This window comes from Elgaria multicarinata, chromosome 1 (assembly GCF_023053635.1).
Source record: "Elgaria multicarinata webbii isolate HBS135686 ecotype San Diego chromosome 1, rElgMul1.1.pri, whole genome shotgun sequence".
NCBI lineage: Eukaryota > Metazoa > Chordata > Lepidosauria > Squamata > Anguidae > Elgaria > Elgaria multicarinata.
In genome coordinates, this window is record NC_086171.1 from 143,274,853 (window position 1) to 143,338,613 (window position 63,761).

Here is a 63,761-nt window from a genome sequence, read left to right on the forward strand (position 1 = left end):
ACCATGATCAAATCTTTTCAGTTCCCTCACTTGCCTGAATAAGGAATGGATAGAGAAGGCTTGCACATAATTTGTAACTGCACAGCAACTTTTAAAGGCATTATATTTCCTGATCTTCCACGGTTCTGTTAGGTGCTTTGCTATGTCAGTTGCTGTAGCCACAACTCATCACAAAAGCACCATTGCGCGTTGCAAAAAACCTCTGCTAACATGGCCACTTTGTCCTTCTCTTCTAGGAAAGAGGATTTGTCTTGGAGAGCAGTTGGCCAGAACAGAACTTTTCATTTTCTTCACTACTCTCATCCAGAAGTTCACTTTCCAAGCTCCAAAAGATGTGACATTAAGCCTTGATTTCAAGATGAGACTTACAATGTCCCCACAGCCATACCAGATATGTGCATTCTCTCGCTAAGTGAAACCACATTGCTTTTAAAAGAGGTAGGGTAAGCTGACAATATCGTCTCCATTTCTGTTCTTTTGACACTGTATTCTGTATTTGTGTTTTTAACCTGTTGGTAGTTTTATGATGGTTTTAATTTTTGTGAACTGCCCAGAGAGCTTAGGCTATTGGGCGGTATAAAAATGTAATAAATAAAATAAATTATGCCTGTGTGAAAATTTAATCCAGGAAATCATTGCAAAGGAGGAGCAATAAAACATTTTCATTAGTTGGGACATCACACTTGCAAGACGTCACCTAATATATGCACAAAGTATCATCACCATTGTTGGAAGTGCTCTGAACATATTGATTCATCTTTTAATCCTTAGCTTAAAATATGGACTGTCCAATACTGCGAGAATCTTGAGACATGGTTGCTGATGGTTGCCAGGATTTTCTCATTGATTACAGATACCTACTAAAGCTGGGAGTTTTTGAACGTAATGACCCCTGAAGTAATTATTCACTGGAGCCAAGTTGCATGGCTACCAAGCAGCAGAGAACCAATAAAATTTGGGTGAGAATAATAAGTGCTAAGATTTGTTCAGCAAGTGATAAATTCCATGTGTGTATAGGTTTGTGTTTAAAAAGTTGTTATGGTGCCATGATTTCTGTTTGTTGCCTATGCGGAAACCCTACATATTTCTGATCACATCCCAATCACACACAGATGCAATATTTTTTCAGGAAACCCACACATATAAACCATTCATATCTTAAGACTTCCTGTGTGACATATTTTTATTTGTTTAGCAAGCTGAAAGAGTATTCACAGTTTTCCTGCTTAAGTTTTAAAATATATTTTCAAACATATAGAACACTTAAATAGGCTTAAGTCAGCTCTGTTAAATTCTATCACCCCCTGGGACAAAGTTAGAATCTCATTTTTAGCCCCATCCCATTTGCCTTGGAGACTGAATTGGCCCACTTCGATTTGGATTCTGGGTTGGGGATCAAGGCAAGGCACACCCCTACTCAGTTTCACCCATTCAGCAAAAGACCAGCTTATACGCCAAAGAAAAATGTCTTTGCCTACCAACAGAAAGACAAACAAGGAGACAACAAAGGTCCTCTAGGAGTTCTAAGAGCCTGGGAGTGGCCACTGAGAAGGCCCTCTCCACATCACCACCAAATGTGCCTCCAGTGGTGGCAGGGCCTTCTCTCCTTGGATGTTACTTTAGGGTGACCAATCATCCAGATTTTCCCAGTTTCATCCGGGTTTTTGCTCTCTCCTGGGAGTCTGGCCGGATTTGCTATAAGATCCAGGCACAGCTGGCCCACCACGAAGCGGGGGTGAACCATTCCTAACCATGGTGGCTGCAGAACCACGGTTTAAACATGCTCACTAACTTATTATTATTATCATCATCGTCATCATCATCTTCATTTATATACCACCCCACAGCTGAAGCTCTCTGGGCGGTTTACAAAACTTAAAAACAATGAACATTAAAAACAGATATACAAAATTTAAAAAGAAAAATATAAAAAACAATATCCATTTAAAACATGAGACAGCATTTCTCTTGGCTCTTGGCTCTGTCCTTTTGCCAGTTCCTACCCACCTTCTACATGCAAATCTCATCTATTGAAAGGAGCTGGAGAATGGAAAACTAGGGGCTGGAGGGAACGCAAAGCTCGGTCCATTCCGACCTCTCCACGGGCCATCTGGGAAAGGATCCCATCTACCCGCTGGGCATAAGACTGGTCTTCTTGGGGCTGGTACAATTTCCTAATCTCTGTCGTCCGTCTTTTGTCTTTAGAGGCACCAGCTGCAAGGAGCGATGGCTGAGACACACTGTTCTGAACAGGGTTCAGGCTCCTTGAGGCATTCTGGGACAAGTGGGTACCAGCGGGTTTCCCTGGTACTTGCTGGCACAGGAGACATTGCTTGGGCTTCTTTCGGTTCCTGATCACACAGTCTCTGCAGATGTAGTTGTCCGACAGGCCCTCCGGGGCAGGGATGTTGAGTGGGGGCAGGTGAAAGGGGATAAGGTCTTTTCTGTCCTGAATGAAAACCAGAGGAACCCAGCTGGAGGGGGGGGGGCGCAGTGCAGCACCATCCCCTGGACCACACACCAACCCCGGATCATACCTGTTTTCTCTTCAGAGGGCCCAGTTTTTACATCTCTGGTCACATTCAAATAGGGGATTTCTGGAAGGGCCTCAGGATTGGGCTGACACTCATCATTCTCGTTTGCTTCAAAATTTGCTGCAAAAGAGTTAGCAACTAAACCATGCCTTAGCATGTTGTCTGAACAGGCCAATTATGGCTTAGTGTGTTATGTGAGCCATGACTTGGCATGCTGTGTGAACCACTCCTAACCATGGTGGCTACATAGCCACTGTTTAAACATGCTCACTAACCATTAGTCTACTCACAAAAGTGTTAGTGTACTAACCATGGCTTAGTGTAGTCTGAACAGGTCTCCTATAACAGTGCAACTTTACTTTATCAACTAAAACAAGAAGGGAGAAAATCTGAATTCATTGCTGGTGACCACATAGTTGAATTTTAAAGTAGTTAAAGTTAAAAACTAGTGCTATATCAAGTAGTCAACCACAAATTCAGTTGCAAACAATTACTACAAAACCTCCCTGCTGTCTGTAGATTTTTACTACACCCAATGAGTGAGATATCTCTTGAGGCACTTCTTACAATCCAGTAGGGCGAAAAACTTGTACATACAGGTGTTGGATACGAATTTCCCCATGCCATGATGGTGGGGGGTTGATGGGAGTTGTAGTCCAAAATAGAAGGGCACCTGGCTGGGAAAGGCTGTCCTGGGCTGAATAACCTCAAGTAAGAGCTGATGCTGTGCATAGCCCATGCATCATCGGAGTACATAGTCTGAAAAATCTTACTCATTTTTAAATTAATCTTAAAAAAAAAAGTCAATATTCAGGGAGTTAGAGCAACAAAATAGAGGAAATGGTAATATTTTATTAAATCAAGGTAAGATTAAAACTAGACTTGGCAGCAAATGTGTTGCTACTGCAAAAAATGGCAGCCCGTCATTTAGTTTACTCTATAAACCTTTCATTTCTGAAGACTTCCTGTGTGGCATGTTTTTATTTGTTTAACAAGTTGAAAGAGTATTCACTGTTTTCCTGCTTTAGTTTTAAAATATTTTTTTTCAAACATATAGAACTTTTAAATAGCTTAAAGTCAGCTCTGGTTAAACTCTCTCGCCCTTTGGGGCAAAGTTAGAACCTCATTTTCATCCTTCAGCAACAGACCAGCTTATATGCCAAAATGTCTTTGCCTGCCAACAGAAAGACAACAAAGAAGGAGCCAACGTAGTCCCCTTTGGAGTTCCAGAGCCTGGGAGTGGCCACTGAGAAGGCCATCGCCACCAAACGTGCCTGCAATGGTGGCAAGCCCTTCTCTCGTTGGATGTAGTTTACACATCCAAACTCTTATCATAGGTAGTGAGCTTCTCCACAGGCTGTTGAGTATTGTGTCTGGGGCTACAAGATGGTGATGGGCAGGGTCAAAGCCAGAAGTGGGTGGGACCACTGTTTCCTCTCCGTTTTCTATTTTCATGACTCCTTACTAAACTACTGTCTTTCGTATGAATAAAAATGTGGTAAACCTTAAGCTTGAGCTGTATGCATTGGGTTTGAGAAGGCAACTACAAGTCCAATAGGTAAAATAAACAGACCACAAAAATAGTGTCAATTTTTTATGTGAATATAAAAGAATATTTCTTGAAGAAAGAATAAAACCATGTTTACAAATTAGTGCAAATTCTTTTTTTTCACCATTTCTATACTGTCCATTTGCTTTGCACAGATGTAGACATATACATATTAAAGAGATTAGACCCAGACAAGTCTAACAGAAAATATAAAGTCAGACCTACAGCTTATCCTTATTAAAGGAAAACATTAGTATTGCTTACAAATGTGATGACAAGCAAATGTTTCCTTGAGAAAAGCTGAATACTTTTACTTCATATTGATAAAAGTATGTTTTAAGTGAAACATTTCATTAATTCTACTGAATGCTTTAGTCTGATAACATAGAGCTCTAAAACCAAATTTCTAAAAAGGGTTCACAATTTTTTTCAATTACATAAAATAACATATTCCATAATTAGCCATTGTGTCAAGTCATAAATTGTTATCCCAACAAAGTGCCTTTGAATCTAATGAAAATAATCATGCAAGCAATACAGGGAACAAATTGTTAAGCACCACTTGGGTTAAATATTCCACATAATGTGAAAGAAAAAGACACAAAAATCATAGTTAAATAATTATTCACCTTAAAAATTCAGAATAAATTCAAGAATGATTCAATTTATCAACTTTTATCATTTGTTGACTAAAACAAGAAGGTTGGGGATTCTGAATTCAATTGCTGGTGATCAAACTTCTGAATTGTATTACTCAAAGGAGGTAGTTCAAGTTAAAAACTAGTGCTATACCAAGTAGTCAACCACAAATTCATTTGCAAACAATTACTACAAAAATTGCTGTCTATAGACTTCCAGTTTTACCACACCCATTGACTCTCAGTGAGTGAGGTGTTGTCTTCAGAGACACTTGTTACAGTCCAGTAGGGCAAGAAACATGCACATACATGTGTTGAACACAAAATTCTCATGCTGGTGGAGGCTGATGGGGGTTGTAGTGGTTGGGGAAGGCTGCCCTGGGCTAAGAAGCCCAAAACAGCAGCTGGGGTTGTACACAGCCTGTGCATTATCTGAGAACATAGTCTGAAAATCTCATTCATTATTTAAATTAATCCTCAAAGTAAGTTTTCAGGAAGACAAAAAAAATAAAAATAGGAGAAGTTGTAATTTTATTAAACCCAGTTAGGATTAAAATGTGTTACTATTGCCAAAAGGCAGTCAATCATCTGTCTCTTCTACTTCCAAGAAGTTTAGTTAATTTACCATGTTTCATAGCAACATATATAGTAAAGTATAAAATCATTAAACATTAAGGTACAAAATCTGTGTTAGCCATTTCTCCCTACAAATTCAGACCAGGGAAAGAGCTCAGAGAGTTCTAAAATAAACTAATCAGCAAGTTAAGTAGAACAGCCAGTTCTTAAAACCCAAGAGGTAGTCACCAGACTTATGAAAGCTTAAAAAACAGAACTTGAAAGTCTATGAAGGCTCTGACAGTAACACACTTAGGCTGCAATCCTATACACACTTACCCGGGAATAAGTCCCATCGAACTCAGCAGGACTTATTTCTCAGAAGACAAACCTAGGAATGCCCTGTTAAACAGCTTTACTGCTGGAATTAATATTGAAACAGAATAGACTTGTTGTGTTAACATATACACAAAAGCATGTAATACTGCAATTGCAACACCACATATTTTAACCCAGCTTTAATAAAATGCGAACATTAGTCAAGTCTGAAGTAGTTTCAGATTATAAATGTTAGAGTTCTGTGCCCAACCAGTACAAAAGAAAAATGCACAACCCAGATTACATGCCTCGTTTTATTTGAAGTGTGTGAATTATTTGTAATAAAGTTCAAGCTTGCATTACATTTTATTCACAAACACTGATCTATTCTATATAGTTTACTTTGGATGTGTGAGTTTCTTTTTAAACTCAAAAGTCCACTTTGAAACAACCATGCCTTTCACCCTGTGAACATGTACTCACATATACTGTTTCCTCTGGGATTATCAAACTGCCTCAGCAGGAACAATATCGTGCCTTGCTTTTAAGGAGTCAGTAGAACCTTAGAAACAAAATGGTTTATTATGCAAGAATCTTCAGGGGCAACAGCCCACTTCCATAATTTGCACAAAGTAGACAGATTGCATAAACACCTGTGAGGGTGTCTCCTACTGATATTGTTCTCTATCATGATTTTAATTATATGGAAATGTCACTAATATTTCATATCAAAAATTGCTTTAAAAGGCTTTAAAATCCACCATAGGGGCTTCTTTCTTACAAGATTACTTATTCCAGAGCATCTATAGTAAGAAGTTGTTAAACTGAGAAAAAGTACAAAAACAAAATGGCAACTACCTAATTTAAGCATTTCCCTCTGTCCAGTTGCACAATCCAGACCCTGGCTACAGCCAGGGGGCTGTTACACAGTGCGCTCATCTACATCAAGCAGGATATTGCACTATGAAAGCAGTATATAAAAGGCAGGAGCCACACCAAGCAGGATATAGCGGTATGAAAGCGGTATATGGTATGTGTCAATAGGCCCTAACAGTTGTCAGTGCACTTCAATACCACTATAAAGCAGTAGTGTGGCTCCTGCCTTTTATATACCACTTTCATACCTCTTTCATAGTGCAATAACCTGCTTGGTGTAGATGATCCCAGTGTCTGGGACATGTGCATCCAGCCCTTAGGGGAGCAGCATGTGTCCAAGGTTTTCCTTTTAATGTGCAACACCTGAAGATATGGCATCTCTGAATGAATAGGCCATTGAATAGCAAAGAGAATCACACAGTCAGGTGTCCAATGGCCAGAGCCAGAAGCCTATAGAAAAGACTTAAGATTAGTTTTGCAACTTTCAAAAATGTTGAAATTTTACATATTAAGGTTTTTTGTTTTTAAAGGCATCGTTGATTCAGTTCAACAACACAGATTTGGGCTTTCCTGAATTTGGGAAATCTATAATCAGTAGTTATTACAGACTAATCACCCTTCCTATTGAATTAGATCTCAACAGGGCTTGAACTGACATCAGGGTACTACAGCCTTAGAAAACAAATCATGAAGCTAGTGGTTCACTTCCGCTATATTTTGCTAAGAGGCCAAACACCCTCATGCCATGAATGCTGAACAATATAGTGTTTCCAGTTTGGTCATTGTTGTTTTGTAAAGTTAACAGAAAGAACTGGGGTGGGGACACTTTTCTGTGCTGTAATGTTTTTTATAAAAATCAGTGATCATCCTAAACTGAAACATTAAATAGAATTTTAAATATGATGCCAATTGTGGTATTTTTAATACACAATACATAATGACAGCAAATATAAACTTTTTAAGAGTTGTGCTTATCAACAGATACCTCAATTCTACCTAGAAAAAGTCATTAGATGAGCATCGCTTCTTATAATCAGCTGACCAACGTAAATTTACCAGCATATGGGGTCTCACATGGAAAATAGCTGATGCCCAGCATCACAATCTCATTCCTTGTCAGGTAGTTTAAAACAGAAGGTACAAAATAGGTTAAGGACACTTTAGTGCATGCATATCTTCTGTGGTTTAATCTGATGCTGCAGGAGGTACTTTAACAGAGAGGTTCCTTCGGGTATTGGTCACGTGCCGTTGCTGTGCAAGGAAAGAGCGTGCAGGTAGGCAGGAACTAGCGTCTTTGTAGGCAGTAGTTGCATTTATGAGTCTGGATTCCATGCCCAGTTTGTGAAATGCTAAACTCTGGAACGAAACGAGATGGACTACTTAAAACCATGATTCTTTGCATTGCATTCCATTCTCAAATACTAGTGCAGATTTCCACTCTTACTCAAAACTATTCATTTATAAAAAATTTTTTTGAAAAAAATCATACAGAGTATGAAAACAAATATACCCTTACTTTGCTTCTGAACTGTATTTAGTATGCCATACAACAGAAAATGTTACACATCATATTTATATAGTCTTCTCAGAAGATGGTTGAATTAAATGGTACAACTTGCTGCTGTTCATAAATGCCACAGAACAGTTTGTAAACGTGTCGGATAAGAAGAAGAAAATAGTTCCCATACAATGACTCTGTTTGCAGTTAAGGACAACACATGCTTTAATTAAGCCATGGGTTGTTGAATCAAGGGTGGTCATTACATTGGAATCACCAAAGACTATGAGTGAACTATGGATTGTTAATCATGAATAACCCTTGAAGAGAATCCATGGCTTATTGTTGGATTGTCGACTGTGTGGTTATTCAATCCATGGGCTGTTATTACATCCAATCTCAGAATTGTGGGTTGCACATGGGTTGTTTTATCAGGCTATGGAGGCAGCTCTTTGGTGTCGCAAAGGCTCCTGGGATATTGGCTGGGAGCCAGCAAGGGGGCAGAACAAAATAACCACAATCTGGAAAAACACCCCATGATGTGCTTGATCATCTGGTGGCCGTATCATTGGTTAAGCCATGGGGTGTTGTTACATGTGTTACAGGTCACAGTGCCTAGCATACTGCTGATGCTAAATGTATGTTAAATACTTGTTACAGTACCAGCAGGTAAGATGTAGACCATTTCATTCCTCTTATTGGTGTATTTAAAGAAATGAGGAACTTTCAAATTTCAATAACCAGTTTGACAATTTTGCTCTGAAAATATGGTTTTTTAAATATATTCTCCCCAATACACACACACACACACACACACACACACACACACACACACATATTTTAGCTCACCTTGTTATACCATGCAGACACAATTAATTTTTCTTCATGATCATGTAGCTTGGCCAATTTGCATTCTCCCTAAAAATAATTTATAACTGTTAAAATATAGGAAAAAGAAAATATACGGGCCTTAACATTCAAAGCTAACTGACTGACCGATTAAAGTTTATATAATTTAGTATAGCAATCCATAATTAGGGATGTCGTGGAAGTCCACAAGGGAGGTAGAGTCTGGTGGACTCCCCCAACCCCACCCCGCTCTGCCTCCCAGACCCTGTTCGCCAAGCCGCTGCCGCCTGTTCTCTCAGCAAGGTGTCATTTTGTAAAAACATGGGGGTGGTTGGGTTTTTGAGGTTTTTTTGTAATTCAATGTTGCATAAATGGTGGCCATAAAGCGGCCGTTTATGCAACATTACAGGTGCTTCCTGAGGCAAGCCCCCCAAATGACCCAAAACACAAGTTTCTGGAAGGGTCAGGTCACATCCTCCAGAAACCTGTATTTCCGGTCGTTTGGGGGCTTGTCCCTGGAAGCACAACATCACCATGGCTAGTGGTAGGGTGGGGCCCTGCATGTGCACGGTGGGGCCAGCTGCGTGTGCACCTGGACCTGGTATTGCTCACCGGCAGTAGTAGGTCCCAGTTGGATCCTACCCTGTATTTCTCTGGTGACAAACATAGAATTTTAGATGCTCCTCCTTTCTTACCCTCCCCACTAGTGACAATTCTTGAAATAAATTTGGTTACTTCTATAAGGAAAGATGCTAAAACTGGTTTTTACCTCAAGTGTTTCAATTCTTTTATCTTTTTCTGTCAGCTGTTTTCTCAACAACATGATTTCAGCAGATGCTGGATTTAATTTGGGGTCCAATGTTTTTATCACCTGCACAAAGATGAACATAAACTGTATTTGGCAACCTTACCTTTGATCTAGTGACAAAACATATTCAGAAGTAAGATATGGAATAGTACATAAAAAGAAACAGCACAATATTTACCAGTCTGGCCGAAAATGCCAACTATATTAAAAGGATTTAGAACTAATCCAACTTTAAACATAGAATTAATTCACCTTTAAATGTGCAGGAAGTTGGCATGAGAGTGGGGTGTCCAGTTCTAGATTGATAAAATAAATTGACATTATAAAAAATATACTCACACTTCTTGCCTTTTCCAAGTACATCTTATACCGCTCTTCCATCGACTTCATATCTTCGTCTTTCTTATGTAAAGCTGCTTCCAGTTCTTCAATTTTTTGTGCTATTTAGTAGAAAACTCAATTTAATGATTGGTGGATTCAAATATTACTTATCTAAACCCGAAGCAACTGATGAAATTAAAGAAGATCTGGGATACAGCAGACTCCAAACAGATTCATTTGTTAATTATAATATATTAAGATGGAAAGGGGAACATCTGGCCCACGGTCTGTCCTCTGCCTCCTCTCTCACAGCAATTAGGCTTTAAAGAATTAGGTGTTTTTTAAAAAAAAACATGGACAACATTTGGGGTGGTGCGTGTGTGAATGAATGGTTATGTGGGGGAATGAATGGATATCTTTGCTTGTTCTCTGTGAGAATGTATGTGCGATAAAGAAAGTGTGGCCCCACCCACTGTAATTTTAACCCCATCCATTTTTTGTGGGGGTGCTCACTTCAACCAAGGGGCCCCTGGAAGGTGTCCCAGAAAAGAATGTGGCCCTAGGTTGAAAAAAAGTTCCTAATCCCTGTAGTAAGAATACAGGCTGTAAATACAGTAAGTGATATATAAATCATCATCATCATCATCATCCCAACAATAGATAGCCAAGGGGTGGGCTACTTTGTGGGTCTCTTCTCCTTACTGTTGTTCACCATTATATTCAGAAAGCACAGCTCAAACTTTCTCAAGTACTGAGACTAATAATATAATATAGAATTATAAGAACAAATTTTTCCATTTACCTTCTTGCAATGTTTTGCAGACTAGTGGTACAAGTTATTAAAATACATACGGTAGTATCCAACTGTGCCCCAGTGCCAGCACTAATGATGCTGTGCTACTGTACACCAATGCTGGTGCAATACAACTAGTGCAATCGGAAAAAGCAGCGATTTCCTACTGAAATGTGGTGGTGCAGCTGAATTTCACTGGCAAATCACCATCTTCTCCCATTGCCCCAAGAAGCGCCAGTTATGTTGTACAAGCGTTGGTTTACGGTAAAGCAGTATCATTAGTGGTGGGGCACAGTTGGATACTACTCATACAGGTTAGTTGTGGTCAAAAATGACAGTCACATCAAATCACTTACCATTTTGATTTAGATCTGGCTGGAGGTCTGCAAGAAGAGCCTCCTTCTTCTGCAACTCATCGTGAACTTCGCTCAATTTCTCCCTATAAGATTAAGAATTTTTGGATCAGAGGTCAAATCATACCAGTATGTCATATTCTCATATATCCAACATAACTGAATAAAATCTCTTTATACTTGTATTTGTCTTATTATATTTAAAAATTGGACCGAAAGCAAGAATCACTTGTTTTTAGTTTGCCTTAGAATGAATAAGTGTGAATCCCAAATAAAATACACATATTTTCAGAGCCTACAAGTAGTAAACTCAATAGCTTTTAAAACAGGGTGACTTCTATGGCAAATATTTTAGGCCTTATTGACACACAGAATTGCAAACATCTAGCTAAATGCATGAAGATGAGAAAATAATTTTGCTAACAGATATAAACCAGATCAAAAACAACAGCAGCTTAATTTAGCGACACTTTTGAGCGAATATAGAATATTCCAAATACAATAGTGCATGGATAGAGGCAGGGGGACTTAGGTAACTGAACAGAATTCTCAGTGGGGATTACCAAAGGGGATTGATACTTGTATTGAGGAGGGTTGATAGGGGCTGGAAGAGTCTCTCCACTGCTAATACCAGCATTCAGCAGAATGCAGCAGCAGGGTGCTTCCGCCCCCACTGATTCTCTTTCGCCTCACCCACATTCAATTACGCAAGCATCCCCCACTGCTTGTGCAATGGCAATTTAGCAGTTCCAGGGCAACCTGAAGTGAATGGAAATGCTAATTTCTGGAAGAAAGCAGGTCAGTGGAGATCACATAAGGGAGCTCAGCCAACCTGCCTCCTTCTAGAAATGAGTGTTTCTGCTCATTTGGGGGCTCCCCCTAGGAAGCTCTAAGTCTCCCTTGTATACCTGGTGGGTTGTACCTTGTGCAACAGATTTGCCAGGACCCACCACCTGCGGAAGGGAATCACCAGGGCAGAAAGGAATCAGTAAGCACCTGTTGGTTTCTGCCCATTATTTCCTCTTATTCCACATTAGCATTGCAAGGCTGGGAAAAGATTAGGCATTCCCCCTCCCACAAAAGATAAAGTCAGAAGAATCTCACATTTTTATAGTTACACACACACACACACACACACACACACACACACACACACACAGAGGTACATTAAAAATGTAGACGTAATGTTTAACTTACATATGTGCTGCTATCTTCTGTTTTAATTTGCTGGACTATAAAATTAAGGTAAAGTGATTAGAAATGTATTAGGTCATATCAATAATCACAATATACGGCAGTAATTCTAACTGCTGCAGAGGAAGCATATGAAAAACCACTGGGTGCTAGTTTAGTCTTTAATGATCACTTGAGGACCAACCCTATGCATGTTTAGAGAGAAAAAAGCCCTACAACTCCTAGCACTCCCAACATGCCAGCTGGCTCTCTAAACATGCACAGGGTTGTGTTCTGCAGCATAATAATGGTTGGCACCCGTAGTCCAAAGATGGATTAGGCAAGAGAAGCTGTATGCAAAATGACTTTCATTTATTCTCATCACTAATTTGTGAACTTCAGGATTGTCCACTGATTTGAATTTGGGTCTCACATGTGGAGATGTAAATTACACCACGCTGGCTCCTTTTTCAAAACCTTTTCCTAAGAATTGATGAACGACAGATTGCTTTTATGTTGGCAGCAAAGTTTCTTGTTCAGAACAAGAACTGCTGAAGCCTGCATTGTGTGGCTTCCTCCACCTGTCTGACATCAGCCTGACATCTGCTGACCATCCACTCATTTGTTCCCCAGGTACAAAAAGGGTGGGCTGCTAGAGGCAGCACCTCTGCACGCATCTCTGCTTTACACGAAGTATGACGCTAGGTGCCCATTCCTTGTTAGCTGTTGCACTGTGGGCCAGGACTATCTACTTTATACTATTTTACATTATTTTATACTTTTATATTTTAACGTGTACCTGGGAAATTCATTGGATAATTTAGTGGGAGGAAGGGGGTGCCCCTATCACTGTGCTCATGGATAGAAGGAGATATGGGATTGCAGTATTATTCACAGGTCAGTTGAGAAGAGGGGATAGGCATCTAATAGCTATCATCCCTTCTTCTGGTTCTTCATCCAACAGGATGGTTCCTGGCTGCCTTACCAGCTTGCCCTCAGGGTCTGCTGCTGCTGCTGCTGCTAAATACCAGGTTGGTCCAAAACAAAATTCCTCTCATCCATGATTTAATTATGGATGAGAGGGCTGACCTGGTATGTATACAAAGACCTGGGTTGGGGAACTTGGAGGGGTTCTCCCAGCTGTGCCCACTTGGGTACTTGGTGCAGCACCAACACTGACTTGAGAGTCGGGAGGGGTTGCTGTGGTCTATAGGAATTATAACTTCCTCTCTAGGTTTCCTGTTCATTCAAGTGAAGATCTTCAGCATCTGTAGCTTGTGTTGGGTAACTGGAAAAGATTAGGGATTCGGCAGATGTCCCATCCATCAGACTCCCTGCCTGGGCTGACCAGGGTGGTCTCAGATTTGGTGTTGAGGATCCCTAGGATTATGATTCTGTGGGTTCTTGACTTCCATTTTGAGGCTGTTGTATCCAGAGTGGCTCAGGACTTCATGGCAGCCATGACAACCATAGGGCGGGTCTCAACATGTCATCGGCCCAATACATGTAAGAGGATGCACACTTGATCTGATTTTCTCAACTGGTAGGAGGATGGTGATCTGAAAGTGGGGTAATTAATCCCCTTGTCTCACTTCCTACTGAGGCTTAGAATTTTGGTGGTCTTCCCCTCTGCGCAAGCGTGGGGGATCTATTAAAACGGTATGCCCCAGAGACTAATGGATTCTGATGGAGTAGAGAGGGTTCTGGGGGATTTTTCTGCTGGTATGGCTGGCTCCCTAAGGAGGTTCGCTTGGCACCTACAGTATATGCTTTAAGACGCCAGTTGAAGACCTTTTTATTCTCCCAGCATTTTAACAGTCTATAAATAAATTTTAACTTGGCATTTTAAATTCGTAATTTTGCATTGCTGCTGTTTTTATCTGGTTGAGCTTTTATATTGTATTTTATATTATGGTTTTATACTGTTGTTTTATACTTTGAATGTTTTTAATTTTTGTGAACCTCCCAGAGAGCTCCGGCTATTGGGCGGTATAGAAATGTAATAAATAAATAAATAAATAAATAAATACTCCTGTAGAAACCCAGATCACTCTGTGGAATGCAGAGATGGCTTGGGTAGTTGACACAATTGTACCCAAGCACCATCTCCTTCTGAGCAGAGCCTGACCAGCTCCTTGGTATACATACACCTGACCTGAGGGCAATGAAGCAAAAACAAAGACAGCTAGAACACTGGTGGATGAAAACTCATGCTGAATCTGATCGAACACAGGTAGAGGTCATTATCGAGCCTACTCTGTGGCAATGATAAGTGACAAAAAAGGGAGTTCTTCTAGCAGAGCTTTTCCAAGTGGTTTGTGGCCTGCTACAATCTAGGTCAGGGAGAGAAATGGTGGAATCCTAGGTAGCACGCTGAGACGAATTTGGATAGTACTTTGAAGATAAAGTCACTCAAATTCGTCATGAATTGGATACTACAATTAATGCATTTCCATTAGTAGAGGTGCCCAGAGCACCGTTTGGTCCAGTTCTACTGGATGAGTTTCAGTTGTTGAGGCCCAAGGTTGTGGATAAGGTTCTTGGCCAAATCTGGTCCACCTGAGTGTTTGATTCTTGCCCTTCCTGGCTTACTACATCTAATAAGAAGGGGATATCTGGCTAGGTCCAGGAGGCTGTAAACTCCTAGAGGGAGGGAGTGGTGCTGGCCTTTTTAAAAGAGGCAGGAATTAGGCCGCTCCTGAAAAAGCCTGCCCTGGACCTGGATGATGTTAACAACTCTACGCCGATAGCCAATAAATCTTTCTTGGGCAAGGTGCTTGACCAGGTAGTTGCCAGACAACTCCACACATTCTTGAATGAAACTAATTATCTAGATCAATTTCAATTGGGCTCCAGGCGTGGTTTTGGAACAGGAACTGCCTTAGTTGCCCTGTGGGATGACCACTGCCAGTAGAGGGACCGGGAAGTGTGACCCTGTTCTCTTGGACCTCTCAGCAGCTTTCGATACCTTTAACCATGCTATCCTTCTGGATAGGTTGTTTGGGCTCCAGTGGTTCTGCTTCTACCCAGATGGCAAATTCCAGAAAGTGGTGCTGAAAGATTATTACTCTGTGCCTTGGCAGCAGTGTATGAGGTATCACAGGGCTCTATTTTATTTCCCATGCTGTTTAACATCTACACGCCTGGAACGCTCTTCCAGAACATTTGAGAACTACAAGTTCAATCGCAGCTTTTAAAGCTCAACTAAAAACTTTTCTTTTTCCTAAAGCTTTTAAAACTTGATGTTGTGCGGACTTTATACTGTTAGTTTTACCCTACCCTGTGCCTGTTGGCATTCTCTTCCCCTCCTTATTGTTTTACTATGATTTTATTAGATTGTAAGCCTATGCGGCAGGGCCTTGCTATTTACTGTTTTACTCTGTACAGCACCATGTACATTGATGGTGCTATATAAATAAATAATAATAATAATAATAACACGAAACCACTGAGGGAGTTTAACTGGCAACCAGCTATCTCTCCTTTTCATCAAATCCAAGTGAAGAAGTCACTGTTATGAATCAGTGCCTGGGCACAATAATGGACTGGATGATGGCCAATGAACTGAAACTCAGTGACGACAAGACAGAGATATTATTACTTGGTGGTTTGTCTACTTGGCTAAATGATGTCTAGCTTGTTTTGGAGGGTGTTGAACTCCCCTAAAAGATTAGGTTGTAGTTTGGGGTTGCTCTTGGATTTATTTATTTATTTATTTATTTATTACATTTTTATACCGCCCAATAGCCGAAGCTCTCTGGGCGGTTCACAAAAATTAAAACCACAATAAAACACCCAACAGGTTAAAAACACACTTACGAAATACAGTATAAAAAGCGCAACCAGGATAAAACCACACAGCAAAGTTGATATAAGATTAAAATACAGAGTTAAAACAGTAAGATTTAAATTTAAGTTAAAATTAAGTGTTAAAATACTGAGTGAATAAAAAGGTCTTCAGCTGGCGACGAAAGCAGTACAGTGTAGGCGCCAGGCGGACCTCTCTGGGCCTCAATCTAGAGCTGTCATTGGAGGCACAGGTGGACTCGATGGCACAGAGCACTTTTTATCTGCTTAGGGTGATATACCAACTACATCCTTATCTAACTTCTGTTATCCATGCTCTGATAACCTCTCATCTGGATGATTGCAATGTGTTTTATGTTGGGCTGCCTTTGAAAATGGCAAAATCATGACTCTGGGATAATAGATAGGATCCACTATTAATTGTATCACCATCTGTTACGTACCCCTTCGCCTTCTGTCCTGGACTCTTGCTCCTGCAAGGTTTTCTGGAGGTCCTCAATCTGCTGCTGCAGCTCTCCAACACGCTCCTTGCTCAGCCTATTGAGAAGCATTTACAAAACACATAAACACAAAACTACATGTATATCTAACATTTAACCCACTTGTTCAAAAAGAAAAAGAAGAAGAAAAACACACTTTTCTTACACACCTGGCAGTCGCTTTCTTTCTCTGCATTTTGTGTTTTGCACTATTTGCCAGTATTTCATCTTCTGTTGCATGCAGAAGATATTTCAAAAATATGGTTCAATGCATTTTATGTTAGAGAAAGTAAAAATCACCTGTTTTCTGTCTCTAATTCGTTTATTGACCGATGCTTTTGTTCTAGCTTCTCTTGAAGCTCCGCAATGCGTTCATTTTCAGACCCTTCTTGTTGCAAGTGGAGCATCTTATTTTCATGCTGTAGCCGAATGAACATTTCTCTGAGGTTGAAAAATAAAGATTGTAAACGCACATATATCAACACTACTTTCTAGCAAAAAACTAGAATGGAGCATTCCATATTACAAAATATTACCAAATAATATTTGTAGAACGAATCATAGGAAATTATTTCAGTTTCACTCCAGCACAAAGACTTTGGATCAGAAAACCCTAAGTGGTGGATGGACTTGTATAATAAGCATGGTAGAGTATTTAATGTTCTTTCCCTCATTTTCTCAGAAACTGAGTGAAAAAGCCTGTGTCAAGTGTCAACCTTGTATATTTTTCATGTTTGGGACTTCAGCTGTAAAGTCTTCACACTGTAATTATGTATGAATAATTCTCTAAGAATCCAGCTTCATTTTGAAGTGGGGCTATAGAATTTCACTTATTATTATATTTCAAGCACATTACTAGACTATTTTATTAAGGAAATCCAGAAAATGCATATAAGGACACACAATTTAAAACTTAAAAAAACTTCTAAAGATTAACTTTTTACATTTATAAGAGCATGCATTTTATATTGTTCAGTCACAACATATTCATAACCCACTTCCCACATGCTAAGATTCTTTTCTTACCTATATTCAACAGGCAGAATTTCAGCAGCAAGATTTTCATAACTTTTGACAGCAGATGCATCTGAAAACATAAAACAGTGTAATAAGGCTATCTCCAGTTTATGCAATAAAAATGGTTCTAAACAAAGAAAAAAGTGTACCTGTTTGATTCAGGTGGTCCTGCTGCATTTGTGAACAGCAGAGCTCTTCATTTGTTTCTTTCAGTGCATCACGCTGTACTATCAACCTCTGAAAATAATAAAAAAAGTTTAATAGTGGTAGATGTAAATCAAAGTAGATCTTTGTCTATGTACTGGAAAAGGCTACTTTCCCTTCTCCTCCAAATGGCACTCCTAAGTAACTCTAGGTAATAAAATTCAACCATTAGACAACTTTATATTATTAAAAGAGATTGAGAAAATGCCTTCTCCTATATGAGCATCTCCAGGCATTACGTTTTTCAGATGCAACCTGCTCTGGATGCAAGGCAGGCATCCATCTGGAGTAGGGCCTTTTCAGTAGTGGCACCCTGATTATGGATGCTCTGCTGGGTCAGCTCCTGGAGAGATTTCTAGGAAAAGGTCAAGGCTATTCAGTTTCAATTGACTTTCGGAAGATAATTTAAGCCTTTTTGTTTCCTTCCTATGTTTTTCAGTTATAAACAGATTTTAATTTTTGTAGATTGGTGCTATTGATTTTAATCTAGATTGTTTAAGGATGTAATCATTTTGATTGTTATAAACTGTCTCTTGGTCTCATCAGCTGGAAAGAAGAGGGAAAATGAATGAAACCGTATTCATGTCTGGTGTCTGTATGAGTCCTGCTGGCCTCCTCCTCAACCCTTTGACCATGTGTTCTCAAACTGTGTTATATTGCAGAAAGAAACCTAACAAGTTTCTCACCCAATGCAGCATACAGTGTAACGCCTCTTTCATCCCATGATTCTTTACTTGATGAAAGCATGGGAGACATAGGCCATAGCAAGATCTAAGGTTTATCCCTGGATCGTCCAGGGGTCAAACCTGTTCATCTAGGTGACACACAGGGGATCCAGTGCTCAGCCAGGAGCGAACCCTGGATGATCCCAGGATAAACCTTAGGTCTAGCTGTGGCCACAGTTACCAACATAGGCTGGGATACAAAGAACCCTGTATATTCTACTAAAGTGCTTCCACATCTCCACAGTAAGAGTTACGTCGTATCAATTCTTCATGCTTGATGTAGCCCCTTGTACTGTATTGATTGCCACTCCAGAGATACCCCCAATCCTTATGAGCAGTTTTTCAGGAAATGTGAGGGGCTATAATGGACAAGGAGGCTTGAAAACCTTAATGTGCATGTATGGAAGATAGAACACAGCCCTGATAGGCACTTTGTTTTGCTGATTTTGAAGAAATAATGGCCTATCATTGATTAAGAGAGCAATCTTTTGGTCCATGTAGGGCATCCCAAAGGTCACAGGATATTAAGGATCCACCACCACCACCACACACACACATGCACAACTTTGCAAGGGGGAAATCCAAGTAGCTCCAAGGCCCATCTAGTTGGAAATAACAAAATTTGAGGAACAGGAGATCATAAAGGCCTCCATCCTTCTCACACCCTGTCTGGCTCTTGTCAGCAGAGTATTGTTTAGACAAAGCGCTCCAAAGTCCACAGGACTACACTCTAAAAGGTAGCAACGTTAATACCTCTTTAACTAGATTGGCCTAAATACAAATCTTACCTTCTCGCTGAGAAGCCTCTTCTGACTAAACCACTGTTTAAACCACTGTTTGATGTTTAAGAGCTCATAAATCAATACTCAATTAACTTAAGCAATGTAAGTATCTGCTGTGTTTGCAAGCTTCATTTTGACACTATTTAAGAACTACTTACCATTACAGCACTGCTTTCTCCTGTTTTTCATTTTCTGTAGTTACATCCCTTGAAACTGAGAGGGTTACATTTCCTCTCACCGACAGAAAATGGCCCGCCAGCATGGTATCCCCTTACCTATCTTGCATCCTAGGTATTTTAAGAACATGTTAATGTATTTCTATTACACACTTAGAAGCTTTACCTCTTTCTCTTTAATTAATGCTTCATGCTTCTCTTCTAGTCGCTTCAGTTCAAATGCCAGTGTATCAGCTCTTTTGGATTCTTCAGAGAGTTTGTTATGAAGTTCTTGGACCTTGTTTAAAAAGGCAAATGCACCATCACTTTAAAGGGTTTCACAACTAGTTTATTTAATACAAAGTTTAATACAAAGTTCTTGGGGTGGAAGTGGAGCTGAAGTAATATCACAGTTAAAACTCCTCTGTCATTTCACAAGAACATTTTCATGATTTCCTATTATTAGCTTTATACTCCCTTTCAGCAACACCTCAAATTCCATTTCCTCCCTAAAATATGCTCATTACAGGTAATCATCACACTGCATCATGAAAGCTCTGGTCACCAGATTCAATTAATAAGGGTCCAAATATTGTAGTGGAGGGCTCCACAAAGAAATATCATACTAGTCTCCATGGTTTTAACTCAAATACCCTGTTGGTTGTAGGCGTGCAAACTCTAACAGGAACCCTGAGCCCACCTACCTATAGGGATTGCCTCATTCGTTTTAGTGAAGGAACAGGTCTCTATAGGTATATACATCAAACTCAGCACAAAGCCCATGTATTCAGCGGAACACACACACCCACACACCCCACTTCTAGACTGAAAAAAAGGCCCAGCATGCTTTTTGTTTAGATGTGCATGCACCAACATTGTTATCTTTTCGGTGCCAGGTCAAGACTTTTCTCTTCTCCCAGGCATTTAACAACCTATGCTGAGTTTTGTAAATGACCCCAGAATAGTTGTTTTTAAATGGTTATGGTCTGTTTTTGTTTGTGTTTTATGCTGTTTATGGTTTAAAATTTTGTATATTTCTTTTTAATATTCACTGTTTTTAACTTTTGTAAACCACCCAGAGAGCTTCAGCTACTGGGTGGTATATAAATGTAAATAATAATAATAATAATACATGGGGGGGAATCGAATCTACCTCACATTTAGGGTGGGGGGAGGAAGCTTAAGTGCACATGTGAATTAGTTCTGAGCCAAGCACCACAACCTTTTAGAAGTTAAAATAATATGAAAAAACAGAAGTGCAAACAGGATGTTAAGAAAAGCTCATATCTTACCTGCCTTTTGTACGTTTCTAGCTGTGCTCGGGCCGCGTTTGCTTTCTTTAGCTCTTCCTCTAGGCTAACTGTATTGTGCATATACATCATATTTGTTTCCTGAAGAGATTTCACCTGTCTGCGAAAGTCATTTAGGTCTTCTAATTTTTTACGATACACCTCAACAGTTGATTCCAGCTTATTTGTCTTATCAGCAACCGTCCTGCAGTGACAAACCATGAATTGAGGGTTTCTTACTCAGAAATGACAGGACTACTAGAGAAGTTATTAAACTCCCTTTTCAAAACCATGGCTCTAATTGTTTTCAGGGAACAAAGTGCAAATGAGTACTCAAAAGTGGAATAAGAACTGATTTGTCAAACATTCATTTTTTAGTTTTCATAGAGTACAAGCCATGGGACTGATACAGATTAAACTACTAGTTGAGACATTGGGAGTTTTCAGTTACACATCAGTATGTGATGGAGATGAATCCTTAACCAGAGTTTATGAAGGGAGCTAACGTAAATGAATAAGGTCTCTTTTAGGCCTCTCTTTTCAAGATGGAACATTACAAAACAGTAATGCTTCAGCCTCTAATACTACACTTTTGAAGTGGAATTAGTAGACGTATTTGGTCTTCTTAAGAAAAAATTCCACACTCCTAGTGCATGGTATAACACCTTTACCTTGAGGTGGAATAGAGCCTCATGGATACTTCTTATACAACATATATGATAAAGTATCCTACATACTTGGCTTACCAATTACATACATGAAGGCATACAAATAAGAATCCATGACACTTATTATTTCCCGGGATATTTTTGCATTTTCAGTACTAGGACATTCAGTATCAGTTACTCTAGAATAGTTTTGTCAGCTTCAAGTAAGAGGCTCCAGGACTATGACCTACATATTTAAATTAGATTAATTCATATGTACCAGATTTAATGGCATTGCTCTTCACTAATCTCCTTAAGGTTTTAAAATGTTGTTTATTCACTTATGTATTTATTAAGATTTATATATTATCTTATTCGCTAAAAAGCCATTTTGTAAGATTGTTTATGGAAAATAATACTGTACATTTTGGCAGAAATCCCAAGCTTTAAAATGGCAGAACTTTATAAAATTCATTGTAACTTTTTGTATTTTGTGCTTTAATTTATTGAACACCACTCCAATATCTTTTGATGTGGAGTGGTTTATAAAAGTTATAATAACACTAGATGATGATGGAGTTTTCAGTATAAGTGGCAACTTGATTCACATCATACCTAAGAACATCAATTTCATCTTTCAGGGCCCTAGATTCTTCTGCCAGAGATGTCAGTTCATCATTCCGATGTTGAAGCTCAATCAGTTGTTTCTCAAGTTCTTCACAGTGAACACGATAATCATCCTTTGCAGTTTCAAGCCTTTGTACAAACAAAATGGATTACTGTAAAGTCCTTCTTGTTAGACACCTGTACTCATTTACAGTATGGGACATTTATTTTGGTCCAGCAGTAGTAGGCTAAATTCTATAGTTTAGGTGCAACCACTGAACAGGATGTATTGTGAATCTCTATAGAGTGAATTGCCCTTAGCTGCAGAATCCCTAAGAAGGCCTTTTCAGGCATTTCTCAAGAATAATGGGCCTAGGATGTTCTGGACGTAAAACACACAAAAGCAAGCATCTCCAAGCAATCTTAGAAACACACAGCATAGAAGTGCAGCCATGCCAAAATTGGAGTAATATAATAGTTGTTTATGTCTACTAACAACCATCAGACTCTGTGTTCCGCCTCACCTGTAGCTTCAGAACTGTTTTGAAGGGAAGCATCACAAAATACATTTTAATAATCCACTCAAGCGGTTACTGAGATTGATAGGGCTAAAAGATTACATTAATCTATACCTGAAATTTTCTTCTTGTAGTTGTTCTAGCTGCAACTGTGCATGGAAATACTTTTTTGCAACTGCAGTATTTGAATCATCAAGAGAGCCATCCAACTGGTCCAACCGGTCATTCATGATCTCATTTTCAGACATCAAACTGCTCTTTTCTTCTTGAAGGGCAGCCACCTAAAGATGCAGAATCCACTTCAAGATTATAGGTTCATCAAGACACCTGATAAAAATGTATAACTATTCAACTACCAGCTTAGAAAAACGCATCCATGACTGACCCCAACCATGTAATCTGTTTTACAGATTATATATTGTATAGAGACAGGAGAGATTATTTAAAGTGTCCACACTTGCTAAAGTTTAAGTATGTTTGTTACATTATAGCATGCTTATGATCAAATTATTTCAAAGAAACGCCTATTAATTTTATTTCAGTGAACTTCAGTATGTGCCTAAAGCTTCATGTTCCAAAGATGATCTTCAATTCACAGGGACGTGTCTCCTGCCTCCCATTCAGATAGCCTGTGGCAAAGTCTTAACAAATGTGGGAACGCCCATGTGCCTGTCTGAGGCAAAACTACTACCTCACATGGCTCCCTTTGTTGAGCTACTGTTTACAAATCCACACATGAAACTGCCAAGTGGCTATTTTTCTGCAGCTCAGATCTTGGCCAAAAATATATTAGGACTTTCAATATAATCCATGTTATTAGCCATGGTAGCAAAATGGTATCTCTATGGAAAGGGGTATTATAATTCGGTGTATTAGAAGCTGGAAACAAAGAACAAGGATAGACCCCACCATCATGTGCTGGTTATGAATACCTAGAGACACATGGCTGGCCATGCTGGAAATTTAATGTGGAAACTGGTCTGATCCAGCAAGACAATTTTTCCTCACCTGACATAAGAACACAAAAATTGTCTTGCTGAATCAGCTATCTAGATAAAGTTTCTATATAATGTTTCAAGATTACTGTAGGAACAGTAATACAATTTTTATTGTTTTACTCTGTACAGCACCATGTACATTGATGGCGCTATAAATAAATAATAATAATAATAATTTAAAAAATGGTGTGGGGAAACCATAATTAAACAAGAGGAAGAAACTCCCTATTTAGTAAACTAAAGACACAAAAGCAGCACAGTACTGACTAATGCTCAGCAGTGGATGGTCTTGGCAAACAGCAACTCCAGGAGCCACAAGCCAGTAGCATTTTTAAAAAACAAACCTAGATAGCATTGTATGTATACGTAGAGAAGAACATGCATTTTGCAATTATTTTTGAAAATACTGCTAGCTAAGAAATGGGAACACAATGGTGAGTATATTAACAGTCAAAAGGGAGCCACAGATTAAGAGAAGCTTTTAAGCTTTTTTCTAGTGAAAGCCACTGTGTTAATTTTAATATATCAAACATCAGAGCATGTCACATGTTAGTTCATTGGTACTTAGAATGCAATGTGCTCTTTGGGTTACTTTTTCCTGAAACAAAAAGAAACCTACCTTTCTTAAATTCTTGTAAAGTATCATGGGAGACTGAGACCTTATAAGTGAATTTATTAACAATTAGTTTAAGCAAGAAGCACATAGGTTTTTTTTTTTCATATGAACACATATATTCAGTATATAGTTTGTTTATTGGCATTTGTTTATTGTGCCATGCTAGTCAAATCATCTTTTACATTTCTTAGATTGGAGGTTCTTAATCACAGACTAGTATAAGAGTCAGGGTGGATTCAGGATTTTTATTTACATTTCTATTCTACATTTTCCCTAAATGCTTAGGGAAAGTTATAGAGGCTTGCTGTGTGTTTTTAAAAACAAACCAAAACTACTACAACAGTAAAATCTCAGATACCCTAACCTCCTTTATCAGGCAGGAAGAAAGACATAGCCCAATCTGATGCATGTGGGGCTGAGAAGTCTTGCTGAATTCAACGCAGCTTATTACAAAGTAAAACTCTGTTTACGTGTTCTTTTTAAAGTGAACATATGAGGGGGGAGAGTGCGGATGAGCAAGCTAGCTCTGCCCTCCCTATCGCTCTCCTTGAATTCAGAGTGAACATTTGCTGCAGGGAGTCTCTTCTATCTACGTAGGCTCCCTATGCATTGTAGACCCCTGGGAAATCGTGTTTTGCCATTGCACAAGAAGCCTATATGGACAGAAAGGGCTCCCTGTTGCAGTAGTTTGTCCTGAACATGAGGACGATGAGTGCAGAGGAGGGGGCATAGTTGGCAAGTTCATCCGCACTCTCCCCATCACATGTTTAAAGAAAATGCCTATAGGGCTTTTGTATGTATAGAAGTGCAGCCCTAGTCATTCCTTACATTGGTTAAGGAAAACAGCAGGAAACGTGTGCCTTATATGTTGTTTGGCCAGCTTCTTAAACATCCAGCTTGCTTGGCCTTGGGTCAGAGTTTGGGCAGAAATTATGCCTTATACAACTGTTTAGCGCTTGCGATGAATTTTTATAACTCTGCCTTTCAGGTAAGCACTCAAAGCAGCTTACAATAAATCATACAAAACTTGTAATCATAAAACAAGACGGTCTAAAATGATAGAAAGACAGAGGTAGTTTGTTCTCTAAATAGAGCATTCCATTACCACAGAGCTCTATAAGAAGCAGCATTACTAGAAATGATCCAGTTTCTGATCATTACACCGACACAAGACAGGTTTGGATGCATAAACCTTTGGCTAGCGAAAAGTCACAGCTTGTGGCCTTACACTGGAAATGAATCCTCAGCTGGAAAACAGCACTGCAGTTTCATGTAATGGTCTCCTATTACATGTTATCCGTCGCCAGCTGAAGACCTTTTTATTCACTCAGTATTTTAACACTTAATTTTAACTTAAATTTAAATTTTACTGTTTTAACTCTGTATTTTAATCCTATATCAACTTTGCTGTGTGGTTTTATCCTGGTTGCGCTTTTTATACTGTATTTCGTAATTGTGTTTTAAACTGTTGGGTGTTTTACTGTGGTTTTAATTTTTGTGAACCGCCCAGAGAGCTTCGGCTATTGGGCGGTATAGAAATGTAATAAATAAATAAATAAATAAATAAATAAATCCAAGCACCCAAAATGAAACCTATACAAGAATGCAACCAGAACCCCATTTACTATATTTTCTGTACAAACCCAAATGTGCAAGCTCCAGTGAAAATCACATTATATTGTTAATTATATAGCTATAACTATCAGCCAGATTTCCATGAGGAATGATATCTTATGGTCCAGTGTTCTGGATTGTAAAGAGATTCTGTACATAAACCGTTTCTCTGTTCTGTCCATGTGCTTTTTACAGAAGGCACAATCCTTCATGGAATGCAGAGGAACTGATACAGATTTTCCTTGACAGGATGACACAGCCAAAGTTGCAGGATGCTACTTTAGCCAAGGTGGTCAAACTACAATAGGATTATTGAAACTACTGCTCCAAATACTACTACTGCAGCAGTGAAAAAAAGAGACCACAGAAAACTGCATGGAGGTTTTACCTAATGAGCATTAAAGATACACCTATGAATGCTGAAATTGCGTGAAGGGTCTCTCAGGGGGTGGCCAATCAATAACTAACTTATTGTTATCTAGATTTAAGACAGAAATGTTTCCATATTTTGTATGCTTTCCCCTACATTTTGCCATGTATCAGAAGTTACTGTACTTAGCAAAATATCTGCTGAAAAAACCCTGAATATAATGGCACGAACAGCCCATTTCATAACTCATAAAAACAGTAGAACAAGATTAACAGCTCAGTGTGTGAAAAACATGGCTGAGGGGTGGGGAACGTATTTGAAGTTAATTCAGTTTTAGCCACTTAAAGGAATTACAAATTGACAAATCTCTCTTTATGAAAAACATTCTGGAAAAAAATGTGCTCACCTGCAGGTCTAGTTCTTGACATCTTTGCTTCAGTTCTTCTTTTTCTGCTAGTACTTCATTAAGCTCTTCCAGTGCTCTTTTCAGCTTTAAAAATGTTGGAAGTTTTCATTTTCAGTAATTTAACAACATATATTTCTCAACCATATACCCAGCAGCATCCCCACTATGAAAACTCAAGGCCAGGCCTTGAGGAGAAACAAGGAACTCTGGGTAAATAGAAGGCAAATTCTTGGAAATGTGATCCCCACCTCCTATGCTTAGTTCTGTATGAGGAGAGTAATTAGATCTGAATCCTATGAAGGAGTTAGCCTAAATTCCATTTATCCTCCTCCTCCTCCTCTTCCTCATCATAATCATCATTTAGTTATGCTAGTAGTGGGACATTTAGCATCAATATACAAACCGGTGAGGAATCTGAAAACAGGCTATGCCTTTCTGAGTACTATGTTGCGCAATTCCCATTGCAGACCTGAAAGGCATTTTTTTAGTACTTTCCCTGTGAGGCCAGCCAGAAATGGCTGAGTTCACACATTGATAAATTCACTAACCAGAAATTAATGATAAATTAAAATAGATAATTAAAAACTTAAGTGTTGCTGGAAGTTTTTATTATATGTTGCAATTACCTGCTGCTCCAGATCACCAGGTAAGTCACTTGCAACGAAGCCCAATATTTCTTTGCTCATTAACTGTAACAATAAAAAGAGCAACACACATACAGTTATTCATGCTAGAAAATATTTGTCTAAAACTTTGACCCCAGTTGTCAACATCACCAGCAAATAGTCTTTGTGAGTTCTAGGCTAGAATGAGATCTAGGCAGAGTTCTGTAAATGCTATTCTAAATCTTGTTACAGTAAAAAAACAGCCCCTTTGAAATTGATCATATGTAGTACACCATATAATGTGTTTGGCAATTAACAATGTTCACCCACAACAGATTTTTGGGGGGAACTGAAACTGTTGGTTATTTAACTCAGATAGTTATATTATTTGTGTCTTTCAATATTTACTTTATGTATCTATGGCGTTTAGAAGTAGGTTATCTCCGTGTTTGGCAACTGACATATGTTTGGCTATATTTTGTTGTGTATCTGTATATCTTCCATGTTAATATTGTGTTTATAAATATTGCTACAGTTTGCATAAGATCTGGATACAGGACACAGAGTTAGCTGCAAGTCCAAATAATTCCTGCTTGTCCTTTTAAAAAGTAGTCTTTACGATGATAGAATGGCAAAAGCAGTCCCAGTAAGTCCAGTACAATGGCTGAATTGCATTTTTTTGTTACTAACATTTTGTATTATTATTATTATTTATTTATATAGCACCATCGATGTACATGGTGCTGCACAGACCACACAGTAAATAGCAAGACCCTGCCGCATAGGATTACAATCTTCAATAAAAACATACAACATGCACATCTATAGTGAGACATGTTCCACATGGCACTTACCATATAAAATATTTAGAAACTGTAATGGTCACAAAAATAAAATACATTTCAGTATACAGATGTCCCCTTCTACCTCCAAATCTCTATAATTCTTCAAAATAGCACCCCTAAACAAACCAAATTTTGTCAAGTAATTTAGCTTAAAATATTGCAACCTTGGAAACATTATTTATTCATTTATTTTGTATTCTGCCCTTGTCAAGGTTCCACCTTTACTTGGATACCTTGATCAGCTCCTTAAAGATATTTTACCTCTTTTAGAGACCCTTCCATCAGATGTCAAGTTTCTACCTTTTACTTTCCCCTCTCAGTAACGTGGGGTTAGGCCTTAAGAAATGACACTCCAGACAACAACCTATATACTATGTTATATAAAATGGCAAAATCACATAAACTAAGGTATTTACTCAAATAGAGCTGTTAGATTTCAAAAGGCATTTATAATGAAAATAAAAGAAAGAACACCGCAGTTTCCGCTTTCACCTGTAGGCTTTGGCCTAGAGTCTATTCCAGCCTTCTCCTGGCTGTTCTTCTTCAGAGCTTTTCTCTATTCTAGAGACTCTCTCAATGGCTCTTGGCAGCTCTCTCTGTAGTTCCAACTGTCCTGTGTACAGTTAACTTAACCCCTTTTTATATCCTCCCACAGAACTCAAACATACAATCAGGTGACCTAAAACTGGGGAAATGAAACTTAACTCCTTTAGGGGGGAAATGAAACTCAGGAATGCCTCGTCCCATCAGGAGATTTTTAGGCCTTCAGGATTAAACCAAACCCAAGCCTGTGTAGTCCTCAAACCTTCACAGCCCTATAACAAAAAGTTCTCAGGACATCTCACAGAAATCAAAACATAAATCAACTACGATTGTGGAAAAAAGAAGAAGAAAAAATGGTGGTGATGATGGTGGTTGTGAGAAACAGCGGCGGTAAGGGACTGGAGAAAAGAATATTGCTGCTATTCATTATTTTCCTCAAAACAAAAACAACAACAAGCCATCTATAGATTTTGTCACACATTTCCCCATTACCAGTTCAATTAATTTAAACTAGCCACATATAAGAGGGGAGGGTAACCACATTTGGGGTGTATATTATTTAATGTTCTTACCTCTTGAATAGCAGCCATGACAACATGCTGGACAGACTCCTCTAGTGTCATTATAACTTGTATATGTTCTACAAGGCAAAATATACAAAACTTTGTTTTTTGTAATAAGATACATTCTGAAGAGAATGGGAAAATATATTGTACTTTTCACATGAAAGGGGATGATTACTCTGTGATTCATTACTAAAGCCTCCTAGGTTCCTTCATTTTTGCAATACTAATTGTGGAAAAAGTACTATATTAACAGTGCAAGCCTATGCAGATCTACTCAGATGTAAGTCCCACTGAGTTCAATGGGGCTTATTTCCAGGTGAGTGGGTATAGGATCAGAGCTGAAATGTCATTATTAATATTTTTCCAAGCTATAATTCATCAACTACAGCCTTAGTTCATTCCCTGTGAAATTAAGAAATGCTTATCCCAGAACATGTGGCTAAGGACTGCGTCTAACTATATGGCATTCATCATTTGATCTTGGAAGAGAGCAGCACAGAATTCTGATGACCAAAGTTTAACTATCTGTCATAGGAAAAATTCAGAAACTCTTGCTTTTGGTTATCCCTAATTTGTCTTGCCCACATGGGTGGACAAGGGAAGGGGGAGGAGTGAGGCTCACTGTGGCTCATGTACATCACACTAAACCAATGTTTAGTGTGAAATCCTTGCCCTAAAACACTGGTCACATTTCAAAGGAACTTACTAAGACTTAACGTAGTTAATTCTTAACTAGGAAAATATTTGAAAACCAAACTTACGGTATCTTATAATGCACATTTTTTGAGATTGACATCTTAATTTGTTATTTAAATTTATTATTATTATTATTAGTAGTAGTAGTAGTAGTATTTACTAGCAAACTGACCTGTCTTTTTACATAGGTTGGAATAGCTCTTAGTTTGATCCAGCAACGCCTTCAAAAAAAGTTATGTAGTTACCAGAGTTGGACACATTGGACTCACCCCATATGAGTGAAACACCCCTAGACACAGCCCCTTCATTGGTGCACCTTTATAGTCCATGAAGGAAGGAGTCTGTGCATTCCATTTCCCTGAAAGGAAGGCTGCCCCACAGCAGGAGGGAGGGGAAGCAGTATAAGTCTGTCCCTCAGATGACTCTCCCCCAAGTTTCAAACTATATTGACTGCAAAGCTTTGTACTGGCTAGGGAATTCTGCCACCTAGTGACTAAAGATGAAGGCTTCCAACACAGGCTTCCAACACAGAGAAACATTAAAATCAAACACAGAGGCTTCCAACACAGAGAAACATTAAAATCAAAGATAAGTAATGCATTTTTAAACCCAAAGAACCCTGAGATGCACACCACTATGGTCCCCTTAGTATGCATGCCAAATTTCAAATCTAGGTTCAGTGCCTAAGTTTACAGTCAGACAGATCCACATCGTCTTTTATTATGATTATGATGATTATACATGGAAAGATATAATCCAGTTCATTAACACAAAGATGTAAACTGAGAACTCAGATGAAGTTCTGAAACTTATTATTTTTTAAAATGTTATTTCATCAGATATGGTACATCACATAGAAAGGAAGGAGTAAACACTTTCAGTTTCATTCATGCAAACGACTTCACAAGTTATTTATGCCATCTATTAATCACTGAGCTATAAAAATATGATAAAATGAACTGTTTGTTCAAAGGAAAACATTTACCTTGTTTCTTTTCACAATTGACTGCACAGCCTAAAATGAGCTGCAGTAACCTGCCCAACTCTACTGGGTCAGAATGTTCAGATATCTGGCTTAAATCAGGAAGGAGATCTTCTGAAATCTGCTGGCCCAAAAACTGTAGAATGGAAACCAAAGGAAATGTTGAGATATAATTTCATAATATGTGGTGGTGGTAGGGATCACTCTGTGAAGGGTTACTTGGGGCTCATCTATACCAAGCAGGATATTCCACTATGAAAGTGGTATGAAAGCGGTATATAAAATGCTATTTTGGGCTGCATTAATAGAAGTATAGCTTCCAAATCACGTGAGGTACTGGTTCCTCTCTATTCGGCCCTGGTTAGGCCTCATCTAGAGTATTGCGTCCAGTTCTGGGCTCCACAATTCAAGAAGGACGCAGACAAGCTGGAGCGTGTTCAGAAGAGGGCAACGAGGATGATCAGAGGTCTAGAAACAAAGCCCTATGAAGAGAGACTGAAAGAACTGGGCATGTTTAGCCTGGAGAAGAGAAGATTGAGGGGAGACATGATAGCACTCTTCAAATACTTAAAAGGTTGTCACACAGAGGAGGGCCAGGATCTCTTCTCGATTCTCCCAGAGTGCAGGACACGGAATAACGGGCTCAAGTTAAAGGAAGCCAGATTCCGGCTGGACATCAGGAAAAACTTCCTGACTGTTAGAGCAGTGCGACAGTGGAATCAGCTACCTAGGGAGGTTGTGGGCTCTCCCACACTAGAGGCATTCAAGAGGCAGCTGGACAACCATCTGTCAGGGATGCTTTAGGGTGGATTCCTGCATTGAGCAGGGGGTTGGACTCGATGGCCTTGTAGGCCCCTTCCAACTCTGCTATTCTATGATTCTATGATTCTATGATTCTAAAAGGCAGGAGCCACACTACTGCTTTATAAACGGTATTGAAGTGCACTTACAACTGTTGGAGCCCGTTGACACATACCATATGCCACTTTCACAGTGTTATATCCTGCTTGGTGTAGATGTGTCATGGGCCCCAACAGTTGTCCGTGCACTTCAGTACCACTGTAAAGCAATAGTGTAGCTCCTGCCTTTTATATACCACTTTCATAATGGAATATCCTGCTTGGTGTAGATGAGCCCATGGACTGAAGATAGAAACATTAGAAATCTCTAGCTTTTTTTGGATAAACAACTGGAATGAAACACACACCTTTTTTAAAAATCTGGACCCTGATCCATATCAGCCACTAGTTGATGACTGAGGGGAACAGGGAGTAAGGAAGCAATTGTGAGGACGGGGGGGGGGCAACCTGCAAGAGTTCTCAGGGTCCAGCAGGTCCTTGACCCAAGAACATCAGGGCAAGCTGATGCTGGTAACTCAACTGAAAATGAAGCAGTGCATGCATAAGAGAATTGTCTGTAGCAGAGATCTGGAATACCAGGCTGCTGAAAAGGGAAGACAAAGCAGCACTGACATTTCGGCAGCACATACTGTGCTACAATTGCTGACAAACACACAAAAAGGTAAATAAGTATGCTATTTTATTTTAAACCTCTCCTTTCAGATAAATGTATCTCATAAATCCCTACTGAATTAGATAGTTTGAGTTGATTGGATAAAACTAACTTACAGATCATGTGGATAACCCTACCCAAACAAGATTTACAGAGTTTTTTACATAAACAACAAAGAAAGATCAACTATGAGCAGATTTTATTAAAAGGCTGCAAAATGTTCTACAAATTGATATGTTGGCTTTGACTATAGCAAGAAAAAATGGGATATTTCAACAGCTGCTGTGTTTGTTTTTTTCATACCTCATGATAATAATCCATAATTCCTTGAAGCACCTTCTTCAAATTGCTAGCCTAAGAATGTTTAAAATAAAATATTGGTTACAATTCAAAATTCACTTTCCAAATTTCCACTACCCCAGCATTACTGATCTAATCCAATTCCCCCTCCCCTTGCTTTTAAATGAAAATGAGGACATTGCATATTCTGATCACACATCTTTGGTGCCGCACGTAGTTTGGCCTTTTACAGCAACAAAAAGAGTTTCTTACCCTATGTAAATTTATAACTATGTTTTTCATTACCTTTAATCTCCAGTTGTCACCAACATCTTCTTTAATACGGCTTAGCCAAGCTTTGTCAAACCAGGCAGCATCACTAGAATAAAATTAATCTAAATTTATTAAATGCTAGTAAACAGACCCTGTTTCACATGGGTTGCAATAGCCCTTAGTTTGATACAGCAAAGCCTTCAAAAAACTAATATGGCTGAGCTGGGCACATTGCGCCCATCCTGTCTGAGTCAAGCCATGCTCGCTGGCACCCCTAGGCACAGCTCCACTATACTGCATCCCTACAGTTCCCTAAGAAAAGGCTCTGTTCACTCCATTCCCATAAGTAGGGGCTGACCCACAGCAATGGGGAGGGGGGCAGAATTATACTTCTGCCTTTCACCTACTAATCTCCCTGGCTTCAAACTGTAAGGACTGCAAGGCTATGTGCTGGTTAGGATAATCTGCCCCTAGTGGTGTTATTGCAGGTTTCAACCACATGGGCACATTTAAATTAATTAATAGAGAATTGGAGAGTCCTACTTGAGTAATCAAGGGATAGTTGTCTTAGCATCTGTACCTGAGGTTCCCAGTGATCTTAGCCTAGGTCTTATTCAGCAAAAATAAAATGAAAATGGTTTCGGGTTTATTGGACTCCACAACACCTCTTTAATCTAATTTGCATAATTTTATTTATTTATTTATTTATTTTATTACATTTATATACCGCCCCAGAGCTGAAGCTCTCTGGGCGGTTTACAAAAGTTAAAAACAGAAATTGTTGGAGATGTAATGCACCTAATGCTTCTTTTATCCATATGTTGTGGCAATGCCCAATAGTTGCCCCCTTTTGGGAGGAGGTCATAATAAGGATAAACTTTGTACTGAAACAGCCTTTAATATGGAATGATGTGCATGTGCTCCTAAACTACCTGCTGGTTTCTTGGAAGTTAACGCATGGTCAGTGCAAATGGATTTTCCGAGCCCTTCTAACAGCTAAAATACTGATATTATCACGTTGGAAGGATAAATTTTCACCTGGACTGAGGATTTAACAACGCTATCAACATTTGAACGTGTGATAGATGCCACTTGCGAGTAGACAAATACATGGATATTTGGTCTGCTTTTCTTGAAACCTATGCATAACTCTCCCCCCTCTTTATTTTTATTTTTTATGAATGGTGTATCCTAGGCATGTAATGCTTGTTCTTTTATTTCCACCCATGATTTGTTTTCTGTTCTCTCTTGATAAATTCACAATAAAAAATAAAAAGCATAATAATAATAATAATAATAATAATAATAATAATAATATGTGTTTTTTAAAAAAATAACCCCAAGGTGGCAAGTTTCAGGTGTCAAGAGCTATGGCACTGACAGAAGGATAGATAGACACACATCCTCTTTTACAGACTGCAAAATCACTGAAGTTCACTACTGAGCTCCAGCCCAGTTTCTATTACAAAGGTACATAGACAGTGATGATTTGTAAGGCAAAGTATACTGAGTTGCATCCAGTGGTGTCCCTCTGCTGACGCAATGCTCTTGATCCAGTGGATGATTCTGTCAGTGGGATAGGGAGGGAAGCATTCAAAAACAAATACTGCATTCAAAAACAAATCTCTTTCTCTTGCAGAAGGTATTTCTTTTGGTACTAAAGGCTCTTGTTTGGATTGGTTCTGGCAAGAGCAGTTCAGTGAACAGTATATTGAAAGGAGACCTAGAATGGGAAGCTAAAGGGAGAGAAGCTGTTTTTACTGATCTCCTCTCTCTCCTTCATCATGCTGTTCTGAACATTCTCCTAATCCTCTGGGTGTGATGGGATGTGAGGGTGCAGGGGGAAATCGCAAAAATAATCTCCCTCATTTCACTGATGGAATCCTCCATTGGGACAAATAATGCTCTGTCACTGGAGGGACACCATTGGACACAACCCAGTGATCTTTCCTATTTTCACCTCTCCAGAATCTATTTTAGAGATGGAGCGGTATATAAATATTGTAAATAATAATATAATTCATATAGTTAAGGGCACATTCCCATGCATGTTTAGGCAGAAAAAGGTGTACAGCTCCCAGGATTCCCCACCCAGCCATACTTTCCTATGCTAATCTGACTTTACAAGTGGGGCATGCAATAAAAATGTGGCAGTGTATCTTCCTTGATAGGAGTGGATCCATTCCATTGCCCATACCATCCTCTGGGATATTTTAAGGAAGGCTTGGCTCCTTTTCTCCCTGCTCAGCAGGGAAAGGTTCTTAAGTCCAAGCAGCTGCTCCAGAGAAAAACAAAGAAATATATATAAGAAAACAAAAATAACTCAATACACATACTTTAACTTACATTTCATGAAGTACTTGTGCCATGGCAACACCATTAGTTAAGTCCTGAACTTCTCTGCAGGATTCAGCAGTATTAAATGTCTGCAACTAGATGGATAACAAGAAAAATATTTCTGAGACTTGCACATAAGTATTATATATATATATATATATATATATATATATATATATATATATATAAAACCTGCTAAGCTGGTGGTTCTAGTCCTCACTAGCTATGAAACTTACTGGGTGACTTTGGACCAGTCACTGACTCTCAGCCTAATCTACCCCATAAGATTATTGTGAGGATAAATGGAGAGAACCGAGAGAACGGAGGACCGTGTAAGACCTGCATGGATTTCTTGCAAGAGAAAAAAAAAAGCTGGATATAAATGAAATAATTAAAAAAAAAATCTCACTACTGCTGCTTAGACAAACATGAAAATACAGATGTGAAGCCCAGAAAAATGCATAACCCTTCTTAAGGATCTTTTTTTTTGCATTTTCCCCAAAATACATGGAGAAAATAAACAATTCCGTATTCAGACAATACTTTAGTTTATTATGATATAACTACTTTTAGAATGATGAATACAATGTTTATGACAAAGTGCTTATTTATTGCTTCCTGGCCTTTATCTCCCCCACCACAACCACAAATATTTTTTTAAAAACTAAGTAATAGGAAGACTTCTATGCAAGACCAAGATGTAGAACTTGTGGAAACTTTGAAACGAACATAAAATACAGTGCGCTAGCGTAAAGAACCTCTAGCGCAACACCAATAGTGTTGGCTAGTGCCACAGGATTCCCTTGAAAACCTGTCATGCCAGTGAACACAGCTGCATTTCGACCGAGGTCCCTTACACTTGCATAACATAATTTATATTAGTGCTCATGTCTTACTGAAAACTGCCCACACAGTGATGAGTTTCTAGGCTTTTTATGGTTAGATGTTGTAGCATTCAATGAATGTAGTTCTAAAACCCACATGTGAGAGAAACATTTCGTCACACTGGAACCACATGCAAGCGAACATGTAGGTTATCCCACCAGTGTTTATTTTCTTTCTTTCTTTCTGTTAAAAAAAGAACATTGAAGCTTGGATCTATGGAATTCACTTCCAGTTGTGCAATCCTATATATTTTAAATAGAAACACACACACCCGACAATTCTCAGCATGCCCTAGCCAGTTGTAGGATGCTTTTTTTCTGTCTAAACATGGATAGGATTGCGCCTTTAATCACTGCCACAAAACTAAGCCCTCTACACTTGAAAGGAACTGACACCACTGCTAGACACAGTCTTTCAAAATGCACCAAAATTAAGATGTTTATTCAACGATAAAAACAAAACCTGCTGGCTTAAGACCAGAGCTAAGGCTAATTCATGTTGCCTCAAGGTCTGCAAAGTCAAGAAACTGGAAGCTCAGGCTGATGCCTTAACAGACGTGCCCTGTTATTAGTAAACATTTTTTCTAAACCTACACATTTCTAGCTTTTGAAGGCAGCTCTGACAATACTGAGATTAATTTCAGGTAATCACTGAAATAGATTCCTACAATGCAGTGCATATAGTTTCCCCCCAAAAATCTATTCTGTGATTTCAACTGGTGTAGAATTCACTCTTAGCTAGGTGGTGGCGGTGGTGGTGGTGGTGGTGGTGGTTTGTTGTTGTTGTTGTTGTTGTTGTTGTTGTTGTTATTATTATTATTATTATTTGTATCCTGCCTTTTGCCCAATACTGGGCCTCATTATTTTTGGTCTTCTTTAGTTGTCAGTTTGCTTCTGGGCTAAATTAAAGATTCTGCTTCTGATCTTTAAAGCCAGGGGTGGAGAACCCTTTTCTGCCCAAGGGACAAGCTGGTTCTAGGCAAACATGTTGGAGACTGCATTCCAGCACTGAGAACACCCCAATGTGATTGCCAGTGTCTCATTCACTCACACACTAACTCATCCCCACTGCAGTCAGACTTTTAAAAAGCTTCTGTGACAATGGAGGCTTTTAAAAATCCTAAATGCAGCATGGGAGGGGTGATTCTCACACACTGTAAGCTTTTTAAAGCCTCCACTGTCAGAAATGGGGGCTTTTTAAAAAGTTTAACTTCCAGCAGGGGAGAGGGGGGTCTCTGATTATAGATGAGGGGGAGGGGACAGAGGTTCCCATCCCCATTTAAAGCCCTAAACAGCCTCCTCCTATCCCTTGCAATTGAGATTGACTGAATAGTTTATTCAGGTGCTACCACTAAAGAATGCAAAGTTTCATTACGAATGAGCACACCCCATTTTCAGGGCTGGCATGTTGTGCTCTTGAACTCTTTCCCTGGAGGAATATGCAAGGTTTGCTCACTTGGTCTTTTCAAATGGACTTTTAAAACATTTGTTTCATAAAGCTTTTGCCAATTGGAAGTTTTCAGTATATTCTCCTGCTTTCATTTATACAGTTTTTAATTCTTTTTATAATATGCTATTTTATTTTATGTTTTGTAAGTCATATGACTGAAAGCAGGATAGAAATTTAAACACATAAACAAGCTATGCTTAACTTCTGTGCTTAACTAGACATTTTCCAATTCAATAGTACCTTCCGCTCATTGAAGATGGATCCAGATGTACAGCAAGGAGTGAGGGCAGCTGCCAACTTGAAACACTGGAACTACTCTGGGGAGGGCAAGTACTTTTCCCCCAGGGCCCTACTTCATCCACAGCAGAGGTCACATTCACAATGGTCAGCTCAGAGTGAACTGGACCTGGGTGAGAAATCCCTTACTCTGGGGTCCCCAATGTGGTGCAGCGTAGGCTCCAATGTGCCCATGGACCCTCTTCTTGGTGTGTACCAGGCTCTTTGCCCTTCCTGTTTTTTATTTTCTTAAGTTGTATTTTTAATTTTTTAAAAAATTAACTGGAGGCTGGCAATGCTGCAAGGATAAGTTTTGCTTTCCAGAGCCATCTTTATTTGAGTTGAAAAGAATGGTTTTGTGTTTTGTAGCTCATACACCCACCTTTGCTTTGTACTTAGGTTCTTGGGAAAGTTACCTTTCTTTCTTTTTTTACACTCACCAGTTTGCATTCTGGGAAATAAATGTTGTGAATGGGCAATCGCCTCCTCCCACGTCAGTCATTTTTAAGAATGCCTATGATATTATTGCAAAATTCCAAATGTGCCCACTGACCCCCAAAAAGTTACATATAATCTCCTGTCTTTCCTAAAGCATAAGTATTACAGCCTAATTGTATCCATGTTTACTCAGAAGTATATTCCACAGCATACAATGTGATTGTATATTGTGGAACATACAATCACATTGTATGTTCCAATAACTAGGGGCTGCTAGTAAGTACGAAAACTGATCCAGGACTAGGAGTATCACCTAATCTGAGTAGAGATGCATTCCCATTGAAAGATCAGGTTCATAATCTGGGGGTGTTCCTTGACCTGGCTTTGCTCCTCAATGCTCAGGTTGCTGCTGTGGCCAGGAGTGCCTTTGTATAGCTTCAACTAATGTGCCCGCTGTATCCTTTCCTGGAAAAAGCAGATCTGGTAACATCCAGGTAGGATTACTGCAACACACTCTATGTGTTCCTGCACTTGAGAAGTATTCAGAAACATCAGCTACTGCAAAATGCAGCTGAATCCACCAGCTGAAAGCCATGAATGGTTTCAAGCCAGGTGGTTTGGAGGACTGCCTTCTTTTTCAACATAAGCCTGACCATCCTATATAATTGTCAGTGTACTCCTTGCTCCATATCCTTTGGCCATCAAAAGCATAGTGGGTTGAGACATGTGACAGGGATTTTTAGGGATCGGTAAACCCTAGGTCAGGAGTGAGAAACCATTTTTTCTTGGGGGATGTATACCAGCTGTAGGCAGGGTGGAAGCCAGTGATGGGTGAGCCCAGAGCCAAAAGTGAGTGGGGCCTCCCTTTCTCTCTCTCTGGCACTCTCATTTCTCTCCCTCATTCTTCTGCCCCACCATGTCGGCTGCAAGAGGAGGGGCAAGCCACTGTCACCAGGTCTGATTGTATGCTTGCAGAAGACTTATGAATGGTTGAAGTATTCTTATTTGTCCAGGCTTTGGAATTGTTTTTAACTTTGTACCCTGCAGTTACAAATAGTTTGTTAAGTTTTCAGTTCCTTGGTCTTTTCAGTTCTTTTATTTTAATATTATTCTGGTTTTATTACAAATAGTTGTATTTGTTTCTAATCTATTTTGTATGCTGCCCTGGAGACTTTTATAGCTCAAGGGCAGGATATGTTTTTTTCTAAATAATAACAAAAAAGGTCTATAGGTTGCAGTCCTGGTTTTAAGAAGTAGTAAACACAGTTGTATGGTGCAATCCTATACATGTCTTTTCAGAAAGAAGCCCCATTAAGTTTAAAGAGACTTAATCCCAGGTAAGTGAGTATAGGCTGCAGCCTCAGTGAATCTTACAGCAGGCAATAATTCTTTATATAAACTGGTGTCTCCTTGAATAGAAGTAGCTAATTAGGATTAGCAGACAAGTAGACTCATTCGTTAAGCACACTGGAACACAGTTCACCTAATACTTTGAATTATAAACGTATGAGGTCTGGCTTGCCTAGGTATATTTTAGGCTAATTAGATATTAAGCTAAATTTTGTTTTTTGTCTTACCTGTCAAATTCTGAATTATTTTTGTTGTGTGTAATTGCATTCTCATAGGCATATGAATATTAATGAAGTGCATATGGCAATGTTACAAAACCTCTCTGACGTCGAATAATTTTGGAGATTATTCTAAACATGCACAATGCAAACTTTTCCATCTTTACTACATCCGCATGGTAACTCTCCAGGTCTGCATTCACATATTTGATTCTGTTCTTACATTCATAAGCACACACATATACGCACTACCCAGGGCTACCCCTTATTGGTTAAAAGATAACCAAGACACATGAAGCAATCTTTTGTGTTTCTTCCAGTGCAATTCTAAATTACAAAGTATTACAATCTATACTACCAAATAGCTTCTACCTTTCTTAATAGGTCATACACAGCTAGTAACAGAACAGTCTACAAATGCGCGTGAGAAGATATCAAAGTTTCACTTAGTAAAATTATTTCCAACTGTAACTACAAATAAAAAAAAAGGAAAACATGTTTTACTATTTTGTTACTCCAGTGATACCCCCAAAAGGATATAAATTTAACTATTCTGTTTTTATTAGACATGAGAAGAAGTTGTATTTGATCCTTGATAGGCAGATATAAGTTTATTTTTAGTTTTGTAATATAAAAGAGGACACCTAGATCTACAAGACATGTATCTAATGCACAATTCAAAAGTTACACACCATACACTACGATTCAAACAATAGCATTAGTACATTGATGTTTTTAAAATAAATAGCAAAAGCTTTTATATAGGAGTAATCTTTTACACTTTGTTAAAACCACAAATAGAAAAAGATGATACAAAGTTAAGATTGGAATACTGAAATATGCTCTATGTAGGGCTGCCTTTAAAAAATGTTTGGAAACTTCAGCTAGTCCAGAATGGCACAGCCAGACTGTTGATCAGGGGCAGTTACAGGCAGTATATGACCCCCTTGTTATAAATTATTTACCCATCTGACTATCCATCTGTTTCCAGGAACAATTCAAAGTGCTGGTTATAGATAGCCTGTAGGATTAGGGATCCAGCTATATAAAAGACCACATTCTCTCATACAGGCATGCCCAGGTTTTAAGATCTTCGGGGGAGGCCTTTCTCTTGGTCTTTCTCATGACTACTCCTATGTTATAGAACTCCTGGCCAAGGAAGGTTAGGTTGGCTCCATATCCGTTGTCCTTGCACTGGCAAGCAGAGATGTTTTTATTCAGCCAGGCCTTTTGCATATAAGCTGGTCTACTGCTGAAGGGTTTTTTAACTGGTTGGGTACTGTTTATTTCTTTCATTGTACTTTTAAATTGTATTTTTAATTGATTCATTTTCATGTTAGGTTTTAGTTAAGTTTTCACTTTAATCTTGATTTTATTATAATCTTCCATGAGCGCTATTTGGGTGGAAAGGCGGGAGAGAAATTTAACAAATAAATATACTAATACAAACTGCAGGATCAATAACATTTAACGTGTGTATGCCTCTTTGACAACTTCCTATCCAACACTCACAACAGTGATAAGAATACGGCTGGAATTCTCTTTGGTACTGGCTCACACTGTATACATGGGCTCTAGGTTGACCTCACTGTTGTAAGGTCTATTTTTATTTTTACTAGAAAATAATAAACATGGTCCATGAATAGACTAGATTGACAAATCAAGAATACCTGGGATTTCTTTTTAGTTAAGGCTATCTTAACTGTTAAGACCATGTTAAGTGATCAGAGTATGGACTCTTGCTTAAGAACCTAAGGAGCAGGATTACATCAATGTCCACCTAGTCCAGCAGCAACCAGATGGAGCTAGGTAGTCCTCTGCTACATATCAGTCTATCTTCTACCATGGCTTATACCACATTTATTTTTGTTAATCTGCTCCTACTAGTGTTCCTACATCTTCATAAACTTGTTTCTTCTTAGGCAACTGAGCATGATTCCACATGCTGCTCTACATCCGAAGTCGTCTTCCTGATTAGAAATGCACATTCACAAGTATTGATCACCCCTTTTAAATCTTCTATTATTATTATTATTATTATTATTATTATTATTATTATTATTATTTATATAGCACCATCAATGTACATGGTGCTGTACAGAGTAAAACAGTAAATAGCAAGACCCTGCCGCATAGGCTTACATTCTAATAAAACCATAATAAAACAATAAGGAGGGGAAGAGAAAGCAAACAGGCACAGGGTAGGGTAAACAGGCACTGGGTAGGGTAAAACTAACAGTATAAAGTCAGAACAAAATCAAGTTTTAAAAGCTTTAGGAAAAAGAAAAGTTTTTAGCTGAGCTTTAAAAGCTGCGGTTGAACTTGTAGTTCTCAAATGTTCTGGAAGAGCGTTCCAGGCATAAGGGGCAGCAGAAGAAAATGGACGAAGCCGAGCAAGGGAAGTAGAGACCCTTGGGCAGGCGAGAAACATGGCATCAGAGGAGCGAAGAGCACAAGCGGGGCAGTAGTGTGAGATGAGAGAGGAGAGATAGGAAGGAGCTAGACAGTGAAAAGCTTTGTAGGTCAACAGGAGAAGTTTATATTTATCTATTAGAAAATATGGACTAAATTTGTCCAAGGGTAAGGAGATGGGATGTAAACCTGACCCCAAGAAATCAGGATTCAGATGTTCTGTTTGCTTTCAGAGAGAAGCTAAATTGAAAAAGGGAAATATGCCCCTAATGAAAAAGATAATTTTCTGTAGAGTAGGTACAGAGAAGATGCCTCGAATTGTATGCCATTGTGGCATCAATTAAATATGGACAGGTACTAGTAGAAGTTCTGCTAAAATACAGCCTTAGTTTCCAGTTATCTGTTAAGAACTGATTCAAATATAAAGCACTTAATTTCTTTCCTCATCAAGAATAAATAATTAAGAATTAAATCTGTACAGACTAGGCAACATATGGCTGTAAATACTGTTAAGCTTTACAAACTAGTACTTTGGGGAAGAATTAAAAAAAATCAGCAACCTATACAAAGTAGTAGGAAACATCCATTCCCTTTGGTAGCAAAGCGAGTGGCACTGTGCCAACCAGCACAGCAGTGGAATGGGGTTATCCAGAAAGAAAGTCTGTTTTTGCATACTTGTAGAGCAGCCTAGATTTGCAAATGAATATTGGGGTTTACGGGAAGGACTGGAAAACCATGTGCATTTCCTTCTTGCTGCCAGCTAACCATTAGGCTGAAGGGATGCAAGGATAGAGATGTGAAGGTCAGAAAAACAGATAAAAACAGGGTTTTTTCTTGGGAGTTAGCCCTTCACATCTTCAACTGGACCTGATACTCACTTCCATTTAGCCTAGAGGTCAGGAACCTGTACCCCTCCAGATGTTGCTGGACTCCAACTCTCATCAGCCCCGCCACCATGATAATTGGATATGCTGCCTGGAGCTGATGGGAGTTGGAGCCCAACAGCATCTGGAAGGCTAAAGATTCCCTACCCTTGCTTTAGCATAAGGCCTACAAATTCCCACATACAATGCATGGAAGGACTGAAAAACTCTCCCATGCATTGTACTGGCTGGCTGATATAGTCCCTAATCCACACATCTCTCTCTCTCTCTCTCTCTCTCTCTCTCTCTCTCTCTCTCTCTCTCATTCTCTCTCTCTCTCTCTCTCTCTGACACACACACAAATGTATTCACCACATAATTCCTCGCAGACACCTAATTAGTTCATAAAAAACTTGAAACCTAAAAATTAAAGATGCAATATAGGGAAATTTTAATCAATGGTTTTGAGTTATGGGCACACTTGTTTATTTTTGACAGTATCGTGATTTTGGTGAGTTACTGTTAATAGGAAATGAAAAACAAAATGTCAAATATGTTTTCCTTGAAGTGGTAGCTTGTGTTTATTAAGATGTGCATTACTGTATATTCCCATCAATAACTCAAAAAGGCACCAATTTGAAAGAATGGGGAGCCAGAAACTACTGTCTGTTTCTTGCAATACAAGATAACCCTAAAATCCGTGTCCTTTGACCCAGCTTCCTATAATAAAACCCAAAACTCTCTCTTCCAGATTGGGGGACAGAAACCATTTGTATGTTGTTTCCTGGTCTAGATAAATACACTACCCATTTAGGTTTGTTGGTATGGCAGCTTACGTTGTACAACTGATAGCTGTTACCTGCCACAGACACCATTTAATATAAACTACTACTCTGGATTTCATCTGAGTTCAGTTTAACACAAATTTGCTCCTATTGCCATTATCCACCTTTGATTACCAAGCTGTATCTATGTCTGTTTTATTGGTCATACAACATTTTTGAAACGACCTTTGGTTTTTAGCAAGTAATGAACAGGGTTGACTACTAAACACAACTTCTTCATTATGTAATAGAAAGGAGTGAAAATCCTACTGTAAGCAAGAGTCAGCAACATACATAATTACAGCAAAATCTTTTTATCAGAGCAAAGAAACAGGTAAAGCAACTAATGTGCTGTCCTCAACATATTTACTTTGACTCAGTAGGAAATACATCCAAAAACAGGCATATGGAACAAGCTGCATAGGATATAATGTTTGAGAGTAAATGTCACTGAACTTAGTGGTACATCCATCCAAGTAAACACATATAGAACTGGGCTATCTGTCAGATTTGCTTATTCTTTACTAGAATTAAATGCTCTTTTAGATTCAATGTTGCTTGTTTAAAATTAGCATCAAATGCTATTAGATTGTGAACAGGGATTTCTTGCATTCAACCAATGACATTTTACAAAATAAGGCTGACCTACAACTTGAACAGGACAGATTTGTCTACTTTCTGGTGTTCTGAGCAGCAGGATAAGAGGTGGAGAAAATAACTGAATGCTACCTATCAATGTTATAACGTGAAAGCATTCCTACATCCATTTTTCTTCCAAATATATTTCCCCCACAAAGTTTGATGAGAGGGTTTAATTTTTTTATTTTCCTAACCAGAAATTCTGAAATGTGTAAGTGGGTCTGTGAATATCCATGGGAGATGAACCACCCAGAGAGCTCCGGCTATTGGGCAGTATAGAAATGAAATGAATAAATAAATGACTGTTTTTCTTTGGACAGAATTATTTGCAACAAGAGTTAATAGAAGCCCCTAAGAGCAATACAGAACTCACAGCCCAGTCCCATGGAGGCGTACCGCTTTATCCTATAAATGTTTGCTTAGGAGTGCATGCCATGGAACTCAGTGCGCTTATTTTAAGGTAAGTCTGCATAAGACTGCAGCCCAAGGCATGCTTAAGCCCATTGAAGTCTCACAGATTGTATAAACCATGTGGCACAAAGTCAATATTCATAAGCACATAAGAATAGTCCTGCTAGATCTGACCAAAGGCCTATCTTGGTTCCCATAGCGGCCAACCAGATGTCTAAAAAAAATTCCCTTTTTCATCTGACCACCCTGCTTGGAGCTTTTCTCTTTGTAATGTTAAACATTTTTAAAGTGTGCTCTCACTGAAAAAATAAGCCATGTAAGAATATAGGATGAGAAGGCATTCCCAAAAACAATAATTTAGCAAGACAAGGCAAATAACAGTGAAAATGTTTACAAATAAACACCACACAAGCTTTAATAGATCTATAAAGATAATGTGAAAGCTATATTGGTTGCAATATACATTTGACTTCTCTTCTATGTCACCCTGCCTCATTCACTGACTTTTATTGGGAGAGGGTAGGGTCTAAACAATATCATTTTCCATTTGTAACCCTTGCATGTTTTCCCACTGCTTCTTCCGTATTTTTCATACTACATGAAATCCATCGAGGAGGGAAAGACTGGATAGGCCCACAATGCCTTTTGGCTGGTAGTGCTAGGAGGTGTGGGACTGGAAGCATCCCTAGACTCAAAAGTACATTTAAACATTGGGTACAAAAACACACTCACTCTTTTAGGGAGGACATGTGAGAGTGGCCCACTGTGAGACACCAGATGGCCACACTGACAGGCATGGATGACATGACAAAAGGGGTAAAAAATGTACAACTTCCAGGGAAAAATGCCTAAAACGTAGCAAAACCAGCAAAGAGCCTTTGTGGCACTTTAAAGACTAACACATTTATGCATCTCATGAAGTGGACTCTAGTCCAGAAAAGCTTATGCTAAAATAAATTCGTTAGACTTCAAGGTACCATAGGACTCTTTGTTGCTTTCCCTGGAAAAAGGAAACTGCATATATAGGCAAAACCAGAAGTTATATGGACAAGTAAATGTGTACAGTAAAAGAATAAAAACACAATTGTATGCATGTTTTGACAGAAAACATTCCTACAGCTCTTAACATTCCGGACCGGGAGTTTAAGGACTCTTTTCTGTTTAAACATGCATAGGACTGCACCCTAGATGTGTGTTACGTAGGTTAACAGGACAAAAATCATGTTAGTCTATCCAGGAAGCATTTGAAGGTTGTAGGGAAACTTACAGGTTGCTGTGGCACAAACCATACAGGAGAAGATTTCTGATTTGAGCCACTACCATGCAGAGAAGTCATTGGGCCACTGTCGAATTTCTATTTGCGGTGTGCAAAACAAAACCACAAACCTAAGCGGCAGAACACATGCAGCCTTAAGCCTCCAGCTCTCCATATTGGATTTACAGCCCAATCCTGACGGCACGTTTACTCGGAGGTTGGCATGCCATTTTGTGAAATGGAATTTACTCTCAGGTAAGGAAGGGCATTTATACTTGTACGGCTGTGCATGGATCTGTCCTGTAACTGGGGCAGCTGGGAGCCCGGGAGAGCCCGAAAGGTGAGTGGCCGCTAAAGGGAGAGAGAGAAAGGGCAGCCTAAGGGCGAGGGGTGGGCGTGGGGTTGTGACAGATAAGATTGCTATGGCGGCGGCGGGTGCCTCCTGCCCCAATTAGAGCGCTGCGAGAGGGGAGGGGGTCCCCCCCACACACACACACCCAGCCTGGCCTCTTGTCACTTACCCAGAGAATGAGGCTGTCGCACAGCAGCTGGTCGTTCGGTTTCTCTTCCATGGCGACGGCGGCGATTTCCCCTCTCAGCAGCAGCAGCAGCGCCACCGTCGCCGCGCTCTTCTGCGGAACGCACAATGCACCAACCTCACTTACGCCCAGAACAATGCGCAGGTTACGTGTCGGCCGCCGCTGCCGCTACCACCGCCGCCGCTTGTGTCACCTTAACATTGACACCCATCTCTCCATCTGTCCCGTCCCTGAGGGCCCGTTTCGGTGTTTGACGCGGGAAGCGACCAATCACGAGCTAGGGAAGCCAGGCCGACGTTGCCTAACAAGGCATTCCGTCCAATCAAGTAGGTTTGCGAGGCGATTGGGAAGACGGGGGCGGGCGGCACAACCGGGAGTTGCTATGGCGCCACTTGTAGGAAACCTGAAGAACTGGTGGCTCCGACGAGGATTCCTCCCTCCCTGACCTAGTTGCGAGCGGACAATGACAAGCTGGGCGCGCTCCCGCCGGGCTCCTCCCACAACTGTCCTACGAGGCTTCGCGGGGTGCTCCGCCCGCCCAACGTGGCTCCCCTCGCTGACCGTTTCGTCTTTATGAGGGCTTTTCTCCTCACTATGCACTGCCGATATCTGACACGTACAAAATTGTATGCCGCGGGCCACCTGCCTCAAACATATTTCCCCCTGTTGTTGCTTTTGATTGTTAGTTGCTCTGGAAGCGCTGTTAGGATTGAAGAACAGGGAATAAACGCCTAAAAATAAACAAGCAAATACATACTGGACTAAGGGGGGGAATGGTTGCCCATTTCTCACTTCAAGCGGGGAACGCATAATGCACACAACTGGAAGGCAGCTGTGTCTGGGTTTGTTTTGTTTTGTTTTAAAGGGAATTTTATTATAGCTCAACTTTGCCTGCACATGGCAGGAAAACCCGACAAATATCGATACATCCCAGAAGAATGTGGTTTTCTGAGGTTTATTTTTTAGCGCTAAAACCAGAAAATGGAGTGGGAGACGCACAAGAGGCTGATGGTGGTGTTAGAATGACCTGTGAACATCCGTGGTCAGCCACGAGTGTGCTATAAAACTCATTTAAAGAAGGCCTAAGTGGTGGCACTCAGAAAATGACCTCAGATGAAGTTCTCAGGTCTTGCCTAGATATATAAGCCTGCTTATTTGATACAAATTCAGCAACCTAAAAACAAGAAAATAAATAATAGAGCTTCCGGCATTAAAATGCAGTATTGTCTTCTCCGTTTTGCAGTTGTCCCTTGTTTCAGAGATATTGAAGATTATTGTTAAGAATATAAAGAAGATAGTATTTCGGACAAAAGTTTTACAGCATGAATATAATGATATTATTTTGGATAGAAGATTTGCATAAGAAATTGAGGAGTTAACTTTCAGAAAAAAAATTGTAGACAATTCCAGATTCTAGACGTTGCCTAACTTTGTAGCAAACCATATATCTGATCTTAGCAATCTAGGATGCGTCCACATCATTCCTGGTCTCTTTTTATATCTATGTCTGTTTCTGAATGGGGCACAGATTACATTTTCTTAAGTCCCAACAACTCTCTTAGGCTGCAATCCTATTCAGGTTTACATGGGAGTAAATCTCATTGAATTTCATAGGGATTACGTCTAAGTAGGCATGCATAGGATTGCGTTTACAGTGCTATCCTAAGCATATTTATTCAGAAATAAGGCCCTCTGTGTTTATGCAAAGCACTGCAGCCTAAAACCTCTACCTTTGATTAGAGTCACAAGCACGCTCAGCCACTATTATCTGTCAACATAGTCACTGAAGTAAAAGTTCATCTCAGTTAATTTCCCTACAGCAACACAAGGATCATACCGCAATGTCTTGTTTTATTCAGCTGCTGATTTGTCTCAGTTACACTCATTTGGAATGGCTGATTTGGGGCATCCTATGTATGATTATTTGTTATATACTGACTTCAGTTTATTTCAGTATGAGCTGTGTACACAGTCTCATCTCTAAAATCTAGGTCATATGTGGCTGGAACTAGACAACCAAAATGTTCATAGAGATTACTGTGAAATGTGAATGGCAATGTTTCAGTTGGCTATAAGAGATGTGAGGAAAGCTGGGCAGGAGTCATGAGAGTTAATGAGGGGAAATGTGCAATAGAGCCAATAAGATATCTCAAATGAAACTATCTTAAAAAGGACAAAGATAAATAATAGCATTAAGAAATTATTCAAAGAGGAGATGTGATTGTATTCATGTGTTTGGTATCCACAGGGAACATGCTGGTCACCATGACTGATGCATAAGAACATGTGCCATGCTGGATCAGACCAAGGGTCCATCTAGTCCAGCACTCTGTTCACACAGTGGCCAACCAGCCATTGGCGAGGGACCAACAAGGCAGGACATGGTGCAACAGCACCCTCCCACCCACATTCCCCAGAAACTGGTGCACACAGGCTTACTGCCTCGAATACTAGAGATAGCACACAACCATCAGGGCTAGTAGCCATTGATTGCCTTCGCCTCCAGGAATTTATCCAACTCCCTTTTAAAGCCATCCAAATTGGTAGCCATCACTACATAATGTGGAAATGAGTTCCATAATTTAACTGTGCGCTGCGTGAAGAAGTACTTCCTTTTATTTGTCATGGATCTCCCACCAATCAGCTTCATGGGATAACCCTGGGTTCTAGTATTTTGAGAGAGGGAGAAAATGTCTCCCTATCTACATCATGCATTATTTTGTACACCTCTATCATGTCTCCCCTTAGCCTCCTTTTTTCCAAGCTAAACAATCCCAGTTGATGTAACCTTCCCTCATAGGGGAGATGCTCCAGCCCCTTAATCATTTTAATTGCCCTTTTCTGCACTTTCCCCAGCTCTATAATATCCTTTTTTAGGTGGGGTGACGAGAACTGTATGCAGTATTCTAAGTGTGGTTGCACCATAGATTTGTATAAAGGGAGTATGATACTGGCAGTTTTATTCTCAATTCCTTTTCTTATAATGCCTAATATGGAGTTTGCCTTCTTTACAGTGGCCAGCAAACTGGGTGGACATTTTCATCAAACTGTCCACCACAATCCCAAGATCTCTTTCTTGTTCGGTCACCGCCAGCTCAGATCCCATTAGGTTATACTTGAAGTTGGGGTTTTTTTCACTGCTCAGTCCTAATTCCAGATCATTTATGAATAAGTTGAAAAGGATTGGTTCCAATACCGATCCCTGTGGGACCCCACTCTTTACTTCCCTCCGTCGGGAGAATTGACCATTTATTCCTACTCTCTGTTTTCTGTTTTCTAACCAGTTATTGATCCGTAAGAGGACCTCTCCTCTTATTCCATGACTGCTAAGTTTGTTCAGGAGACTTTGGTGGGGGACTTTATCAAAAGCCTTTTGGAAGTCCAAGTAAATGATGTCCACCGGATCACCCCGTCTACATGTTTGTTGTCACTTTCAAAGAATTCTAGTAGATTAGTGAGAAGCTATTGCGAAAGCCTTTCCACCTTTGCGGAAGCCATGTTAATTCTTCTTCAGCAGAACCTGCCCTTCTATATGCTTACTAATTTTGTCTTTAATAGTGTTCTCAAGCAATTTATCTGGAACAGATGTCAAGCTAACTGGCCTGTAATTTCCCGGATCCACTCTGGATCCCTTTTTTGAAATTGGTGTTACATTGGCCATCTTCCAGTCCTCTGGCATGATCAGCATCAGCATCAGTTTAGAATGAACCACTTCTGTACATGTACAGCTTCCTCTATAGAGATAGGAACTCTGATTGACTAGGGTTTCCATCCCTGTAGACAGGGGTGGGCAACTTGTGGTCCTCCAGTTACTTTAGTTTAGAGCTCCCATCAGCCCTAGGCAGCATAACCAATGGTGAGGGATCATGTAGATAAAATTCAGTAATACCACAAGTCACCCAGAATTCCTTGCCATACATGTACGAATAAGGAAGGATTGTGCAAACTTTATAAATATAGTTGCATGCACTCACTGAAATTGTAAGCTCTTGGGGTGGGAGGTGGGGGATAGTTTGGGCTTCTTGTGTTTTTCATAACATTGCATTTCTATAATATATGCATTTGTGGTGCATAAAAACATTGGCATTGACTGGGTGGTTTTTAATTGCTTATTTTTGTTTTTAAAAAATCCACACAAAATAAAAGGTCAGGCTGAGAATCCTACGAACACAATTAGAAAATGTCATCACTGATATTTCTTTTTAATGTCTAACAAAAAAAATGATTTAAATTTAAATGGAGAAATACAGAATAGGCAATACTTTCAATATATATTCAAGGATGAAGATCAGCTTAATCTGGAAAAACAACCACTTTGGTCAGAATCCTATGCATGTTTAAATATGGGAATTATGGACCAACATGCTTAAACAACATGTTTAAATATGGATAGGATTCTACCCTTACTTGTATATTTAAAAGGGTTATATTTACAGTGAAGATGGTCAAAATATGTTACAGGACTATTCATTTTCTATCAAACAATAGTCTATATGTGCTATATGTTCCCATAGGTGCTTTTCCTGGTCTCTTCTGGGAGTACTTAAGAGTTGCATTGAATCTGGATTGGGAATGATTGGTTCCATTGAGTTATTAAGGACACAATCCTGTACATATGTTGACAGACAAAAAAGTCCTACATGGGAATGCTGGAAGCTGTACGACATTTTCTGTCTAAACATGAATAGGATTGCATGTTAATGATATAACAACCTCTAGAATTCAGAGTTGGGTGGGGGAATAAACAGGTTATCAAGCAACTGTGATCATTCCACACTCAACCCGTTCTTTGCCTTTTGTGTAGAAGGTGGGTTGTTTGGTAATCAGTTATTTGGCCCTCTAAGGCCTCATCTTCATGAACACGGGAGGAGAACGCATCGTTGTTATTCACCACAGTATGCTGAAATTGCCTCCGCTCCATCATTGTTACTAAGTAGAGCCATCCATCCCTAAAACTAGGCTTTTCAGTGCTGAAGTCCACATATTTTTCTCAAGTTGTGCTGGAAAAAACTCAGGACTAGCCATTGTTTCAATGTGTATGATAATAAAAATAAGTTATTTAGTGATGGTTTGGAAAATATGAGAAGGGTATTTGGGGGGGGGGTTGGTATGGTGAAACTAGATGGGGCATGGCAAAGGATATGCAATCTCATCATTCTCCTCCATCCATTTGGAAATACAAAGTTCCTGTAATTTGTTTTAGCATGTACAAAACAGAATAAGCAAGAGGTTCTAAATCTCTTGACCCTCTTCTATTCTCAATAACTGTCACCCTCCCTTTTCTGTTCTTTATTTTTCTGGTGGTAAGCATTACTGTGTTGCTGTATAATAGACTTCATACCTTCCTTACACACTGCCATCAATTCTATTTCGAAAGAGTGTCAGTTTGTTAGCCCCGAGGGTGGCACCATCTGTTCACTCTTTCTTCAGCCTTCAGCAAATGAGAATATTTTGCGAGAGAGAGTTTGGTGAGCAGATGAACTGAACCACTGCTGTTGAACTCACCTCACCTCTCCACATGGTAATATATGGCAAAATGTCCAAGTCACCACAGGTAGTTGTATAAGTACTGCTTGCATGCTATCTAAACTACACGGTAGACAGAATTCAGTTTAATTTTTTTTCTTTTCTTTCACAGCTTTAAAAAAATATGTCTTTCTTTGAAAAATTCTAATGAGAGAGACACTGTAGTATAGTGGGCAGTGTGTCAAATCTCCTGGGTTCAAATCTCCACTCAGTCATGAAACTCTGAGGATAAAATGGGTGTGGGGAGAGTAAGAAACCATGTTTGTTGTCCTGAGCTCTCTGCAGGAATGGTGGGCTACAAATCTTTTGTCTTGAATTTGGCGAGTTCTCATTCAGCTGGAGACGGATATGGGCATTTTTAGTAGCAATGTTTTTATGCACCACAAATGCATATATTATGAAACAAATGCAATGTTATGAAAAACACAAGAAGCCCAAACTATCCCCCACCTCCCACCCAGAGCTTACAATTTCAGTGAGTGCATGCAACTATATTTATAAAGTTTGCACAATCCTTCTCATTCATACATATATGCCAAGGAGTTCTGGGTGACTTGTGGTATTACTGAATTTTATCTACAACAGCCGTGTGTGTGTGTGTGTGTGTGTGTGTGTGTGTGTGTGTGTGTAAGAGAGAGAGAGAGAGAGAGAGAATGGCCCAAGGGCACTGCCACATCACAGGCTTTTTACAACAGGCCTGTCCGCGGACACTCCCTGCTCAAGCTAAGTGCCACCACTTTATGAGCCTGAGGTGAGGGACAAACACCACCTTTATACAAACTATGTGGAGAAAGGGGTTAAACATGAATAATTTCAGGAATAAAATAATGTGCTGTGAATTATATGTGCTGATGGTGAATTAATGTCAGAACGGGTGTTATATGTATATAACTGCAGATGATAAATGCCAAGGAGACACGTGGGATTTTAGTGGTAGTAAAACAAACCGAATAAAAATTTATTTCAATGTTCACAAACTTTGTTTCATAATAAAACTTTTCAGACCCTTGTTAAAACCTCACATCCAATCCTTTCTCTCTTCTCATACACAAGCTTTCCTTTCTCTCACACCTTCATTCTTGAACGTTCTTTATTATCAGGATTGTTTAATATACACCAACTATCTGCACACTACACTCAAAAGACAACCCTCTTTACCCTGATCCTCTAATTCTCCCTCGAACCAAAGTACTTTAAAAAACACCCCCTTATCGCCTCAGTCATTCCCTTATATATCTTCCTTCCCCCTCCTAAGATATTCAGTCTCCACCCACTCAGGTCAACATTCTAAACACAACAGATTTACAAATTATAGACATACATTAGGGAACTGACTTGTGGGGTGTAACGCCACAGGCACCGTATTAGCTTCCTGGCTGAGCAGAGATTTAAACCCAAATATTGTCAGTCCAAGTCAGGCACTTTCAGGGCCAGCCCATGCAATGCCTCAAACCTGAACTTGATAAGATCTCCTCCTCAGAGGAGGACAACTGCTGGGTCTTGCATGTACTTGATCCAAGGGAGTTAGTATACCCTAACAGACAATAAGAACAACAACATACCATCTACTTCTACAGATTACAATACTTGTGCTCTTTTTGTGGAAACCTGTACTGGGTTTGCATCTAATTCTGGGTGAGTACCAAATGTCTTGCATTGGCACCAGATTCAAGCAATTTTTGCAACGGATACAAACTCCTGAAATTTTGCAAAGCATATACCTGAGTAGGGTGAACATACAAAAAGGAGAACAATGCTCCTGTATCTTTTAACAGTTGGACAGAAAGGGGAATTTCAGCAGGTCTCATTTGTATGCCTGCAGCACCTGGTGACATTCCCTCTTCATTACAACAGTTAAAGCTGCAGGAGCCCTGCCCTCTTTTGTATCTGGTCACCTGGGGTTTCTGCAGCTTTAACTGTTGTGATGAAGAGGGAATGTCACCAGGTGCTGCAGGCATACAAATGACACCTGCTGAATTTCCCTATTCTGTACAACTGTTAGATACAGGAGCCCTGTCCTCCTTTTTATATGGTCGCCATATACCTGAGCCCTGTTTTTGTAAGCTTAAATTTCATAGGTATGTGATATCTCTATTGCTTGATTGTATATATAATACATATAATACGTATGCACACACAAGAGCCATTAGGCTGACAGGTACTAGGAACAAGGCTTTCTCCGTGGTGGCATCACACCTTTGGAACTCCTTCGCCAGGGAGATACATATTTATTTATTTATTTATTTATCATACTTATACCCCGCTCCTCAGCCAAAAAAGGCTCTCGGAGCGGCTTACACTTAGCAAAAAAGATATGCCCTCATTACTGCTGCTTTTAAAATAAATAAATAAATAAATGAATAAAGACACATTTATTCCAATCTGCATTTGGTTCTTAAAAATAATTAGCAGCAGCTCCATGTGGGTGTATTTAATTTTAATTTGTATATCCATGTTTTTGTAATATTGTAAGCCACCTTGTGTGGGCAGTGCACCCTGAAAGGTGGGTTAAAAACCCTTTAAAATAATTAAATAATTGTATCACTTCATATTGCAGGTGGGAGATGTAATATATAAGATTCCTTTATAACCTGAGGCATATAGCATATCAAGGAGAAAGCTAGGCTGGCTTCTTCTCCTTGACATGCTAGGCTTGTATGGACAAGGCATTTTTTAATATATAAAATGGAGCTTTGAAATATTTGCTGTCCCATTTGCTGGCTGAATTGGGATAACCCAGTAACACAGATACTTCACATATAGCTGCTGATTGGGTGGCTTGGCCAATTTGTCCACGGATTGTTAAAAGATCTTTTCTTTTCGTAGATAATTATTTATAAAGACTTAACGTTTAGAAGGTAACAGTGTCATTGTTTTAAGTATCTCTAGTTAGATATACTTAACTGGTGAATAAAGTGGAAGCGATAATAATGCCTCGTGATTTCAATATGAGGTATGTGGATTCTACATGTAGGCTTCACTGAACAAACTGCTAACTCACAAGGTTTCTCGTGACTTGGCAGGTTTACAAGGCTGAGCTTTATCACCCTTACTTCTGTTACACATAGTTGAAGTGCAACAGAAGATATGGCAATACTCTCTGGATAGGATCCATTGAAAAATGACCAAAAGGTGGTGGAAGAGAACTGGAGTTGCCTAAGAAAAAGACAGTATGGGTAGAAACTCTCTACATGTGATGCAATTCATGTGAAAGTTGATTGCAGATAAAGTTTTGTGCCAATCTAGATTATACATACCTTGACCTACATTGGCATTCCAGTAGGAGGAAGGGCAAGTTTGCACTTCAGGCAGTCTCGGGTTTAACCATAAGAGGCCTTGCTTCCACTTATATAAAATCTTTCCTTTTCTATAGATAAGTTGTTGTTTTTAATTTTCAAAAGAAAAGTATGTTTTACTATTCACATTCTTGCACCCTGATACTGTATGGAAGCCTGCTGATGTGCTGCCAGCAATGTTCTAGGCGACCCTAATGAGAGATCAACCTGTGCAATGAATATAGGAATCAAACAATTTGCAGGCTTTTCTGTGTGTGGTGCAGTCATTTGTGTGTGGTGCATTTGTGTGGCATTTGTGTGTGGTGTAGTCATTTTAATATGCATCAATGACTGTAAAAGCAAAACCAAGCATAATGGAAATTATTTTCATCTGGAAGAAACAGGTGGTTTCGTATTAATACCCTTAGCAAAGCAATATATCGTGCCAACATATCGTGATATTTTTCTTATAAAAATCTACTATCCTTTTAAAGTTATTGGTTTGGGTCTAAGTCATGCATTGAGCAGACTCCTCGAAATCATTGGGATTTTAGCTAGTCATGACTAACTTGTCTCATTGATTTCAAGGAGTCTGCTCTAAGCATGACTATGTCTGAATCCAACCTATTGCTCCACTAATGACTCCACTTGCATTTTAGTATTTAAAATGGAATGCCAACTTCAAGTTGAGGCTCATTGATTATATATATATCTCAAACATCCTCAGCTTTGCATTTTTCCACACCATGTGGAGAAAGCCTTTGTTTTGTTTCTTTACATTAATCTCTTCTCAACCTTCCCTGACTTCATTTTTCTTTCTGTGTATGCCCTCATATTTTCTCTGTTCTCAACATGGTCAACTTCATTCATCTCTATGCATGTTCCAAAATGCAGACAGGTACAGTCCACATCTGTAGATAATGTTATCTGTGTTCCTTTTTTAAAAAAAAAAAATCTGCAGACTTTTCAAGCTATATTATTAAGGACAACCTGATTTGCATGTATAATTCCATACTTCTAGTGAGGTTGTGGTCTCTCCCACACTAGAGGCATTCAAGAGGCAGCTGGACAACCATCTGTCAGGTATGCTTTAGGGTAGATTCCTGCATTGAGCAGGGGGTTGGACTCGATGGCCTTATAGGCCCCTTCCAACTCTACTATTCTATGATTCTATGTTTCATATCACAGATGCACATAGCAAGCATAGTACAAAACATTGCATATATAAGTGCCTCTAGTCCTATTCAGGTGTTTGGATTCAAAAGTGTGGAGTCATACTTCATATGTGCTGCATTCTCTTCTCCCAGCTCACATCAGGAACACAGAATGACAAAGAAGGTCCCCAAAGGAAGGGGGAAGACCAGTCTCTACCCCCATCCCAGCTGCAGTCCTTTTACTTTCTCCAAATATTGAACATTCTACTTTTATGATAGGAAAAGGAAATACATCCAGCCTGTCATACCGACACATATTTTAGTTGTATGAATAGTTGCATTCCTTACATAAATAATACTCTATTAAATAATAAATAAGTTAAATTTACCAAATATATTCAAAAATGTAATAATACTTGACATGCAAATATATTGCTCAAATGTTCTTGGAAATATTTTCACATTGAAGAGTTATCACTTGGCTAGTTGCAAAGTTAATGGGCATACTTTACTCATGGAAGGCCTTCCTTGTAAGCTTGGCTATGAGCACTTTTTTTCTTTTTTAATGAAAATATGTCTTGACATGCTGGCTCCATGCTTTTCTTTTTTTAAAGTGCTGTTCTCCCTTCATCACAGTTTGCAATGAACTGGAAGATTATCTTGACCTCTTGGGAAGTTATGGAAAATTACAGACCAATCCATGTATTTTGCTGGTGCCAAGTGACTATGAGCCAATATTGCATGCTGCTGCAAAAGACAGCCAGCTGGGTGGAAGGAGAGGTAATACAGCATGGAGCAACAATAATTCACCAGTCCTTTGTATCTGCAGAAGACAATGTTAGAGAGTTAGGGCCCCAAATAATCCCTTTGCCAAATTAGCAATGGTTATAGACAGATTAAAAAAACAAACTTGTTTCTCATTAACTAAATTGCACAATATGGTCACAGACTACTGCACTGTAGGGACAAGATGGCAGATTCACTGAACATAAATCCTACTATGTTCTCTCACCTCCACCTCATTTATTTATATAATGGGACAGTTAAGGCCTGCTTTATCCACCAAAGGAAATTAAACATTATGATTTGCAGTCAGATTCGTTGCCCAGATCCTGTGGTTTTATGTGGATGTGGGGGCTCTGCTGTGCACATGATGCTTCCCCATCTTACTGGAGGGGGATGCTCTACGCATCCATCATATGGTATATACTGAGCTGCCTTTGAAATGAATAGGTATCTCCTTGTGTCCTCAGAGGTTTTTGTGTACAGGGGAGTTTGAATCAGCTGCTGCTATTATTATTATTATTATTATTATTATTATTATTATTATTATTATTATTATTATTATTGGGGAAGCTTTTTTTTTGCCCTTATAGTGATAATCTATGGGATTTTTAGGTGGCACATTTTGACCTGTCAAGATCTAGCAGTGAATGTCATAAATGATTAACGTTTAAAGAAAATCATCAACATAAGTTAGCAGGAGAAAGAATGCAGTAGTTTGTGCAAGTGCAATTTGCTCTGTGTTGGAATTCTTCAACAGCATGTGAACAGTAATTTATATTTATATGTACAGTTCTCTCTTATTTCTTTAGCATTTCCCTCTGGTTCTTTTGCTCTGGCAACAGCTATCTATGCTTTTCTATTTGGGGCTTTTTGTTTACTTTCTATTCATGTCTCCATTTCTATTTTTGGTGCCTCATTCCTAAAAAAAGAAAAGAAAAAAAAAAGGATCAAGGTCAGAGCAAAACTGAGTTGGGTTATCTGTATTTACATTAGCTGCATTCTCAGAATTTCCATGCAGCTCTCAATATTTCAGAGCCTTCCTTTGCACTAAACTATAACAATATGACCAACATCCACCTGATTATCAAATCTGCTAATAGTGCTGCTGTATATTTTTTCCCCATTTGAACATCAACATAGTGCTTTATTAGTGAGTGCCAATGACATGACAATGTATCAGGAAAAAAGGGCCACATTGACTTCACTACTGAAGTGGTACACTAGTAAGGAAGCTGTGCATGGCCCTCAAAAGGAAATGCCAGGGCTCATCCATTTGGGCAGTTTTGTGTGGAGTGATGGGAATAACAGTTCTGCACAACTGAGGGCCATACAACCATCCTGCCACGTACCCAGATCATTGTAGTTTCTAGTCAGAAGTGAGGCCAGTGGATTCAGATGGCACATAAAAAATTCACATCAGCACCACCCAGTATTGGGAATTACATCGACATAGAGTATTTTTGTGCCATCGACATGGGGTATTTCTGCTTTTTGAAGGCAATGTCAATATCTATCCAGAACTAGTGTCAGTACTTACAGCACTGATGCACAGGGATGTTCTCTTTTGTGTAAATTCTTGCATGGAAAAGGATGAAGCCTACTTAAGTTGTCCAGTTAAGATTGGCTGAACTTTCATATTCAGAGTTTATCAAATCTGGGATAGAGAAAGGTTGACTGACAAGGATACAATTTTGCCATCCCTTGTAGTGTTAGACCATTACAAGGCTACTGACAAAAAGTTATGGAATTGACTGAAATATCATATACATCACTAGTGCCCAAAATTGCAGAGTGTACTTTAAAAAGCATTATATGTACAAATGTTCCATATATGAATGCAAATATACAATCTTCATACTTGATTACTAAAAATAAAAAGTAGCGTTGGAATATAACTTGAATTACACTGACTGATTGAAGATAAAAATCCATAAATACAAATGATGACTAGGAATGAAATGGATTTTGAGGCGGTTGTTTAAATACGGATTTTCATGAAGTCAGGTTAGCTCCTCCCAGGACAAATGGTAGCCAGTAATACAGTGTATACAAGGGAAAAAATAATTTGCATGGGACAAACAAGTAGAACTGAATGTCATCAGATGTGTAGGTGTGGGGAACCAAGGAGGCTTGCTCTCGCTCTCCCGCCCCCCCCGCCCCCGCCCCCGCCCCACCCCACTCAGTTAAGCTTTTAAAATCAGGAAGGCTCTGCATACCTTTGTACTTCCATACATAACCGCGTCGTTATGCTCCTCTCCCCCACTCAGGTGCGCAGTGAATATTTAAAGGGGTAGGCAGTGATTGAGCACAGGGTCAAAACAGCATCTTTTCAAAGCAGCATTGCTGGCACCCATCCCCAGGGCAATGAGTTATTTCTGGGTAGGCATACTGTAAGCCCATGCCCAACACAACTCTTCCCTTCCACAAATCAGCCACTCCCACCAGCCCACACTGAAGCTAGCGGAAGTCACATGTACTCCCAAACTGCACTGAAGCCATTGTGACTGGAAAACCCGCCACAAATAGAGTTTAAAATCAACAACACCGAATTTAGAGGAAGAAACACTGCATTAGCTATAGGGAGGGGTTTGTCTCAACTGACATGAGTGACTTGGGGGAAGAGTAGAACCAAAGCAAAAGCCCAGTGCAGATAAGCCCTAGGTTTCAGTTTCATCCTCCAGACGTAGGTATATTAATATTTTTATTTATTTATTATTATTCATTTAATCCAATAGGGTTTTAATTCAATGTACACTGCCAAATTTCAGCAGCATTCTGAAGATTCAGTTGCCTACTCAACTCCAATTCATTGAGCCAATGTCTGTTCTCAGAATTCAGTTCTATGCTCAACAGGATGCTGAACAGCAAAATGATTTATTTGCAAGTTTTTCAACATCGCATCAAAGGTAAAACCAACCTCATTTTTATTCCATAAATCCAAAGCATTTATATAACAGCCTCTAATGTGTCAGTGAACGTACATAGCAGCCTCCCTAAATGCTTCTTGGCACATATCGTTCAAGACACTTAATATTCCCAGATCCCATTCTTTAGCTTAGCTCTCTGCTGGGAACTGTAATGAGACAAGTTGCATATGTTTGTGCACACAGAGAGGCTGCTGGATTTCTGTTATGGATTTATAGGATGATTACTGATTGCAATTTGATTTAAGGTTGGGGTTGTAACTTTTGCTCCCCCTACAAAAAGGCTGTCAGCAACAACTGGTTTGGTATGTTTTGGTCTTGCCCATCCGTTGACAGCTCCTGTTTTGCTCTTGCATAGGAAATAGGTTAATAGGCACTCTAAAAGCGAAGATTTGCAGAATGCTATTAGGCCTGCCTACACATACAAAAAGTCAGCATTCTTAATTCACACTTCCCAGAATGGAACCAGATCAGACACCTAACGGGAAACATCTTCTCAAACAAACCCAGAGTTCTTTATGGAAATGCCTTAATTAATTTTACAATAATAAATGTCAGGACCATGCCCCTTTGTTCCACTTGACCTGTGAACGAGCAGCTGGACCTGAATCATGCTCACACTAAATAGCCTTGCTCAAGTCACTGTTGCTTACCGTTAGCACCACAGGTTTTAACGATGATGATGATTATTACGTATTTAACACAAGAGATAATATATAACTGTGAAGCACATTACAACATTTCTATCTAACAGACTAGCATTACAGAAGTTAAGCAACAGTGTCAAGTTCATATTAAATGTATCTGTTGTCTATTTGTTTTTTAAGCATTTGTAATTTTTGTAATTGAGGCACAATTGTTATTGAGGCACATCTTATCAAGCCATTCCTTAGTAAATATTTTAAGGAGGCAATCCTATGCACATTTAGACAGAAAAAAAAATTCTACAACTCCCAGCATGCTTTTTTCTGTCTTGCTCACAGCAGTGATCAAATGGGAGTTCAATTATTCATTGTTAGAAGGGAATGTATCATTAATATACAATAGTGCTATTTGAATAGTAGTTCCCTTTGAATAGTATTCCACCCCCAACTTAAACCTGATTTTTTTTTTTTAAAGGAAAATGAGTGGATTTGTTTCAGCTACTATATCAGGCCATTGTGATAGTGGTTTATGAATGTTCTGTACATAGAAAATATTATAGAAATATAATACCTCTGATATTCTAATATAAAATGGCAAGGTGGTTGTTGAATATGGCCCAGCCTTGTACCAGAGACCACCAGGGTGTCCCATTTCTGTCATGGATGCATGCCTGCTTTGAGGCAGTCATCCTCTCTCCTAATCACCCTTCCCTTCATAAAATGGGAATAATTGTGACTCATGCATCACAAAATGTTGGGGCTGAGGAGCGGGACAGGATCTACAGGGGTGGGGGGGAATCCCCCTACATCACCATCATCATCATCATCATCATCATCATCATCATCATCATCATCATCTGTTTTCCCCATGTTTGTTTGCATCCATTGTTTCTTAATCTACTGCACTAAAACTAAACTCACGTGATCATACTGAAACCAGAACTAGCTAGTAGCACTATCCTTGGGCAGTATCCAATGCTGTCACAGAACTAGCATGAACCAATGCTTAGCGCGATGTAATTAGCACTCACTTGAGAAAGGGGAAAAGTGGCAATTTACCACAAAATTTGGTGGAAGATCACTTTTTTCCCTTTGCCTACCAAGCACTAATGATGCTGTGCAAGCCTTGATGTTAGTGCAACACCCTTAACACTAAAGCTGTGACAGCACTGGATTCTTCTAGTGGATGGTATCTTCTAAGAACTGAGGTCAGTCACTGTACTAATTACTGGATTGATTAGAATTTGTACTTTGTTCCTCACTAGGAAAAAGCATCCATTTGATATCTAACCATTAGCAAGCATTGATCAAAGTAATCAGATCATATCTAATTCTCCCTAATCCAAATATTCCTGTCCCCAATTAACCTTCCATATTAATATTGCCTTAGAAAGCCTTCATAGGAATAATGTCCCCTCCCCCAACCACCTTACCGCTATAGCCTTTCTACCTCTAATCATGTGAAATTCAGCTTTCTTGGTGAACAAGATGAGCTATACACCAGTTTATAGTTATGCAATTATTTCTTGGCCCTTTATACCTGTGACAGTATACTTCATTATAAAATTTTCAAAATATGTCCTTAAGAAGAAGCCTCATAGCTGGAACTAACAGTCATTTCTTGGGATTTGTAAAGTTTCTAGAACCACTCAGGTTTAAGGAAAAGGGGTTACTATCTATAAATTCAGAAAGAGATTATTTCCTCCACTAGTATTTAGAAACTCTGGCAAAACCTTGACATTAGTCAAGCAAGTTAATTATTGACTAAACTAAATGGCCTGCCTTAATGAAGTGTGGGCTGTGACTCCATATCACAACACACTGCTGTCAGACACTGAAAGAGCACCACAGCTTTCAAAGCAGCAGTTCTTACGCTTTGCCTGAAGTGGGAATGATACATGAGTCATTGTGCAAATCTTCTGAGACTGAGGCAGGTAAGATACTAAAGATGGGTAAACTGAAATAAAGATATATACTTTGGGGGTATTATCATAAATAAGCAAAATTTTAAAATGTGATTGAATATTTAGCTGTGAATATAATCTTTCCTCCTGGCTTTAAATTGGGAAACATTGGAATTGCCCCTACCTCTGGTTTCATGTTTATTTTGTTAGCTATTGCATGTTGCCCTTGAACTGATGCACAGAAAATTAAAAAAAACTCAACCAATACTGTCAACTGAACTTTATGTAACTGACATTTTATATAGATTACATTAAGTTGTATCCAATGATGGGCTGGCACTCACGCAAGGTGGACAATCCCACCTACCCACTGTGCCATCTGAATAGTTGCTCCTAAGAGTTGCAGTGCGACCCTCAGGTACAGTATGGCATATGATGCAGAGGACTCTAATAAATGTGGTGGAATCAGCAAATGTTGGGTGCTCTGTTTCATGCAAATGGAAGTGTTTTCCATTAGCACAAAGCCACAATTAGATATAACCCACTGTATATTACCATAGCTTTAATACACTGATGTAATGTGAAATTATAATACTTTATACAAAGCACTTGCTTTTGTTTCACAAATGAAAATAATTCCCTGATAGTATTACTCCCTTTTGTGTCCCCTTAATATTTAATTCAATCAATTTTATGATGCGCTCTAGATAAATTCTATATCAAAACATACACTAGCGGCTCAAGGACTTGACTTGTTTACGAAATATAAAAGAATAGTACATATACAATGTACAGAAAGCTGTTGAAAATAAACAAAACAATTTTTAACAGTTCTAAAAATCCTGAACAGGTT

General features: G+C 39.2%; 2 protein-coding genes across 2 annotated transcripts in view; one reads left to right on the top strand and one right to left on the bottom strand.

The window, feature by feature from the left end:
• LOC134406664 (cytochrome P450 2J2-like) overlaps positions 1 to 1,142 on the top strand; it is a 21,522-nt gene extending 20,380 nt beyond the window's left edge. Inside the window, exon 9 of the mRNA XM_063138185.1 lies at positions 237 to 1,142. Within this exon, the coding sequence (XP_062994255.1) occupies positions 237 to 412 (176 nt within the window). The 3' untranslated portion in view covers positions 413 to 1,142. The remainder of the gene's footprint in view (positions 1 to 236) is intronic.
• A 2,973-nt stretch (positions 1,143 to 4,115) lies between these two features.
• HOOK1 (hook microtubule tethering protein 1) lies at positions 4,116 to 46,993 on the bottom strand. Its single transcript, XM_063138252.1, has 22 exons — positions 46,678 to 46,993; positions 35,146 to 35,231; positions 32,833 to 32,905; positions 32,551 to 32,601; positions 30,739 to 30,871; positions 29,064 to 29,131; positions 27,125 to 27,187; positions 26,499 to 26,582; positions 22,609 to 22,775; positions 21,986 to 22,126; positions 20,727 to 20,928; positions 19,622 to 19,732; positions 17,718 to 17,805; positions 17,578 to 17,638; positions 16,852 to 16,992; positions 16,516 to 16,609; positions 12,290 to 12,324; positions 11,096 to 11,178; positions 9,965 to 10,065; positions 9,587 to 9,688; positions 8,818 to 8,886; positions 4,116 to 7,826 (listed from the first exon to the last, which is right to left on the bottom strand). The coding sequence occupies exons 1-22, from the start codon at positions 46,726 to 46,728 to the stop codon at positions 7,656 to 7,658; spliced, it is 2,175 nt and encodes a 724-aa protein (XP_062994322.1). The 5' UTR covers positions 46,729 to 46,993; the 3' UTR covers positions 4,116 to 7,655.
• Between the last annotated feature and the right edge of the window lie 16,768 nt (positions 46,994 to 63,761).

Excerpts from the sequence above, each read along its gene's own strand:
- HOOK1 (XM_063138252.1), bottom strand. The coding sequence starts at position 46,728 with ATGGAAGAGAAACCGAACGACCAGCTGCTGTGCGACAGCCTCATTCTC. Across the intron at positions 32,906-35,145 it reads GCACAAGTACTTCATGAAAT|TGATGCTGCCTGGTTTGACA; the intron begins GTAAGTTAAAGT and ends ATTTTATTCTAG. Across the intron at positions 8,887-9,586 it reads AAAGAATTGAAACACTTGAG|GGAGAATGCAAATTGGCCAA; the intron begins GTAAAAACCAGT and ends AATTATTTTTAG.